A 65484-nucleotide genomic window follows, 5' to 3' on the forward strand; every position below is an offset into this window, starting at 1 on the left:
TATTATTTTTCTTTTTCCACCAATCTAAACAGACTTTTAAAAATAGAAAAAATAAAAATATGAACTTTGTTGCGCGTTTGGATGTGCAATTGAAATAGATCATGATAACGTGGTCCAACATTGAGATCAATGGTTTGAATCCCAGACCGGACCATTTTTGGAGCCAGTTAAGTCTAACCATCCAGCCATAACTGCTCTTGCCCATTTTGACTAGTTCATTGGAAATGGTAAGCTTGTGTTTGGAGAACATGAAAATTGCAATTTATCCAGTATTTTCCAAAATTGGTATTTTTTATAATTTCATTTTAAATTTAAGAGAGAGAGAGAGAGAGAGAGAGAGAGAGAGAGAGAGAGAGATAACAACTAATAATGACTGTTCAAATTTAAGTAGAATAATTGGATTTGAGTTTTGAGGAAAAAATTTACGCACCCAAGAGACTACATTGTGTAAATTCTGACTTGCTTATCTCATTGGCTTAATAAGAGCAAACAAAAGAAATTTGCATATCTTTCTTTCTTTTTTTAAAGGGAGGTGGTTATTTTTATTTTTACGAACAGACTTACAAGCTTTTGGGCCAGCCCTCACCTCAAAAAATGAAGGAAACCATAGTATACTCAATTACAAGCAATACCAACTCTACATAGTAAAACTTTGATGTGGAATAACCCAAGGATCTTTTGTGCCAACTCTACATAGTAAAACTTTGATGTGGAATAACCAAAGGATCTTTTGTGCATTGGACATAGATATCTAGAAATCTGAATACGCAGCGTACCTAATTGAAACGTCGTTACTGTAGATAGAATGCCGAAGTATTCCTCTCCTTACACCCTTAGAGAAGCTGTGACGAGGCTGAAACTTCTGTCGATGGTATTAGATTGGGGACCCAGCCCTGTTTTATAATGCGGATAGCAGATGAGTTTAAAACCCATCAAAACTCTTCTCCTTATGATAGGCTCCACACAAATTTGACAATCCCAGTTCATCAAAAATACTATGTGTGTATTACAGTTGTAGCACTCTATCCCTGACATGAATTTCTAAATGTATCACAACTTAGTGGGGCCCACTGGTATACCTGATTATATTCTCCAACCCTTGGCACAATCTAAACCGTTGATCAATAAAGCCCACCTTATAGAATTCTTACATGCATCTCAAGTTTCCCACACATAATCTGTCAAGGCGTAAATTTCCTCTAATGGCAAAAGGAAGCTCACTCGGTTGGTGAAATAAGCAGCTGTCCTTATATATTTCTCAACACAACTAAATATCCTAATATAGAAGATTACATAAATATTTTAATAGAAACTAACTTTTTATTTTTTATGATTTTTTATTGCTTTTGCTAAAAATAATTTATCATGTGAAGCACCCGGTTTGGCAGCTAAGATGGACCTCAAGCACTGATTTAGTACACAACCTTAAGGCGGGCACTATACCAAATGCCCATTTTAAAATGAGGATTTAAATTACAGTCCACCAGTTTTGGATGGTGGAAAATATTTGAACGGATATCCAATGCATGCTCCGTGCATGCAATCTTTCCCTGAAGTTTAACGACTAGATAGTCCGACTGAGGAATTTAATAAGGCATAAAAAATTTCTTTCCAAGAAACAAAATTCCATTAGTTTTTCTCACGTTGACTACTAAGAATGTAATTTTGTAAATCCAAGAACCATGTTTTGAAACCACAAATAAATAAATAAACCTAAGAGTTGTACTATGCATATCCACAAGAAATAGAATTTAAAATACAATCGTCCACATGAAATTTGTTTTTTTAATTTTTTATTATTATTATTATTTACCTCTGCCTCATCTCGAGGATTTTTTTTTTTTTAACACACACCTAGATTACATAGGCACTCGATCATGATCATGTTGAAATAGAGTCTGCATATATGAGCCATGGAGCCAGACCTCATTGGAAGGAATTTTGAAACATGTCTTTCCATGATAGTGGAATGAAACCCAATTCCAAGAATCTACATGTAATTATGGTTTTCATTTCCAGCTTATTTTCTAAACATCCAAACAAACTGTAATTTACTTTATTTCAATGTTTATCCATCGTTGGATTCTTACTCGATGTTTGTTTGAATACATCCAGTTGCATTAGTTGGATTTGGGGCGCGTTTGGTGATCCAAACCATTCACAAGACTTGCTTTACCATCCATGGAGGATACCTCTGATAGGAATTACTAATCATTTTTATTATTTGACTTTTTCCCATTGAATATGAACAGTTTGTTGGACTGTTGCTTTGTGGGCCATTGATTTGAAAGTCTAGAATTTTCCAATCTTAGAAGATTTTTGATACAGCTACATTTATCATTGTATTTCACCAGATCAACCGTTTGGATCACTGAACACGACCCTAGATCGAACGGATATTAGTCTTATGGTATAAGTAAGAGAGAGAATGTATTCGAAGAAGCCTCTTCTTCGCAAGTTAATAAAATAGAAAGAGAAAATGCATCATGCGCCGAAGAATCTCCATGAAAAGGGGAAGAATGTAATAATGAAAGAATGAAATAGGGAGCATGAAAACATATGTGCTCTCACGTTATTCACGTGATTGGATTATAGAAAGGGATCCAACATATGAACGTACCTCATTAATAACAGCTCTCTTCTTTTCCTAATTCAATAATATAAATTGGCACTACTTTATATTTTTTACACAAAATAATGAGTCTGGTTCCACCATTTGTATAAAGAACTTTTTTGTAGGGCCAATGCGGTTCGTATACGTATGCGGAATCCTACAGCCAAGACATCTCAAAAATAAGGCTAATCTAACCATCTCGTTAGCCACAATGTGAGAATTTAGTTCTTGAGGAGTTGTTTTTTGCTTTCTATGGTGTGGCCATTTAATGATTATATAAACTGATTAAAAAGTTTCTTAATGTATGGTTGGATGGCATATACATAACATGGTCGACCCCAAATAGCAGTTGAACAAAATTTACACAGGAGTGAATACGAGTTATAAAAAAAATAAACAAATAAATAAATTGGAACCAGCATGTTCTCGTAGCTTGGCTAGTGATGCTACCGCTGGCTAGGCGGCTAGTGACCAGTATCATGGCCCTGCCATGATGAATCTGTTTTATTCTTGCCGTCGATCCATTTTTCCAAGTCATTTTAGGGCTTGATCTCAAAATTGAGGTAGATCTAAATCTCCAATGGACCACACCACAGGAAAATAGTAGTGATTGAATGTCCATCAATAAAAACCTCTTAAGGCCCAGTGGAATGTTTATTTGCCATCCAACCTGTTGATAGAAGATCTAGCCTTGGAGGAAAAGCCAAAAAAAAAAAAAAAAAGACTTAGAAAATAAAGGAGGGCGTATTAGAGTGGGTGTAACTTCATTTTAAGACTGATATAGGAGTGGTGCCAAACATGAAATCTGAATGGCTGGTCTGTGGCTTTTCAGCCTCAAAAATAATATTTGGTAAACCCAAGTGATTCTTGCATAATGAACCCAAAGAAGTTGATGTAGAGCGGGTCGCGGACAGTTTCATAGCCAAGATGGATCAGAAAAGGCCCGGTCGACGACAGAAGTGATCCGGACCGTCGGACCTTAGATCGGGCGTATCTCGCAATCCGGAATGAGTTACCTAACGTAAAATATATAATTTTAGGGTAGAAGGAGCTACTTTAGCCAACCAACCCTGCTATGCTAGGTTGCGCAGCTCGGAATTGCAAAAAACTCCTGGATCGACGGTCGTTTCTCTGTTTTAATTTCGTTTTTACTATAAATAGTAAGTTTTAGTTTGATTATAACTCTTCATCCGTCGGGCTTTAAGAGTTGCGCCGAACGTGAAAAGAGCTTAGAATAATTAGGAGAACGGTTTGGTGAAGCCAAATAGGACACTTACTATTTTTGGCCGAAAACCTTGCACACTAGTAGACATCACGACCGTCTATAAATAGTAAGTTTACTATTTATAGTAAGTCGCGAATTCTGGGAGTTTTAGTTGTAGTTTGATTCTGATTTCTTTCCCATTGCTTGGTACCCCTATTTAAAAGGTTGTGAACTCGTTTTTATTCATTCATTAATCAAATTTGAATTTATTAAAATTTCTTTCTATTTCCTACTTTCTTTCCTCGTGGATTCGAGAAGTCTCTATAAGGGGTCCAAAGAAGTTCCGTGGATTCGGAATAGTTATCCTCTTAAGGAAGTAGGTGCTCGACCTCACGTCCTCCCCTGCGTCAGAAGTTTGAAGTCTAGTAGGTTGAAGAAGAGAGTCTGTGATGGACACCCCCAGATGTAACTTGAATCATGCGTTTGGGTTAGCTTTGGCCCGTTAGGCTGTGGCTAATCCACGTTAGTGGCCTGTAGATATATGGTCCTGATCATCTAAAGCAGCATGTGAACCCGCTAAGAACCATCTAGTTTTACTTAGACTATGGATAGCCCTCCATTTTTCCATCAAGCAAATGATCCAATTAACTTATGGGTCATTAGTAATGCAAACTGGCTATCCAAATTCCAAAGTGTAGTTCTATTCTCTTGCTGTTTTTAGCCCCTGTTTGTTAGGTAGATGGCTATTAAAGTCCCTTAATATATATATAATATATAGTAATACACCATTCTCTAACAGCCCAAGCTTATAGTGCAATTGGTTGTTTGACATGTTATCAGAGAGTAAAGTTATGAGTAGCAAATATGTTTTTGTTCTATATTCTTGAGGCCATAATTACATATTAGAAATCATATTTCTTTTTGGCGAGGATTAAAAATGGAGAGATGCTTCAACTCTTATGGTTGCATTAGTATATTTAGACCTTCCTCCACACTGATCTAGATTACTCATTAGGTTCCAACACACATTTCATGAGCTAGCATTAAAACATAAAATCGATCTGAAAAATATTAACCATTTGATCAATGACCTTTAATATGGATGGTCAAGATCATTTATATTGAATCAACAATTTGATCCATCTTTTTTCTTAGGACCCATCATGGATTGCTTATGATTCCAAAAGGTCACTTTTTGTAGGCAATTGTAACCATCACATTCATGGTTTGGGAAAAGGATGGTTGTAGAAAAATAAAGCCAAATCAAGGATGGTTAGATCATCGGATAATTTCAATAGTAGCCTATGATATGTGTTTTGGACTTAATGGACCGTTCAAATGAATCGATTGAACTGTCCAAGTGAATTGGTGTGCAACTAGGAGGACTAGAGCATTTCTCTTATAAAGATTATCTTGATAATCAACAATCATGATTTCTAATATACAATTATGATTAACTAAGATGAGATGGACCCCTTTTTCGGTGTCTGCCAAAGGGGCTCTCCATTCATGTCATTTACGATTAGAAGAGGATTTTGCTTAAGCCCATATGCATGTGTACCAAAATTAGAGCCCACACTGTTATTTTGTCTAGTTGTCTAACTCAAGAGATGATATTGCAGTGCCTGAAGAATTGCAATATGGTCTAGCCATCCCTCTATGGTATATGTGGCAGGGTGATGTGAAAATTCTATTCGCCTATACAGAGCCCAACTGGGATTATTTATATCTCAAAAATAACACCTATTCAACAAGCCTATCCATCTGATCCATGCACATTAAAGTAACGGTTGAAAACAAAAATAATTAATGGTCAAATATGCAATAGAATGCATTATAGGAAAGGTAACGGATAGGATTGTTTCATGGGTTTTGTTTTTGAAACCATCTGTCCTGGTGCCAATATATGGATGGATAGGATGATATATCACGTACCCTGTGCCACATGTTCATGGAGAGATGGCTCTACCACATACCATTTTTCCAGATCTACCATATCATCTCCCACATCGATTTTCCATTGCATAGAGGCTGTTTGGAGGGAAGCAAAGTTGAGCTCCAAACGTGTTGAGGTAAAAAGCTTATACATAGTATGTCAAATCCATTTTGTATGTAAAAATAATAAAAATAAAAAGGAAAGGACTCTATGTACTTCAAAGTAGACCGCCAATCTAATATATAATTGTTTAGTCCCAATCCTCTGCTTCTCACAAATAGAAATTTTTCATTTGTTAAAGTGTGATTGGGCCACATTATTATAAACTACATTTAATGCAGCAATATTGACCATATCATTACTAAGGTGGACCAATCATAATGCAGGAAAATAGAAAATCGGCAAGCAGAGGATTTGAATTCTTGTTAAAAAAGTAGGTAAAGCTTATTATACATGTGAATACAATGTTTTGTAAACATGCATCTCATGCGTCAAATGTGACATGTGCAACTTGCCATGTTCATATGCCCCAGCTGAATGGTAGACAGTGCATGCTTCAACATTTAGGTCTTCGGTTCAAACCCACCTTACCATTACTCCATTATATTGTGAAAATTGTATTAGGTTTATAGGAATATAGAGAAGAGGGGGGAAATTCGTAGGAGATCTTACAAAGATACTTGAATCCATCTATATAGATACCTGTAGTATGTACAGGATACCCCATATGCCAACACCTATTAAAAAACACTTTGCTCACATCCAAATGGCCATAAAGAATCATATGGCTTTTTTCTTTCTTTTCTTGTGTTTCTTATGCATACAAGAGAGAGAGAAGTGAGAGATCCTATTTGGAACATGGGATTAAATGGAATTGATTCTAGAGATACCATGGTATTTTTACAATTCAATCTTACATTTGGGGTCAAATTCTTCTTTTAAAAAAAACACTGTATTAAGTGAAACTAGTGTTTGGAGGACTATGAAGTTGTTATCAACAGATCAAATTTCACAACTAATATTGGTCACTTGTATACATATCCAACTCAATTGTCATGTGTAAAGGACACATACAGATGGATAGTATAGATAAAACAAATACATCAACATGGGGCCCACAGATTTAACGGATGTCAAAATATATTAGAAATCTTACTTTATCTCCTACTGGGACTACATGATATGTTACTTGCATTAATCCAATTCTTTCCATCTTTTCTAAACACGGAGTAGAATTTACATTAGATCAAATGCAATTCCACACTGCTTAATCATCTTTTCCAAACACAGAATAAAATTTACATTAGATCAAATACAATTCTATACCACCTAATTCGACGTCCCAAACAAGCCTTCAGTATCGTGGTCTCTTTCATATAGAACCCCGTGGCTCTCTTTTCGGGGAAAGAGAGAGGTTTTAATGTCAGGATCTCTTCTATATAGACCCCTTGGCTTTCTTTTCAAAGAGAAAGAGAGAGAAAGAGAGAGAGATCCCTTGGCTTTCTTTTACGAGAGAGAGAGAGAGAGAGAGAGAGAGAGAGAGAGAGAGAGAGATTTGTTTATTATCTCGGTCTGTTTTATATAGACCCCTTGGCTTTCTTTTGAGAGAGAGAGAGAGAGAGAGAGATTCTTTCACTGTTCCAGCGACTGTAGGAAGCATCCAAAGGGATCGCATTGATCCTCTTATCAGGGAGAAAGATGGAACTTGGATCATGCGATCCTTTTGGAAACCTCCTCCTGCCGCTTCTCTATCTTGCCAACAGGTGTACATGTTCTTATGGTGCGCACCACAAGTCGGATATATCAACATATCTGTATGTGTACTCACCCACAACTCAATAACCGGATGCATTTCATTCGTTGGGCCACTCGTATACAGGTATGCACTCGATAAGCCCATGCACCTCCAGCTCAAACTAGATTCTTCCCTCTATTAAAATTAAATATATCTTTTTCTTTCAGGAGCATTGGCTTCGCTACACTCCCGCAAGTACCAGGGTGATATGTGTCCGTTACATCTACGCCCTTCCAAAGGTGGGACCCATTTGGAATTTACCGGACCCCAGAATCAGGCCACTCATCCAGCGAGACTCCCATGTGAGTTTGAATAACGATCATTTCGTAGATTTTTTTCTGGCCATTCATTTTTAGCATAAACGTGCGGCCCACCTAATGAATGGACCGACCCGATTCCTGGCCCACAATACATAGGGGGGCCTACTGGATTAGTGAACTGATTATCGCCACCATATACAGGCGCGGGACAGCAGGATCAGACGGCGAATTGCGGCCATCACGTTTCTCTTACGAAGCAAGGGTTTCGCACGTGCGTTTGAGATGTGTGGAGCCCACTGCGATGTTGGTAGCATCTAACCTCTCCGTTAGATGTGTCTCCAAATGCTAGGCCTAAATCCCAAAATCTAACCTGATCTTAGTGTGCCCCACCAAAGGGAATAATGGGGAGGGGAACGCCCACCATTGAAACTTCCAGATAGAACGTGGGGTCCACCTTTAATCCGTTATTTAGGTGAACCTTATAATGATGAAGGGACATTGAAACTCAAGCCGTTTCAAAATTTAGGTGGGCCACAGCAAGTGAATACATAGGCGTGATTTTACATTCCTCCTTGTGATACGTCCCACCCCAGTTTTTTATACAAATGATTCTTGAGATTATGGCGCCACAAGATGCACGGTTTGGATACTGTAAGTGGGCCCCACTTAGATTGAATACATAATGATTGCCATATGTTTAAACCCATCTGATCATTTCTCAGTCATTAGGGAAAAGAAAATATGGAAGAAGAACCAAAATACTCAATTGGTGTGTAACAACCATCCGGTCATTTAACTCAGATATCTTTCAATCTTGAAGATTTGAGGGTGGATGGTCCAAAATTTCAAAAACTCAATTCGACCCGACAGGTGAGATGGCCTAGCTGGGTGAAATTGTCTCCGAGACTCTGATGAGCCTTTTTAGCAGGGTGAGACTGACCACACACCACATGGGTCCTTAGTCATGACTCGGCAGTAGATCTTATAAGTTTCAACACTAAGGTTAAGGGTTTAAGTACTCATGTGATGTTTACAAGTACAAGTGTATTCATAAACTCAATCCAGAACCTTTATGGTCTTTTTTTAATGGCGGGCATTCAATCACCACCATTTATGTGGTGTAGTTTATTTGAGATTTGGATCGGTCTCATGTTTTGTATTATATCATGAAATAAGTTGGCAAAATAGATGACAGCAGATAAAACACATCATGGTGGGCCCACAGAAGCTTTTGTGTCACAGACCAATACGGACGTGGTTACTGTGTGCTGCACTATGCATTCCAGTCCTCTAAAAATGCCAACCAAAGTAATCGGAAATTGTTCCCCTACAGATTTCTGTGAAGGTACGATCAACTTTCACTTGGAACGTCCCTAACAATCGTCAACCTTGGTTATTCACGTGCCGGCACACATGAAAATATGAAGCACGTGTGAGATCTGAGCTGTCCATGATGTTGGGAATAATGCTTATATTTTCTGCCTAAAAAAATTATGTCACTTTTTCAGTGGGCCATGTAATTTTATGGTGTTTTTTTTATATAGACATTACTCATAAGGGCTTGTTTGGGAGTGTGAATTTGAAACCCTCTGAATTTGAAATCCTCCTATTGTGTTTGGCTTGGTACCTTGGATAGGAAATCAACTTTAATCCAAAGGTAGCTGTGTATTCTATATTTAGAGGGGTTTAAATTTAATCACTAAATCAACTTTAATATTTCTAATTAGTGAACGTATGTAATGTTTGACACAATGGTTGTAATGAGCCCACTAAAATATATACTTTGCCCAAAAATGATGAAATTCCAAATCTCGGATGGGTCACAACAAGATCATGTCAACTAACCAACAATTTTTAACCATTGATTCACATAAAAAATGTTTGGACAGCACTAATCATCATATTAAAGTAATTATAGTGATGCAATTGATAATCTAATTGTTTTGGGACATCATTAGTGGGTCATGTGTCCAATAGAATAATAGTCTAGTGACATACATGTTACAAACATGCAACTCTTGAAAGGATTTTAGATGTAATCCAGGCTCTCACCGTGGATTTCAAACCCCTTGAGGTGATTTCAAACCTCTTACCTTACAGTACCAAGCAACTAAGAAATTTGAAATCCCCTCCAATCCTCCCAAATCCATGGTGCCAAACAACCCCTAAGATTATTTACTCGAGTTTTATTAATTTCATTGAGTGAGGATCTGAAAATTTGAAAAGTGCTTTGGGACAATATATCAAAATGAGGAAGTATCTTTCAAAATGATAAAAATTAAGTTCCTTTAATTATTTATTTTTTTATTTTATTTTATTTTATTATTACTTCTTGTTTTTGTAAATTCATCTTCAAATGGTGAACAGATGGTGATGGTAAAAAAATCATCCATTGGGCCTAAGTTTCTGATAGTGCCCGTTCATCGTAACGTCCATACATTAATGGTTCCGATTATTAGACCACTTATCATGTGGTCCCCAATGGGAGGCAACATATGCTGGATCTGAGTTGCAGCTGAGGCAAAACAAACTCTTTAAATAAATAGACAATCAAGAGAGAATAAAACCACAGTTCACATTCAATCAAAAGAAGGGTCAGAGTTTATAGGGCTAGGATTTCCCGATACAGCATCTTTTTCGGTTCACCAGCCATCAATGTCGTGTCCGATCGTATCAGTGGTTTAGATCATTAAACCATGGCCCCCACTTGTACAAACTAAAAACCTGAAGAGTAGAATTCCACAATTCATCTATGATAAAACGCAAAGTCTCTTTGATGAAATATATAGATACGTACATAGAAAATTTTAGCCATACAATATCTATAAGAGAAATGTTGCAAGTGAACTTTCACATACACCTCTAGCTTTCACGCCAACATGTCACCTTTATAGAAAATCTGAGCCGTTCAGAAGTTGGGCCACTCCATAAACATCACTTGGGTAAAAAAACAAGACTAACTCAGTTATCAGGTGGGCCACACTCGGAAACTCAGTCAGCCCACCAGCTATCAACTGATTTTGATAGTGTAGCCTGGTTTTTCACCCCAGGTGATCTTTATTGTGAGGCCCACCATTTGAACGGCCAGGATGTTCATGCTGGCGGCTGAGAGTGAACTATCCCTTAATCATTTTCATTAATTCAAAGAAGAATGGATCCATGAAGAACCCAATTCCATCAAGCAGAAGCTGGCGCAGCCGCGGCGTCCGTACTGGAGGAAGTAACTGACTCGGGTGCAGAAGCGAAGGAATTAGATGACTCGGCAGACTCGGGCGCAGCACCGAAGAAATTAGTTGACTCCGTCGACTCGGGTGCAGAAGCGAAGAAATTACTTGACTCAGTCGACTCGGGTGCAGCAGCGAAGAAACGAGATGAGTCGGCATCCTCAGGTGTAGAAGTGAAGTCAGGAGATGACTGGGCCGATTGGGGCCCTGGTGCAACATTAGATGCAGGCCCCGCTGCGATCCCCGAGCTCTGAAGCTCCGACATTGCGCGGTGTGGATTGTAACGCTGCAGTTGACATAGGTCAGGTAGAAAGACGCCTGCGTCCATGTTCAGCAACTGGTTAGTTACAATTTTCTTACTCATGGAAAATGCAGGCACCATCATGGTTAAAAGACTGACGGCGACTCAGACCAACTCGTCAGGTGCTGAGTCAAGCCAGAACTCGCCCGAGTCAGGGGTGAATCAGCTTGACTCGCCCAAGTCGGGAGTGAATTGTTCTGGCAACTTGCTGAACTCGACTGAGTTCAACCAACTCGACTTCAAACATGTCATAAATGAATTAGGATCCTCTGCTTGACACGAGCAGAAAAATACTACTTTCGGAGGTCATGATCAGTCCGCATCATCATCACTGAAGTTGTCAACACTGCTACATTTTATGCTGTGTATGACGATGTGGTCCAATTAGATTGCAACAAGCTGGATTGGGATTCCTCATAAATAGATATAAAGGTATGAATTTGTAGAACAAATCAAACTCTTAATATATTATACCATTAACATATCTATGCCACTTTGATGGATGGATGGGATATCACGCCCATGTAACATTTTTCCACATGTATGGTGCATACATGAGATGCCTTGTACTTGTAATCTACCTTGCCTTCCTCACCCTAATGACAATTTCAAAATACTAGCACCATGCATGCATACGTGAAAAATACCTACCTTGCATAGGTGTTAACCAACCTCATTAATATAAATTTAAAAGACTAATCAATCTACCTTCTGCTGAGGCAAGATTGAAGTAGAGATCGACGATGTTTGGACAATTCTGATAACATGTGGTCGAGCAGAGCTTCGCTGTGAACCGGGGCTCCATCAAGGCATCCGAGGAAATCCCAACCATATTCCGATCGACCCCGCAAGCCCGGACACACTGATCTGTCTCAATCCATTCCGCCATCTTCTCGACAATAACCTTTGATGTCGTGCATTGGAAGTCCTTGTTGCCGTCCGGTCGATTAGTGTACTCTATTGAGCAACGTCGGCCGGACGATGAGATCGAGAACGCGCACAGGCTTTTTGGCAAATCCTCGCAGATAATCTCACCTAATTACATGTAAATCATCATTATAAAGCACTAATCAATGGAATTAATGATATTACGTGGGTAAGGTAAATTACCTAAAGCACCATCAAAGGGGAGAGAGAATGCAATGAGAAAGGCCAAGAGCATGCTAGGAAAGGAAGAGAAAGTCATTGAATTTCTCATGATTCCTTTGGTTTTTGGGGAAATCTTGATCTGGGTTTTGTTGGGATTCGGGAAATAAATGGAGCTGGGTGGGACAATGGTAGATATGAAGGGTTTAAATAGTAGAGATTTGAGGGAACGGTCACAACGACCCTGGTGTTTTTTTTAGGCACCTTTGTGGGGACGGCCGCTTTTCTATGTTGTCTCTTGTATTTTTCTCCACTAATTTTAACGTGGCTCTAAATTCGGAGAACGGGTTTAACGGTCCACTTTGGTTTTCTCGGTTGTCATATATAGTCTAATAGAAAATATCACGATATTTTTGCAGAAAATTCATCAAATTACATAATTGTAATAATATCACGAGATTTTCAGAATGTAGGTAGTTTTTCAGGCCAATGTATCACATTTGTAGGATATTGTAGGATATCTGAACTGTAAAAAAGGCATATCTGGTGGGAAAGTCATTTTCCTTGACCCTTCCATTTAGACCACAGATTGTTGTGCGATACCATTTTTACCAAGCATGGCACATTTACATGAAATCCGTACCATGAAAACGGTAGGTCCCACCATGATGGTCATCCTTTTAAAAAAATCAGGCTGATCCACTCGTTAGGTGGGCCAAACATGTATGCTCAGACCATCTCGACACTCACCGTTGAAACCTTCTTAGGCCCCACCGTGACGTTTATTTGCCATCCAATTTGTTCCTAAGGTCACATAGACTTGAATAAAGTCAAAACACGAATATCAGCTTGATCCAAAACTTCTGCAGCTCTCAAAAAGTTTTTAATGGTGGGAATTTAATTTCCACTGGTCCAAATGAGCGTTGGATATGCCTCGTTTTAGGGCTTATATACTAAAATGAAATGGCAAAAAAATTCCACTAGCGTGAGTGTGTCGGGTGTGTGTGCATGTTAAAAATAATAATAATAATAATATCGGATTGCCTGCTGAGTTATTTGTAGTGAGTAAACTCAGTTGGCCCACACCGTCCATCCATTTTTTGTCATCTCCTTTTAATGGTTGAACCCAAAATTCAAGCATATATAAAGTTCAAGCATACTACACCACAGAAATAATAGGAAAAATGACTTTCACTGTTGAAACCTTTATAGGGCCCACGTTGATGTTTATTCATCATCCAACCGGTTTATGAGATCACACAGACATGGATGAAGGGAAAACACAAATAACAGCTTGATCCAAAGCTTCTGTTACCCCAAAGAATTTTTCACCGTAGAATTCCAATTCACACGATTTCCCGTGGTGAGTTCCATTTGAGCTTTGGATATACTTCATTTTTTTATATCAAGCCCTAAAATTATCTTTTAAAATGGATAGACTGAGTGGATAGAATACATAAATTACGGTGGACTCATAGATTTGAATGCATCTAGTCTGTTGAGGGAGTGGATTAGCTGTTGCCAGCTTACTGGTGTTAACCTTACTGTGTGAAGCCCATCTTGATGAATTTGAGTCATATCCATGCCGACCATCCATTTTTACAGGTCATTTAGTTAAGTATGTTATTCCAAAATTTAACCATATATAAATCTCTGGTGTATCACACCACTGGAAAAAGTGGTGAATGACCATTAAAAAAAATTTGTAGGCTATAAAAGTTTTGAATCAAGCTAACCTTTGTATTTTCCTTTCTTTCAGTTTTGTTTGACCCTATCAAGGGGTTAGATGGAAAATAAATATTATGTATCTACTTACATTGGGCATTGGGAATTTTTTAATGGTGAGCACTCAATCATCACTGTTTCTTATGGTGTGGTCCACCTGAGATTTGGATATGCTTAAATTTTGGGACCACAAATTAATATGAGCTGAAAAGGACAATGGACGGAGTGGATATACAACATATCATCAAGGTCGGCCCTACACTTAGGGTAACATGTACTAAGCTGTTACCCAGGTAACACCTATAGCTGGGCAAAATCCAACCTGATCCGGTGAATTCAACCCGATCTAGTGGATCCGACCCGATCTGAATCAAACCAAAGGCCTGGATTGGTGCGGATCGAGTAGGACCACTCAAATTCGATCATACATCAGATCATGGTCAATCCGGACCGATACAATCCGAAATCTGAACGAACCCTAACCCCTCTTTCTCTACTCGAAGGAGGTGCCTCACCCACTCATCTCTCCTCCTTTCTCTCCATCTCTCTCTCCCGTTTTCCCTCCTCTCCTTCCTTCTCTCCTCCTTTCTTTCCTTCTTTCTCTCCCGGTTTCCCACATCTCCTTCTTTCTCTCCTCCTTTCTCTCCCTCCCTCTCCCTAGACTCAACTTGATCTGACTTGATGCGGTTTCCCAGACCGAGTCGGACTCGATTGGGGTCAAGCTAGCAAGGATTCGGATCGAATCGAGTCAGCCCTGCTGGACTCAATCCCGGATCGAATTGAGTTCTGGTCAGGTTCTTAAAAAATCGAATCGAGTCGAATTGGACCCAATCCGGTCCAACTTGACTCGATGCCCACCTCTAGTAACACCTAATTCGTGCCTATCCGTCGAGCCTCTTCCTCTAACAGCGGCCAACCAAATCGGACACAGATTTCCCGCCTGAGATGCGGGTGGGGCCATGATGATGTTTCTGAAAAATCCACTCCAACCATCTGTTTTTTCAGATCATTTTAGGACATGAGACTAAAAATTAGATGGATCCAAAACTCAAGAAGGCTATACGAGAAGAAAAACTGGAGAAAGAGTTTTCTACCATTGAAACCTTTCTAGGCTCCACCTTGATGTTTATATGCCATCCAAACCGTTCATAAGGTAATTACCATTAGGATGAAGTGAAAAGTAAAAAACTTAGCACGATGTAAAACTTTTCTAGCCATACGAATGTTTAAACAATGATCACTAAATTTCCACTGTTTCCTCTTTTGGGACAGCTTGAGTTTTGGATCACCTAATTTTTAACTCATATCTCAAGACGACATAGAAAACGAATGTACTGTTGAATTTTTCAGAAACATCACGGTGGCCCCACCCGGCATCCAGCATGGAAACTCTCTGCCAAAGTAGGGCTGTCAATGGGCTGGGTTAGGGCTGAGTTCTGTCCAAGCCCAGCCTGTAATTCCAAACCTAAGTCTACATTTCATCTTGGGCTATGATGGGCTGAAATAGTCCAGCCCAAGACATTTACACAAAGCCCGATTCGAGTCCACCTGAGCCCAAGCCTTAAACATCTCTATGAATAGATGATATTTTGGTGTGCCTCAGAGAAAGGGGGAGAATGAAAGAAAAAGGAGAAAAGTAGGCTTATAAAAAACTTATCGGGCTGGGCTTGGTTTATGGGTTGAGTTCGGCCCGTTTACAATCAATCACCGGATTTAAGCCCGAGTCCAACCTTCGGGGCTGATCACGACCCCAAACCCGGCCCAATACGAGCCAAGTCCGAAAGCCCGTCCGGATTTCCCGGCCCATTGACAGCCGATGCCAAAGGCTTTCGCAGGAAATCCGCGTCCAAACAAATCCGCCGACGTTCCAACCCTACCGGACGCGGATTAGTTACTTACAGGTTGAGCAGCGAGGAGCAGCGAGACTCGCCACTGAAGTGACGTCACCAAGTTCTGTGGGCCCCACCATGATGTATATTTTGTATCCACACCGTTCATCCATTTGTATAGATCATATTAGGGCATGATCCAAAGAATGAGTCAGATCCAAAGCTCAAGTGGACCCCACCACAGAAAACAACTTGGAGAGTGACGCCCACCATTAAAAAGTTCTAAGGGCCACAAAAGTTTGTGTTTTCCCTTCTTTCACGTCTGCGTTAACATATGAACAGTTTGGATCTCAAATAAACATCATGGTGGACCTTTAGGAAGGTTTCAACGGTGGGCATCACTCTCCCCTCTGTTTTCTGTGGTGTGATCCACTCCAGCTTTGGATCTACCTCATTCTTTGGATCATGCCCTAATATGATCTCTACAAATGTATGGACAGTGTGGATACAACACATACATCATGGTGGGCCCCACATAACTTGGTGACGTCACTTCGGTAGCCGAGTCTTGCTACTCAACTTGTCAGTAGCTAATCAGCGTCCAACGCCACGCGGTGTCATTGTAACCACACAATCCAAGTCTACTGCAGGTGATGAGTTCTCATTTCGAGTGGTGTCGGTTGGTGGGTCGCTTGGATTCCTCCGACGTGGACTCCAACGATAGACACCGACGCGGATTAGCTACTGAACTCGACAGTAGGAGTGTCCCTACTCTAAGTATTCTCACCACGTTCTGTGGCCCCCACCATGATGTATGTGTTGTATCCACACCGTCCATTCATTTGGAAATATTATTTTAGAACATTAGGCAAAGAACAAGGCACATCCATTGCTCAAGTGACCCCACCACAAAAAACAGTGAGGACAATGAGACCTACCATTGAAACCTTCTTAGCCCCAGCATAATGTTTATCTGAGATCTAACTTATTTATAAGTTAACACAGACCATTAGAAAGGGAAAACAAAAATATCATCTTGATCCAAAACTTCTTTGAACCCAAGAAGTTTTTAATGGTAGGCATTCAATGAGCTCATTTGAGCTTTGGTTCGGTCTTATTCTCTGGCTCATGCCTACTTGAGCTTTGTATCTATCTCATTTTTTTTCTCATAGCTTAAAATAATCTCTCCAAAGGAATGGACGGTGTGGATACAATGTATACATCATGGTGGGGCCACAGAACCCGGTGACATCAGTTCAGTAGCAACTATCTACTGTCGGATTCAGTAGCTAATCCGCGTCCGGGCGTGCTACCCAAACAGCGGACACGGATTACCTACGACAGGTGAAGTACCGAGACTAAGTGACGTCATCAAGGTTCGTAGGCCCCACCATGATGTATGTTTTATATCCACACCTTCCATCCATTTGGAGAGATCATTTTAAGGCAATATTTAAATAATGAGTTAAATCCAAAGCTCCAGTGGACCCAGCACAGAAAACAGTGAGGACAGTAGCTTTCACCATTAAAAGCTTCTAAAGGTCACAAAAGTTTTAGATCAAGCCGATATTTGCGTTTACCCTTATTTCATGTCTTTTTTTAACTTTTGAACAGGTTAGATTTCAAATAAACATTATGGTAGTCCTTAGGATAGTTTTAACGGTAGGAATCACTCTCCCCACTGTTTTTTGTGGTGGGGTCCACTACAGCTTTTTATCTGCCTCATTATTTTCTCATGCCCTAAAATGATATCTCAAAATGGATGGACGGTGTGGATACAACACATACATTATAGTGGGACCCACTTGGTGACGTGCCTTCAGTAGCCGACTCACTGTTCAACCCGTCAGTATCTAATCCGCGTCCCTACGCAGCGCACTTTATCAAGAGGCCCTCTCTAATTTCCAGGTCTTAATGCACAAGAGTACCATATTACAAGTGGCACACATGTAGCTAAACCCAAACATACAACTAATGGGACCCATTTGGATGGGGGTATTGACCCAAAATTAGATTGATCGGTACTTTACTACTTTCCACTTTAGCCGTCTATCATGCATTTCACGCAGTCCTAGCATGACGACCATCTACACTCGTACCCCATGATTTGGATGGTTGAGATTGAGTCATACACGTATAACACATCCACAATGGCAGTATGCGTGTGTACAGATCACCACACCCCAGTAGAGGACCGATGATTTCGCAATTTCCGCACAGAACAACCAACCAACCTGGATCACGATTGACTGGAGGGATGAAGATAAGTGGGGCCCACTAAAAACGGAAAGCATTTGTTAGCCTTACAATCCCAACGCGCTACACAACGCAATCCGAATCCCCCCAGTGGCAATGCCAACGCAAAAATAATAGAAATAAATAAATAATATAATTTTTATTTTAAAAAAAAGTCAAGAGACTTTGAATTTTGATTTTACCGAATAATGACCGGACGAATGGAAAAAATCCGGGTTCTTTCAAAAGTAAACTATTACCAAGATGCCTTTGTCTGTGTTTCTTAAAGGAGGTAAAGCCAATAATGATGGCCCCGCATGGTAAGTCATCCAGTTCGTCCAAAATATCCTTTTTTGAAATTTTGGTTTTAAAAACAAAAAGTCAAATATTTTTGAAATTTTTTCATTTTCTTACTTTAAAAAAAAAATGATGTGAAATTTTCAAATGAAAAACTACAATTTCTTTAATTCCATATCAAAAAGTATGAAAAAAAAAAATTGTACTTTATAAGTGGACGTGTGTAGTTCTTTTACTTGGAGAATTGGAGGTTAAGATGCGAGCACTTAGGCTGCACGCAAGCTCGGGCTCAAGCGTGGTTGTAGTGGTGCATGTGCGCATCGTGTTACCGATTAGTTGCTATGTTGCGAAGCGATGCAATGGCATGAAAACAAATGAACCATTGATGACTACGTAGCAACGGTCCACTCCTCTATGAATTATGCTTTTTTATTTTACTTTTCATTGCCGGTAATACAATTACAAGCCCAACTATCTTTTCTTTTTTTTAAGGGACATTTGAATCATAAATTATTTAAAATAAGCTACTTATACCTTAAGTTGCTTATCTTGATTCCTACTTATTAAACTGAAGTGATTAAATAATTTTAAATAAAAAAAAGCTACTTATAATTTATCATAAACCAAATTTATTTGTTTACTATTGTTGTGAGTAGAAAAAGTAACTTATTCAAGAGAAGCTTGCTGGTAGTTTCCTCCATCTTCTCTCCGTCTTATGTTCATTTATAACAGTTACTTATAAATAACTCAACTTAAAATTTAAAGGCAATCAAATGACTCATAAAAGAATATATGTAACCTCAAAGCATCTAAATTTGCATATACCCTATTTGAATGATTTGATCGGCTAATATGTTGATTCATGTCTCCATCATTGTGATATTTGTTGATACTAAAATCCGATTCACCCTTTGTTGAGCTCCAAGCACTCAAATCGAGCCCTATAGCCTACACAAGAGAAAGACAAAGGAGGCTCTAGCTAGAGCAGAGGACCCTCCCAATGCCAAAGTCAAGCTAGGAATCCGAGTCTAAGTTATGTAGAGTAAGCTTAAGGTATGAGATGTTGCATATCTGTTCCTGTTGAAATGTTCTCTATTTATACCTTTTGATTGAAGTGAAAGTGTCCATAAATTTCAGCACGATCTCTGCCATTAAGCGAGAGCTACGCGTGCGCTGATGTCGGTCGTTACCCGGAGATCGTGCACCAAATGATGCTCTAGACATGCGTTATTGGAGTTAATCCCTTTGCATAATCTTCGACCATGTTCTCATCCAAGCCAACCCGTACTCACGACCATCTGAGCTCATGAGCGAGCTTATCCTGGTCGGAGTCAACGGGTCGAATGTATAATGGTTTTTTCCGGGTGTATAATAATTTCTTCTGAGTTTCAGGTCGGTGTCAAAGTTCTACAAAAGAACTTGAAATCAGGTCAGTTCAAATAAACTATTATCAGTCCACGGCTCTGCTCATCTACTTCTCCATGTCGACCTCTGTTGGGTTCGGTTTAAATTTTTCCATAACAATATTCATACTTGGGAGAGTTGGATGTCATGCAAATACCATGTGAGCCCTACAATTCTCTTTAATGAAAAATAAATAAAGACATTTTGGTAATTTCACCTCGCCAATATTTCACCCCTGGTAGCATTATTTTATAAAATCTTACGAAATTTGTACTAAAAATCCCGAAAACCAAAACACCAGAAAAAAAGAAAAAGAAAAACAGACAACACAAACACCTGCACGCACACCTTAGCTAGTAGTAGCTAACGGTGCCACAGCAATGGCCGCTACAATTTCCACGTCTTCTCATCTCCTCCTCTCCGGCAGCACCCGTTCCATCATCCGTCTATCACCGGCCCGCCTCGGTGGCATCTTAGACAACAAGTCTCTACCATGTCTCAGCAAGAAAAACATACACTGCAGCAGCAACGTGGCACAAATCCGATGCGCGGCTGTTGGGACCACATCAGAGTCGGAGACTAAGAAGAAAAGCGGGTACCAAATCCAAACGCTTACGAATTGGCTGTTGAAGCAAGAACAAAACGGGGACATTGATGCTGAGCTGACGATCGTCCTCTCTAGTATATCGACGGCGTGCAAGCAAATCGCATCGTTGGTCCAAAGGGCCGGCATCTCGAACTTGACTGGCGTGCAGGGCGCCGTGAATATTCAGGGAGAAGATCAAAAGAAGCTCGATGTCGTGTCCAATGAGGTCGGTATTACTGTTTTTCGCCTTAAAATCAGTTTCTAGATGGGCTATAGTGATCTTATCGTTAATCACATGTTCTAAGCCGTTGATTTTTGATGGTTTTGACGTTGGTCTCTAGTTCTGCATTCCATGATCATTTGTGTGAGTTTTTTTTTTTTGGTCATTCTTCTAAGTGCGCAGAGCACACCATGCGCAAGTTAGAAGGAACCTGGAGTTCCTTCCAAGGAGAAAAGCTTTGATACTCTGGCAGAGTGTGATGGTAATGAGCAGGCACTTGGAAATTATTCAGGAATTGGATACATGGGATACAAATATCTCTCTAAATTCAGGAATTGGGATCCACCGTGATGTGTTTATGACATCCACTCCGACCATCATGCATGTATTTCCTCACTTGCCAATGGGCCTAAGAAGCAATGCAATCAATGACTCAGGTGGGCCACACGAGTAGGAACAGATGGGAGGAGATGAACACCCTTGATTCTCGATGGGCCCCGCCCAAGTCTTTGAATGGCCTGATTTTTTGAGGTGTGCCATCATCTAGGGCAGATGTTTCATATCAATGAATTGGATGGCATATACATAACGTGGTTGGCCCTCTATGAGAATCAAGGGTTGGTGTTCAATTTCAACTTTTAATCCTGATGTGGCCCATCTAAGTCATAGATTGACATGATTTTTTTAGCATCTGATGATACGAGTGGATTTCATCAGCACCTGGCAGTGAGGCCCACAACAAACCGTTTCCACTGTGGTGAAAACATTTGCAAAATATAATTTCCCTACAAGGAATTCAAATTAAGCTGTCCAAATATGTGTCCCAATTAAGATGTGTCATGAATAAATAAAAAAATTTAAGCTTCTTTGATTATCTGAGTATCGGATTAATGGACATTTATTGGACGATTACATATGGAAAATATCCAATGCTCCTATTTCAAAAACTAAAGCGATCATGAATAAGATATTATGATTGTTGATGTTAAAATCCGACTCATCCTTTGCACTTAAACCAAGCCCGGTAACCTGCACAAGAGAAGGACAAAGGAGACCTTGGCTAAAGCAGGAGACCCTCCGATGCCGAAGATAAGTTAGGAATCTAGGTCTAAGTTATGTAGAGTAGGCTTAGGTGTAAGATGTTGCGTATCAGTTCCTTTCGATATGTTCCTTATTTACACCTTTTGATTGAACTAAATGTGCCTGTCAATCTCAGCACGATCTCTGCCATTAAGCAAGAGCTACGCGTGCGTGGATGTCAGCCGTTACCCAGAGATCGTGCACCGAATGATGCTCCAGACATGCATTACTGGAGTTAATCCCTTAGCGTAATCTTCGGCCATATTCTCATCCGAGCTAACCCTAAAATCTAAGCCTCAATCACGACCGTCCGAGCTCATGAGTGAGCTAATCCTGGTCGAAATCAATGAGTCAGATGTGTAATGGCTTCTTTCGAGTGTGTAATGACTTCTTCCGGGTTCCATGTCGATGTCAAAACTCTACAAAAGAATTTGGAATCAAGTCGGTTCAGATGAACTACTATCAGTCCAAGGCTCTGCTCGTCGACTTCTGTCGAGCTCGGCTCAGATTTTCCCATAATAACGATTATTCAACCAATCTGATTTTCGTGCCTGTTTGGTAGCGTAGATTCAAAATCCTTGGATTTAAAATCCTCTTATTGTGTTTGGCACAATGGAATGGAAATCAACTTTAATCCAAAAGTAGCTATGCATGGTATATATATAGGGTTTGAATTTAATTACTAAATCAATTTTAATATCTCTAATTAGTGAACGTATGTAATGTTTGATACAATGGTTGTAATAAGCCCACTGAAATATATGTTTTGCCTAAAAATGATGAAATTCCAAGTCTTGGATAAGCTACAAGCAAAAGATCATGTCCTAGTGAATAACCAACCATTTTTTAGCCATGACCGTGCCCATCATTATATTAAGGGCCTGTTTGGCTGGACTGATCCCATGGTATTAGGAGGGATGGGATCACGATATCCCGGGATATGCATGATGAGACAAACAGACCAAGTGAACTGGTCCTAGGATATAAGCAATCCCATGGATCTTAAAACAATCCACCGCCATCACCATCATTACCTTAAAATTGATCCCATCCCTTGGTTGGACGGATTGGAAGGTAAAATCCCGGGATATGCCAGGGCGTGCCAAACAGACCCAGTGAACGTGTCCCGGGATATAGCAATCCTATGGATCTTAAACCAATCCACAGACACCACCATCATTACCTTAAAATCCACCCCATCCCTCCTAATCCCATGGGATTCACCCCGCCAAACAGGCCCTAAAGTAATTATAGTGATGCAATTGACTATCTATTTGTTTTAGGATATCATTGGTGGGCCATGTGCCCAATAGTTTAATAATCTTCTGACACACATATTACACGTTCAATTCTTGAAAGTATTTTAAATGTAACGCAGGCTCTCACCCTGGATATGAAACCCCAGGGATTTCAAAACCCCCTGTTACTTTGTGGTGCCATACAAACAGGGGATTGAAGCCCCTTACCTTATGGTGCCAAACAACCACGGAATTTGAAACGAAAAAAAACCTTTTTATCTTGAGTTTATATACACCACTCGTACAATTTCTGATTGCCTGCATATCAAGTGTCTTCTGCTGCCAGAGTATCGAACAACCCCCCTTCTTCGAGCCCAAAGGTACCGACCGTTGGATTTATGGGCACAGATGGGTTAATGGAAACTTTTTCCCCAAAGCGCCAGCCGACCCAAAAACCCCCCGCTCTGATCTTCCTTTAAAAGCAGTCTGATCGCATTCATCAGAAGTGTGCACCCAGAGGGTCCCACCCCTGGGCCATCTTCCAAGTTTTTCAGTATATGCTGATAGTCTGTCAGAAATCATTTGACAGTGACTAGATGATGGTGGTGGGCCCCACTAGTTGATCCCACGTTATCCACCATGTCATACTGTGATGATTGTGTATGTTATACATTGGTTTGTACTTGTTCCTCTCCACCGTCCATTCGACAGGCCCACTCGATGAAGTGCAAGCTCCATACAATGGATCATTGCCTAAATAGGAAGATTAGTAATAATTGGAATGATAATACATGCAGGTGTTCTCTAATTGCCTGCGATCGAGTGGACGGACAGGGATCATTGCATCTGAAGAAGAGGACGTACCCGTCGCCGTGGAAGAGAGCTACTCAGGCAACTACATTGTGGTGTTCGACCCGCTAGACGGGTCTTCCAACATCGATGCGGCCGTGTCGACCGGGTCGATCTTCGGAATATATAGCCCCAACGACGAGTGCCTTGCAGACATCGGCGACGATGATACGGTAACTAAAATTCGCATTTGCAGATTCTAACCATCTTAACTATATCTTGAAATCTTGAAAAAAAAAAAAAAAAAAGGCTCATTGGATTTCATCAAGACCCGAAAAGACATGATCTGATCATGACTCGGTCAAGACTAGTTCAAGACTCGGTCCGACTGGGTCGACTCAACTCAGCAAAACTTGAGTTTGATGAACTTGACAAAATACAATTTTTGCAATTGCGAGTCAACTCAGTCGAGTTCGATCGGTTTGGCACACAAGTCAGCATTGAAGATGTGCATGACTCAGTGGGTCTGAGTCGCTGAGTCTAGAATCCCTGGTTTTTGGGGCTGGTTGATGACTCAGTTCCTTGATCATGTGATATGGCAACAAAACAGCTCGATCAAATAGAGCAGAGGTGTGTCGTCAACGTCTGCCAGCCTGGCGACAATCTACTGGCGGCGGGCTACTGCATGTACTCCAGCTCAGTGATCTTCGTCCTCACGATCGGCAAAGGCGTCTTCGCCTTCACACTCGATCCGATGTATGGTGAATTTGTGCTAACTCAGGAGAACATCCAGATACCAAAGTCTGGTAAGATCTACTCCTTCAACGAAGGCAACTACCAGCTGTGGGATGAGAATCTGAGGAAGTACATGGATAGTCTCAAGGACCCAGGCCCCACCGGCAAGCCTTACTCGTCCCGCTACATCGGCAGCTTGGTGGGCGATTTCCATCGTACATTGCTCTATGGCGGCATCTACGGGTACCCAAGAGATAAGAAGAGCAAGAATGGGAAGCTGAGACTCTTGTATGAGTGCGCGCCGATGAGCTTCATTGTAGAGCAAGCTGGTGGGAAAGGTTCTGATGGGCACCAGAGAGTACTCGATATCCATCCTGAGGAGGTAGAGGTTTTCATACTCTTTTACATTCATTTGGATGGGCTATTGGATTGAATTGCAAGAACTAGTTCAATGAAGAGGAAATATCCAAATTGCTGGTAATTTATTTACAGTGTGTTTGGATGCATGATTAAACTGAATTGCAATAAAATGGGAATAACTTTCATTAGTTTTCGTTTTGGCGGGCAGGGGTCCAGATTGCAATTGGGTTGCCTTTAAGTAGGACTTGAAAGAAATGAAACTGTAATTCGAGGGCTACTTCCACCTTATGAATCTGGGAAGCGTCATTAGCTCTTCGCCTTGGTTAAACTGAAAGTTTGCAGTTCAATCTGCTTGAGCATCCAAACAGAGGTTTTAGTTTGCATAACAAGGAAGTGGCTCTCAAATTTCAGTTGCAATCCTTCCATGTCCAATTTGAAAGCAATCTGATTATAATTTGGAGCCGAATTCCTCAATGTGGAAGATAAATTGCATTTTGATCATTTCCAATTTTTTGAACATATTATTGCAATTCAATTGAACAGTGCATCCAAACACAGCCTTAGTATTCTATCTTAGCTGTTTCAACGAAAACTACGGGATACATGTTTGCCTATGCACACACAAGTTTGAAAAAAAGAAAAAATATATATACCATTGTATAATTGTTTCAACCTTTAAAACTCCTTAAATGCAATTTTTCCCAAAAAAAAAAAAAAAAAATTTGAGGTGATTAAAAAAAAAAGTATTTGATGGTCACTAACATTGATAAAATTGAGTTGAAGGAGAAAAGTTTTAGGTAGAAAGAGATTGATTTATGTAGGGATTACTTGAGAAGGTGTTGAGAGAGAAGGAGAGAGAGATGATATTAACCCAATATTCGATTACTTATACACATTATTTCACATGCTTATAGAATATCTAATCATTTTATATGAAGTTTTAGGGCATGTTTGGTAGACCCCTAAAAACGAGCTCATCTCATTTTCAGGGTCGTTTGGATGCCTGTAAATGGGCTAAGTTGTAAATGATTTACATCATTTACACTTTGCATTTGGATGGCCTTTTTTACCTGTATATCATTTACAGGTTGTAAATGATTTATAGCATTTACCCCCATCTGATTTACAGGCAAAAAGTTTGTATTTCATTTAGAGGCGCTCAGCTATAAATAGAAAGATTGGCTCTCCATTTACAGGACTCGAACAATTTACAGGCAATCCAAATATATACAATCATTTACAGCTTAAAGCCAAACAAGACAGGCTGTAAATCATTTACAGTTTAAACCATTTACGGGCATCCAAATGACCCCTTAGTTAAAAGTAATTATGGATTAGATATCTTGATCTTTTAGACACAAGCAATCAATATCTCTGATATATAAGTAATGTTAACCAAAATGAGATGAACTCATTTTTGGGCATCAACCAAACAGGGCCTTATTTTAATCTTATTTATATATTATACACGTGCAAACATATGGCTGTTTTTCTACACAATTTTTACTAAAAATTGTATTATACCCGAACTTTTCACTCCAAAATATTTGGCGTTTCCATTTCTCTGCCTGAAATTTTCACCATCCTTCGATGATTAAACATGAACGTTTTTCATATCATTTACTTGCCATATGGAATTTTGCTCATCTGACTTAAAGAACAAAGCAAATTCCTTAAATAAAATGAGAATGATGCCCCCAGTGTTTTTTGAATTTTGAACTACCTGATCTGTTTAATGATGCCGACTGTCCTTTTTCAAGAAAAAAAAAAAATTTGGCACTCACCCAACTGTCCCTTTTCAAGAAAAATGGTCTAGTCATCTAATCATCATCTTGAAACGTCTATTCAATAGGCCTGAACATGGATTGCTTATGATTCCATAAATGCACTTTGGTTAGATAATTCCAAGTATCTGATCTATTGCTCATGAGAAACGAACAGTTATAACAAAATCACCAACATTCAAAACGTTATGAATTATGATCTGCTCTTGCATAAAACTCGATTCTTCTTGTTTCTTTGGCAGATACATCAACGTGTTCCTCTTTTCATTGGAAGTGTGGAGGAGGTGGAGAAAGTTGAGAAGTATTTGGCATGATATTCCAAACCCAAAAATGTAATTCAGTTTATTAAGTTGTTGTACTACAATTCCTTTGAAAATGTACTTGAAATTCGTTTTCATACAGAAAGATAAGGAGCCAATGTTCAGTCTATTAAGGTAGGTGTTTGGTTCAAAGTTTTGTTGAAGGACTGATTAATCATGAATTTTCATGATATTTGGTGCAACCAAACGCACCCTTAGCATTTTTCATAATGTTGGATGTTTACAGATGATGTGTATGTTCTCTACCTAGTCAAATGTAAAGACTTGAAGGAGAGGTAGGCAATTTAAAATGCATAAAATGGCATCTTTAGAGAAAGTATTCAAATCAACAGCTTCTAATATAGCAGAAAGTATTCAAATCAAATCGACAGCTTTTCTTGTAGCACAGATCTCCAAACATGTTGATCAAAATTCATAAGATGGACTTCTAAGGGAAAACAGTTTCAGTTACTGTTTCGAAAACCAGACCGTACCCGTACATCGAAATGGGTGATGTCACTAAAAACCTATGGTGGCCGCACATTGTTGAAATGGGAACCAACAGCCACAGAGACCAAGAAGATTGTGCAAGCACACCTATTTTGAGGGGGTCCCAAATCCCTGCTTTTGAGACTTGTGGATTCTAGGTGGACTTACCAATCCCAAAATAGGCCCTTATGAGTTTTGGAAACCAGACCAGACTTGCATATCAGAAAAGGTCACTAAAACCCATCTTGGAAAAGGTATTTCAAATCATCTGGGTCAATGGATTAGATCTTTAATTCATTCATATCATTCATGGAAGGGACTCTATTTACAGTTCCTCGCCATTTCAAAGTGGTGGTTAGTGATGCCCATGCCATCCAAATTATGGGGCACATTGCAGATGGAACATGGCTCGAAAATCACACTGATCAAGCAATCCTAAATTCCTAAACATCCAATGTGTGGCCATCAAATGGATGATCATAAGTAGAATAGCAATTTTCCAAATCCAACGGGAAAAATCAAATGGTTACTATATCTGCTTAGTGTGATTTTTGGGTTTCACTCTCTACCCACAACTGGGTCCGCAATTTTAACTATTTGGACTGCCTTACAACTATGCATTTGTAAGGTGGATGAGTCATCTCTATTTACGAAATGGTGGTGAAAACCACCAAAGAAGATGGTAAGTGTACAATCCAGGTTTTAAAACACCGGTTTTAGTGAACCTTACATGGCCTTGGCATAACTACTCATCTTTTTTCTATCCTTAAATGTCAAAAGCCCGCATTTGTTGGGAGGAGAGGAACCAAAGCACAACTCCCATCTACTGGATTTTATATTGTACTTTAGAAAATTATAAGCTGATTTTGGATGCACAACTAAATTGAAATCAAATATTCAGTTGAATGACTGTAATTACATGGCCAATTATCCATGATTGGTAGACTCAAATCGCAATCAAATTCCTTTCTTGTCCAACTTGAAAGCAGTTCAATCTCAATTAGGATATAGCTGGCCCAATATGATTATTAAATTCAAGAGCTTTTGACATATAACACCCTCTCTTTTGGCCCAAAGACAAATAACACCCTCCCTTATGCATTTTCTCAAATAACACCTTCTGTTTTCCGAATAAGATATAAGACCACCCTACCATTAATTCTTGGATGAAAACCTAACCATGGTTAGTTTAGCAAAATCTTTTCAGAAAATGGAAATATTAGCCCTCTTTCAATCCTCAACACCCCAACTCTAATCTCTCTCCTCCCTCTTCCCCCAACCCTAAGCCTAACCCTATGAGGGGTAAAAAGGTCTTTCTTCCATGGTCAACAGTCAACTATAACAGTAATAACATGGTTCCATCACTTTCTACCACCGAATGTTCACCACATGATGGTTTTTGACCCACTCTATTTATCAAAAGGAAATACACATAAGGGACTATAATATATCAACACAGTTATGTTGGGAATAGAAGGTGTTATTTATCTTTGGGCCAAAAAGAATGGTGCAATAAATCGAAACCCCTTGAGTTAATTACAATTTGGTCATTCCCATTTTATTGTATTGATCATTTCAGTTCAATCCAATGGTGCATCCAAACGCTGCTTTAGTCCATGGTCAACAGTCAACTATAACAGTAATAACATGGTTCCATCACTTTCTACCACCGAATGTTCACCACATGATGGTTTTTGACCCACTTTATTTATCAAAAGGAAATACACGTAAGGGACTATAATATATCAACACAGTTATGTTGGGAATACAAGGTGTTATTTATCTTTGGGCCAAAAAGAATGGTGCAATAAATCGAAACCCCTTGAGTTAATTACAATTTGGTCATTCCCATTTTATTGTATTGATCATTTCAGTTCAATCCAATGGTGCATCCAAACGCTGCTTTATTGAAGGATGCAGTTTTCATTTGAGCCAAGGAGGGAAGAACATGAAGAAGAAAGGCTGTATGCACCATATATTATGTATCATAAAATTAGGACTGAAATTCCGAACAGAAAAATGCGACCACGGTAAAGCAATTCAGTAGATGATACCCCCTTAGGGCTTTAGGGCCATGAAGTAAAAATGAATTAATCGCTTCTAGTCGATTCTCTTTTCTGACTCCTTTGGTTTTTAGATGCCATTCCGTTGAAACAAGAAACCTATTTCAGTATTTGTAGAACATAAATAGATAGGAAAGAAGGAGGTTAAGGGGAACATTTTTTTCTGCATTTTTGTTAAAGGTTTCACTGATATAAGAGAATCCAAGAGCCTTGTTATGGACAATTGAACAGAAAAAAAATATGTAAGTACATAGCACATGCACCAGTTATCAATGGGGAAAAAATACTATAGTGATTAGTGAAAGAGATGATTTTATCGCTTCTTCATTTTGGAAAGATATGTGAGCTCCAATGAAGATTGGTCTCTAAAACTTGTGTGATCACTTTCTCCAATGAAGATTGGTATCTAAAACTTGTGTTCGTAGGATGATCCTAACCACTCAGCTAAAATGTAAGGTGTCATTTGGCACCATGTAAGCTGATGATGCCCTCGAAACCAATCCAATATTATCTGCTGGCATATCACTAAGGGTTCGTCTGGATGCCTGTAATTGGAATCCAATCACATGGGTAACTGGAATTGATGCAAATTGGAATCCTAGTTGTTTTTTGGATGCATGTAATTGGGGATTCCAATATCACATGGGTAACTGGAATTTATGCAAATTGGAATCCTAGTTGTTTTTTAGATGCATGTAATTGGGGATTCCAATTCTCATCGATTCCATGGGAATTGTGAGAATTCCAATTCATTCCAAATACACCCAAACCCATTCAGAGCTGCATAAAGGGCTCATCTGGATGCCTGTAATAGACTGGAATCCAATCATATGGGGGGAAAATGATGCAAATTGGAATCCTTGTGTTGTTTTTTTTTTTTTTAAATGCAAATTGGATATCACCAGCTGAAGATTGTCTAAATGGGTTTTTATCACCTTCTTCATTTGATATGTGAGTTCCAATGAAGATTGTCTAAAACTGTGTGTCATGATCCTTCAGCTGAAAGCAATATGGACCAACTAGTCTGTGACCATCTGTCATGATTGGGCTCACCAAATTTCCCTTGTGATTCAATGCAAATGAGAGGGCCATGATTCAATGATCCAACCTGTTTGGGCATGATGGGGTCCTCTCCTAGTGAATGCCCCACGAGTGTAGTTTATCTGGGGAGATTTTGGCATCCGTGGGCCACCCCAGTATTTGGCAACAATCCAGATTCCATTTTCCATGCATTCAAAAACATTCTCATCAACCAAAAGAACAATTTAGCAAGAGATAAAAAAACGAATTAAAATTCAGCCATCTGATATATTAAGAAACGAATCCTAAAAATGAAGAAAACAACAACATTGAAATTCTGTGTTCTCCATTGAAACTACCAACGAAACAATGGCAACTGGAAGTTGCAGCGTTTTAACAGCAGTGGCCATCATTTCTCACATCTCCTGAAGCTCCTCCTCTTCCTCCTCATAATCTTCCTCCTCGTCCGCCGTCGCATCTTGGTATTGCTGATACTCAGAAACCAGATCATTCATGTTACTCTCTGCCTCCGTAAACTCCATCTCATCCATCCCCTCGCCTGTGTACCAATGCAAGAAGGCCTTCCTCCTGAACATGGCTGTGAACTGCTCACTCACCCGCCGGAACATCTCCTGGATCGAAGTGGAGTTCCCAATGAATGTCGACGCCATCTTGAGGCCCGTTGGCGGGATGTCGCAGACAGTCGATTTCACATTATTGGGTATCCACTCAACAAAGTAGGATGAGTTCTTGTTCTGCACATTGATCATTTGCTCATCCACTTCCTTTGTGCTCATCTTGCCGCGGAACATGGCGGATGCGGTCAGGTACCGGCCGTGGCGTGGATCTGCAGCACACATCATGTTCTTGGCATCCCACATCTGTTGAGTGAGCTCAGGGACAGTCAGGGCCCGGTATTGCTGGGACCCTCGGGACGTGAGGGGGGCAAAGCCCACCATGAAGAAATGCAGGCGAGGGAAGGGGATGAGATTGACGGCGAGCTTTCGGAGGTCAGAATTCAGCTGACCAGGGAATCTAAGACAGCAGGTTACACCGGACATCGTCGCAGAAATCAGATGGTTCAAATCTCCAACTGTATTGGGAATCAACAGATAAAACATCAGTAAACTTAATTAGGAGATGCACAATTAAAATGTTACATCAGGTATTTGACAAGTGGGCCCTCAGATTGTTACTGTTGACCATTTTCACAGGGTAGCTTAGATGATCTGATTGGGGATACATTGATAGGCTATCAAAAAGTGGGCCCCACTGCAATAGGATCATCTGATTGGTGAGACATTGATAGGCCATCAAATGATGTGGCCCACCTTTACCACTTTCTATCGTACTTCCCAAATAGCAGGTGAAATTCAGTGACAGCAATGCAGGTGGTTTTGAGAGAGCTTACAGCTGGGGGTAGTGAGCTTGAGAGTTCTGAAGCAGATGTCGTAGAGAGCTTCGTTGTCGAGGACCATGCATTCATCTGCATTCTCGACCAGCTGATGGACGGACAAGGTCGCATTGTAAGGCTCCACAACGGTATCAGACACCTTAGGAGATGGGAAAACCGAGAAGGTGAGCATCATCCTATCAGGGTATTCTTCCCTGATCTTTGATATCAGCAGTGTCCCCATACCGGAGCCCGTTCCTCCTCCTAACGAATGGCAGACCTGGAAGCCTAGAGAGAATCGAAAAAGAAACATGGTAGTAGGCAAAGACCCATTTCAGAAATGACACTGAAGGCGTGTTTGGATGTACTAAAAAACAAGGAGCATCAGCTGAAAGATTTTGGGAATCAATCCACTGCTGGAAATGTGCGGAAAATGGCATCGCTGACTAAAGGCGGTTTCAAATTTCCATACCTCCCAAACCATTGACTCCATTCTCTATGAGCTCGTTTGGAAGTCCACCCAAATCATGACTCATCCCATTTTTTCCACTGAACTAATCTGCCTTATTTTGGGATGGAGTACGAGTGGAATTGCAATTGGGTGCAAAAAGCGGTGAAATTGCAATTCCACCACTTTTTGGGGAACATCCAAACACACCCAAATACAATAAATTTGAAAGGATCCTAGAACATACCCTGCAAGCAATCGCAGTTCTCTGCTTCTTTCCGAACGACATCAAGCACCGAATCGATCAGCTCAGCTCCTTCTGTGTAGTGCCCCTTCGCCCAATTATTCCCAGCCCCAGACTGGCCGAAAACAAAGTTATCGGGGCGGAAGATCTGTCCATACGGCCCAGATCTAACACTGTCCATGGTCCCTGGCTCGAGATCCATAAGGACGGCCCTAGGAACAAATCTCCCACAACTAGCTTCGTTGTAGTAGACATTCACCCTTTCTAGTTGAAGCTCAGAGTCTCCGTGGTATCTTCCGGTCGTGTCGATGCCGTGCTCGGCACACACAACTTCCCAGAACTTAGCTCCGATCTGGTTGCCGCATTGGCCTCCTTGGATGTGAAGAATCTCACGCATTTTCGCTTGTAGAGAGAGAGAGAGAGAGAGTAAATGGGGGAAATGAGGAACGTTTGAGGGATGGAGGGAAGTCTTTATAGAAAGGTATTTCTAACGGCTACTTTTTTGGGGATGGGGATGGGGGAGCGGGAATCGTCTGTTTGAATTGAGTGATTAAGGACGGCTAGGATGAGCTGCGGTTTCAAACGGGCAAGAAAGAAACGGTCGGATTGAGCCGGAGCCTTTGAATTTCAAATTTTCATACACAGCTGGAATCCAACTTGGCAATTTTTAAACGAGGAGAAAGCTCAAACGGTCGGTCAAGAGAACACTTTTTGGTGAAATGACCAAAATAGCCCTGAGGGTTCCAAAACAAGCTGTAACTGAAAAACTAATTAAAAACAATTTATAGTAATAGAGATATGATCCAACAACGGTACATCCAATAAAATTGGAACGTTCACACAAAGGCTTGTGTAGCATGTAGCACATCCTTTCCATGGAATTTGTGTGGGACCCACCACAAGGGTCTGTTTGGATTGAAAGTAAACCACCCAAAAACATGAAAGATCATCAGACCAAGTAAGAGAAATCCTCTTCACTTATTTATTTTGTTTTTTTTTTTTCAGAGTCATTTTCCTTTACATTTGTAACTGTTTGAATTATAATCCCATGCTAGTAATTAGGCTTTTAACGAGCTTGTACTAGAGGTAGATTCGTCTCAGATTTTGAAATATTTGGGCTGGGCCTAATGGGCTGGGCTAATTTGAACCGTTGATTTTGATAGGCCTGGGCCCAGACATTTTTATTTCAAAATTGTCATTTAAAATGTTACTTTAAATGTATATTTTTTGTCTAATTTAAATTTTTAAAAGAAAATGTTGGATTGTCATATTATGGAAAGGAAAGCACATGCAAACACCTCATGCAACGCACAAAAGTCTCATTGGCCAACTCATTAGATGGTTCATGCTTGTATGTTGAGTAAGGCCATAAGTTGTCCCTTGATTCCAATGGTGGGGTCCATATAATGAGCTGATCAGACTCTATTTTGTGTGGGGTGATTTTCATGATGGACCTTCTGATTGCATGTCATGCATGGCCTACACAAGTGCCAAGATGGCAAGAAAGATGGTGGGTGAGCCTAAGGGTGTAGATGGAATCGAACCGGGTCGAGTTGGCTTTAGCTCGACTCGGCTCGGATTGGTCCTTGAGCCTGACTGGCCAGCTCAGGTTGGTTTAGTCAGTAGCTTGTGCCAGCTCGGGTCGAGTTCAAGTCAAGATTGAGCGGAGTTTGTCATTGAAGTCACAAACACCTAGACTGCACTTTCAAAATCTCTCTAACAAAAGCAATGGTTTTATAGATATTTTATCAAACATCTTTTAAACAACATAAAAACTAAGAAAAACCAAGAAAAAAAATGGTATTTATTTCATGTACATACCTTCCTTGCCACTAGCCACACTTCATTGAGTCATTTTATCAAACACTTGGTGAGCAACATCAATGGTGAAGTAATCGAGTCACCAAATTGGTTCAATCCGAGTTCTTTTTGAGCTGGATTCGATCCAACTTGAGTTGAGCTTGGGCTTACTCGAACTTGGCTCAAAATCAGCTTCCAACATAGTTGAATTGAGCTTTTTCAAGTCGAGTCGAGCGAGCTAACCGAGCTAGCTCAGTTCACCTACACCCCTAGGTGAGCCCCCTAAATGTGGGGCCCACCTTGATGTATGTGTTGTATATCAACATCGTTTGTCCATTTTTCCAGCGCATTTTAGAGTATGAGCCTAAAAATGAAGCAGACTTAAGTCTAAAGTGGACAACAAGTTATAAAATTGCATTTTGAGCCCAACGTTCAATATCAGTTGGGAATGATCACATAAATCCAAATATGTGTAATTGCCTTATGTTGGAGCCGCGTGGGGCCCACCATTATCTGCGGGCACCATTCACTCTATGCCCCCAGGATAGGCCTAGATCCAAAAATTCGGCTTGGGTGATCGCACAAGAAGGATGAGACGCACCAAAATTCAGGTGGGCCATGCCACCTAAATAAATCAGTTTTAGGCGCGATTGTGCAGGAAGTGGATTGGTACTGAGTACACTATGACTTACTAAGTACACTCTGTGGAGCCCTCTGTGATGTATATGTCTTATCCACACCGATCATCCATTTTACCAGATAATTTTAGGCATAATCCCAAATTTGAAGCATATCCAAAGCTCAAGTGGACTACACCACAGGAAACAGTGTGAATCGATCACCTACTATTGAAAATTTCTCGGGGGCCACAGAAATTCTGAATTAAGCTTATATTTGTGTTTTTCCTTCATCCATGTCTGTGTGACATTACGAAGAGGTTGGATGACAAATAAACATCACTGTGGCCCTAGGAAGGTTTCAACTGTGGATAGGAAGGTTTCAACTGTGGATGTCATGATCCCCACTGTTTCCTGTACTGTGGTCCACTTGAACTTTGGATATGCTACCATTTTGGCCTCATGCCCTAAAATGATCTGCAAAACAGATGGCCAGCATGGATAAGACAAATACATCCATGGTGGGGCCCACAGAGTTTATATACTCCGATTGTACATTGCTCCCCATGGTGTGTCCCACGTGAATCTTGAATCATGGTGATTCTTGGTATGTAAGGTGAACATGAGAAGGTGCACCATATTCAGAGTTTTAGATTGCACGAATACATCATGGGTGGACCTCAAACAGCGATCAAACGCAGGGCAATTACCATACCTCCCAACGTACGTTATCATGCCCGGTCGTTGCTGGCCTTTCATCATTCCACCTTATCAACTGTGTTAAACCCATGGTAAAAGGTTTATAGACTAAATAGGCAGGCTCCCAGTTTTTCAATATTATAGAGTTCAAGATCATCCATTCTCATGTTTATTGTTACTAATGCAGCATAAATGCCTACTTTTCATGTGTGTCTATGGTATTCAACCCGTCCAATAAGTTGGGCCCACGGCAAATGTAGAACTCAGATTGGTCCACTCAACAAGTGGTCCAGATGTGTACTTTGGACTAGATTGATGGTTTTCCATTGTGTTTCTTTAGCATGGCCCACATGATGAGTGGACCAGCCTCATATTTGTATTAGTTGTTCTTCATGGTGACATTATCATCCAGCTAGTAACATGTTGGAATATTTTTTTTCCAAGATTTTTATAACACAGGTTTTTAACTAAATTTAGTTTTTTTTTTTTTCTGTTTTTAATTTCTATAAATTTAATTTATCTATAGATTGATAGCATCCAAAAACCAATCGAAGAAAAGAAAACATTTTCCTAAGAGGAGATGTTTCCTGCCAATTGCATCAAAATGCATGTTCCAAAGATGGGACGTTTCTTGCCGATTGCATCAAAATAGTAACTTATGGAAAATAATTTTCCTGTCATTTTCTTCAAATAGTATAGTTTCTCTTTCAATAAGCTTAATAATTCTATTTTCATGTTTTCTAAGAGAGAGCGTTCACTTTTTAACCATTGATGTTTTCACTTTTTATAAAATTTATATTTGCCAAACAAATAGTTTTTTTAAGAATAAATTATTTTATCTACAATTTTCTTTAGATCTGAAGTTTTCCTATAAGGGCCTTAATACAAGTTCCTTCCATCTCTCTTTTTTTTTTCATCTTTTTTTTTTTTTTTTTTTTTCATTCAATGAAATAGTTTGAATGTTAGGATCATGTTCTTAAAGTATGGGTTTTTGGGTTCCAATTTCCTAATTTTAATTCTCGCTCGAATCAAACGAGGAGAATGGGAATATTTTGAGTATAAACTATGAAAATGTATTAACTACTACAAGTTGCTTGATAAAATATGTAAGATTGAATGGAATATTTTCCAACTGGCTGGAGATTGGGCAGTGAGAGGGAAGTGGGGAATACTGATGTAATATGGACATGGAAATGACAAGCCCCACATGGTGAAATAGTATTTATTCACCATCAAAGGGGAGAATAAGAATATATTATATGAACACGAGATTGCCTACAACCCAACTGCAAGTTCCTCCCATCAAGGCTAAACAGGGCCCATTGTGATATTTGTGAGAAATCCATTTCATCTATCCACATTAGGGCATGAGCCAAAAAATGGGACAGATCCAAAATTGAAGTGGGGCACACAACAAGAAAAGGTGGGGATGCAAATGCCTACTGTTCAAACCTTACAGGGGTAGAGCCACCGTGATATTTACATGCCGTCAAAACCATTAGAAGGTCAGTCCCACCTGGATAAACTGAAAACATGAAAATATTAGTATGATTCAAAACTTCCACGGCCCCATCAATGTTTCAATATTGGGAATTCAATCTCCACTATTCCCAATCATGTGGCCCACTCTTGTTTTTGGATCTACTTCATGAAGGTTCATTTCCTAACATGAGCGGACAAAATGGATTTCTCACAAACATCACGATGGGTCCCATGTAGGTTACTGCAGTCAGTTACTGCAGTCAGCAGCGAGCTATCTGCACCCAAATCTTACCATATCTGCATGGACTCTATGGAATCATAAGAATGAGAAATAGATACACTATTTAAGGACCATTTGTTTAGCAAATTACCATTATAAATAGGTAATGATTAAAAATTATATTATCTGTCGCTGTTAGTGTAGGTGAGACAGTACACCTACTAATTTGAAAATTTGCCTAAAATCTCCTCACGCAAAGGTGTTAGCTAGGCCAAACCGTGCATCTGTGCAAACTGACGGAAACATCACATCAGAGAGGAACACAACCACTCCAAATGGCCATGTTTGATTCTTGTTTACAGACATGAAATGGGTCCAATCTACATCTAGCGTTTGCAAGCAAGAGTACTGAAACATGCTTCATGTTCGATACAAAGGGTGTATCCAACTGGATAGGTGTAGTTTTGGCGATAAGATGTAGTTTTGCCATTGCATTGATGTGAGAGGGAGGCAAGGAGCATCCAAATAGAGAGGTATAGTGACACAAGGAAGGACGTGAGGTCGAGCACTGTCTTACTCAAGAGGATAACTATTCCAAATCCACGGAACTTCTCTGGACTCCTCACAGAGACTATTCGAATCCATGAGGAAAGAAAGCAAGAAAATAGTGTGGCCCACTCTTGTTTTTGGATCAACTTCAGGAAGGTTCATGTCCTAACATGAGCGGACAAAATGAATTTCTCATGAACATTACTATGGGTCCCATGTAGGTTACTTACTGCATTCGGGCCGCGAGCTATCTGCACCCAAATCTTACCATGTCTACATGGACTCCATGGAATCATAAGAATGAGAAACCGTTTATATATACACTATTTAAGGACTATTTGTTTAGCAAATTACCATAAATAAATAGGTAATGATGAAAAATTATATTATATGTCGCTGTTAGTGTAGGTAAGCCACACCTACTATGACACAGGGATGAACGTGATGAGGTCGATCACCGTCTTCCTCAAGGATAAATACTTCGAATCAATGAAGCTTCTTTAGACTCCTAGACTTCTCGAATCCATGAGAAAAAATAAAAACTAGAAATAATTCTAGAAAGTCAAAATAAATTTGTTAGATATTGATATCTGAAATAAATAAGTCTACAACCCTTTAAATAGGGATACCAAGACTTGGAATAAGTTTAGAAATTAAATTATAACTAAAACTCCCTAAAATTCGTAATTTACTATAAATAGTAAGTTTTCTATTTATAGTAAGTGTCTTATATGGCTTAACTATGTTATTTTTCTAATTTTTCTAAACACTTTTCACACGCAACTCCTAAAAGAGTTATAATCAAACTAAAACTTACTTTTTATAGTAAAAACGGAATTAAACATGGAATTCGACCGTCAGTATGATGGAATCTCGCAAATTCGGCATGGGCAACCTGGCATAGCCGGGTTGGTTGGCTAAAGTAGCTCGTCCTACCCCAAAATCATATAGGGTACATGGAGTAACTTATTCCGGTTTGCGAGATATGTCTGTTTTAAGGTTCTGACAGTCTTGATAACTTCTGCCTCCGATCGGGCCTTCTCTGATCCATCTTGGACATGAAAGTCTCCACGACCCACTCTACATCATACTAATTTGAAAAATTGCCTAAAATCTCCTCACGCAAAGGTGCTAGGCCAAACCGTGCATCTGTGTGGACTGATGGAAGCATCCCATCGAAGAGGAAAAAAAGGTTATGGTGCTCTCACACCATGCACAACCACCACAAATGGCCATGTTTGATTAGGGACATGAAATTGGTCCAATCTACATCTAGCGTTTGTTCTGATCGTCGCAAGCAATACTGCTCAAACATGCTTCATGTTCGATACAAAGGGTGTATCCAACTAGATAGGTGTAGTTTTGGCTATAAGATGTAGTTTTGCCATTACATTGCTGTGAGAGGGAGGCAAGGAGCATCCAAATAGAGAGCTGTAGATATCAAATGCCATTTACGAAGGGGAGGTTTGCTAAGGTGGGGCCTTAGTTTATCTATCAGCTGGGTTCCATCATGTAGGTCTCAATCTTGAAAGTTCAAGCTACTTGCCACAATTTAGAAATTTGGGGTCATCTTAGAACCTTTTTTATCACCTATTGAGCTGACCAACCTAATGGATGGCTTGGATCTCATGCCCTGATGCACATATGTCATGTGTGCTTACTCATCGTCTTTTCTGAACACTCTCAAACTTTACTTTTTACAACTAAACCATTTTGTACGGACACACTATTTGTGTAGACAAAAATACCCTTGCATTTATTCATGGTGCCACCGTGGAACTCTGTCTTGTCTATGGTGGCACTGTCCAGTACCAAAAAAGGGTTAAAGTCCGTAGCTAGAGACTTATAGCTATGAATTATAACCGTAGCTATTTGTTCCGTAGCCATAGTCCCATTAGATTCGTAGCCATAGCTCTATGGCTACGGATCTAATCCGTAGCTATTAGTTCTAAATTAATATGTACATACAACTACGGATAATTGGGCAAGCCTAACGTGAAATTGAACGAGCTTAACATGAAATTCAATGAGCCTCAAATGAAATTAAGCGAGGCTAACATGAAATTCAATGAGCCGTAAGAGAAATTGAGCGAGGCAAACATGAAATTCAACGAGCCTCAAAAGAAATTGAGTAAGGCTAACATGAAATTGAGCGAGGCTAACATGATGACATTGAACAAGCCTATAATGAAATCAAGTGGGGCTAACTTGAAATTGAGTGAGGTAAACATGAAATTGAGTGAGCTTCAAAGGAAATTGAACGAGCCTAACGTGAAATTGAATAAGCCTAACTTAAAATTGAACAAGCCTAACATGAAATTGAACGAGCTTCAAAGGAAATTGAGCAAGTGATGTTTTATTTAAACCAACCTGATTTAAATGATTTTAAACTCGCAAGTATACGAATCAGATGTAGATATGGTACGTATTACGAGATCCTTCCCACGAGGACTGGTTGTCACAATTTAAAATTAAAGATTCTTAACTAATCCAACAAATATTTGAGCTAGTAATTGAGTAAACTAAATAAAAATCAATGAAAAAATAACCGAGAGCAATAAGGAAAATCCAATCAAGGAGAAAACTAGGACTTTCGAATCCACCCCTAATTATCATAAACCTTGTTCTACCTGTTGATTCACCCTAATTCAGATTGATATCAAAATAAATAAAGCGCACTCTATGTCCTTGGTCGGGCACACAGAATGTATAATTCCTTAAAGCATATGAATCACATCTTTTCATCCATGGTCAGGCATGGAGAGATGTAGATTCCTGTTTCTTCCTCTATAGGAACCTGTTCATGGTCAGACACAAGCACCTAGAATTATATTCCAAACAACATCCATAACTAGACTTTAGTTGAGCTCATAGAATGGAGAAGTACAGAGATTTCAGTTAAGCCCACTAGAGAAAGAAACAACCCAATCAAATTCAGGTAAAATCAACACATACAAGAGTTATTCAAATTAGGGGCTTCATCTCAGCCCTAGCTAAAAGATTAGCAACTCATGGAATCAATTAGGAAGACGAAAAAATAAGATTTATAAAAGAAAAACTTCATTCCTTCCCTTTTTTCTTCTCTTTTTCTAAGCTCTCCTCCAAGCTCTCCCTGGATCTCTGCTCTTGAATTCCCTCCTTTCTCTCTGTTCTCAGCTCCACGTCCAGCCACAAATTCCCATCTTCTCTCTTGCTTTCTTCTCTCCCCAAAAACGAGCCTTCTTTTTTTTTTCTCCAAAACGAGCCTTCCTTTCCTTTATAGCTCTTAGGTGCGGTGGAGAGCTGTGCATGAAAATAGCAACCGGTGGAGGACAGGACAGCTATTTACGCAGCAACAGCGGAAGATCTTCCGCAACAGCGTGCATAAGGTTTTTCGCAGCCAAGTTCAGATGCAAAACCGTCCTTCTTTCCTCGCTCAGTTTCTAAATAAATACCATCCCTTAGGACGTTTTCGAGTTCTCTACATGATGGACAGATCAGATCTTCCATCTGATCAAATATGGTGGGCCACAACCGCTGCAAAAGTCGGACAGCGTCCGGGCGTCTTCTTTCGCACTGACCGCGCTGTGACGTTGGTGGGGCCCACTTCGTTGCTATATTGATAAATCCAAGTCGTCCATTGGATGCAAGACGAAATTTCGGTCGAGCATGGACGGTTTTCACTGTCTGTTGATGCGGCCCACGTGATTTCGCTTCTTGCCATCCATTCTGCTTTTGAACGGTTGAAAACCGATCTCTGCTGTCATCTGAAATACCGCCACCTAGGCGATGGTAATATGGGCCATTATGGTCTAATAAACGGTCTAGATTGGACCTACGAATCGTGATGGTGGCCCACAACAGGGGACCGCAAGTCCCTGTTTCCCGTTTTTGCGAAGCCGGAAACAGAAGTTTTCCTTTTTTTTTATATTTTGTCGGTCAGCGCCTGCTGACCGACCTTGAGTGCATGGGTGCACGGCTAGTGTGCGTCCGCACTGTGTGCATGGGTGCACGGCTAGTGTGCGTCCGCACTGTGTGCATGCAGTGCACATGTGAGGTCCATCATGATGTATGTACAAAATCTCCTCCATCCATATGGTTCTCCATATAATTTAAAGTGTTGATACCAAAGATGAGGCATATCCAGCTTGCAGGTGGACCCCAAACTGGAAATTAATGGGCTGATCTGGTCGTTGGGCCACTTATCGAGATATGAAATGGTTGAAATTTTATGTGTATGGTTTATTTATGCCCCCCATCCCATGTATGAAGTTTCGAGTCAATCGGATGACGGAAACCATGTGATCTTACATTCTGGACCATTTTCGGGCCTTTTTAACGTGAACGACTTGATTTCCTCGGATCCCTAGCATGTAAATTCTTCAGTCTTAGTCTCTGGAGTGCGTCCCTTGCTCCGGTGACTTCGGAGTGTCAAATCCATGCTTGTAGTACTCTTTTTCCATCAATGCTCCTGATTTCATCCTGCAACAAAAATATAATTAAAATATTCCATTAAGCATTATCATGTACGTAAAATCATGCAATAATTAGGGTCTGATATGTAATATTCGACCCTCATCACAACCCCCAACCAGCATTTTGCTAGTCCCGAGCAAAACATGCGAAAAATAATTTTAGAAATAAAAGACAATTCCTGTGAACCCGAGTGACTTGCGAACCAATAATTGAGATGCGAAAATTCTAGGATTCATGAATGGTGAGCAGTATTTTTTTTTTCTGGATTCCAGCTCGTGGTAAACTTCATAATCAAGTTCAAAATGTTAATCCACTAATTAGAACAATTCTAAACATCGAGTTCCATGAGTGTATAATGTAATCTCGACTTACAATTATTAAGAGATCCAATTGTCAATTTCATGATATCATTGGTAATTAGCAATGAAATTCATGACAACCAAAACTGAAACCAACACTTGCCTTACAGATTAACTTTTCATTCTATCAGCCTTTGATTTTTTTCATGAACAGTAACGCCAAGGAAGGGAATCAAATCCTCACCTATAGGGAGCAAACCTATGGTAAAGATTGTACACCTAACCCTTTTCTCATGTCTTCCATGGGGAATCGAATCTTCATCTATAGGGAGCAAACCTATGATGACAATTATTCGACTCACCCTTTCTTTCAATTCTTATTTATAGACCGAAGCTAAAAATATTCAGGCTGGTTCCTTTCATGCTTAGTGATTACCAAGTTAATCATTCAATGTTGAAACGGAACCTTAATGTGCAATCGAGATGTGATATGTGAGATCATAACTCAATCAATGTTTAAAAGTTCTAATCATAGGTTAACAATTCAAACTTAACTGTGAAATCTAACAGATGGCTGAATCCAAGAGATATAAATTACCAACATTCTGTACCTTGCAATGTTAAAATCACACTTATCCTTCAAAATCACTTCAAATGCACAAGAAATTCCAGAAAAATTTAAAAAATTTCACAATTTATGCTCAAGACCAAGAAATTACTGATGAGGTAACCTAATCGCCCACCCCCAACCTAAAATATACATTGTCCTCAATGTAAAAGAAATAAACATGCAATGCTCATGAGACAACAAAAGTAAAAGAGGAGTAATGGACAAATAGTACCTGTATGAAAGAATCTAGAGGCTTTCCAAAAAAAATATCCATGTAAGAGCGAGTCAGCATAAGAGAGAAATCAACAAAAGCAAAATGATAAAAATGCAAAAAGAAAATCCTACCTATACCACTTTCGCAGGTGCTCTCGATTGCATTTAGCGTATGCAACAAGCCTTTAAACCCCTAGGTTACCCCTAGTGGATGAGTTGTAGTCTCGTGAGGGTTTGCAGTAATGCTACCTACAAACATTGAACTCATGAATGAGAAAAGTGAAATGGAATGAAAAACTAGGTTGCCTTCCAGGAGCGCTAAGTTTAACGTCTTCAGCCAGACAAGAATAGACCATGAATTAATCAATCTTGATAACCTGGGTCCGCCAAATAAATTTCATCAACATCTTTGTTCACCAAATCATCTAAATATGGTTTCAGTCGTTAACCATTTACTTTGAAGATATTCCCGTCTGTTAGATTTTGAATCTCAACTGCTCCATGAGGAAATACTTTTACTACTCGATAAGGACCATACCATCGCGAACGTAGTTTTTCAGGAAAGAGGCGTAGCCTGGAATTGTACAATAATACTTTCTGGTTTGGTTCAAATGTCTTGCGAAAAATTAATTTGTCATGGAAGATTTTTGTCTGCTCTTTATAAATTTTTACATTCTCATATGCCTCATTTCGAATTTCCTCTAACTCATTGAGTTGAAGTTTATGGTGTGATCCAGCCTTATTCAAATCAAAATTAAAAGTTTTGATGGCCCAATAAGCATGATGTTCTAATTCCACAGGTAAGTGACAGGCTTTTCCAAAGACAAGTGTAATACCCAGTCCATTTCGTACCAGTTTCTATGCATATATATACATGATAATCTACGCCCTTAGCTAGACCTAGATTAACCGTTCATAGTACACACCCAACTGACCGGACATTCAAGACCTTGAAACCTATCTCATATCGACTGCCCCATCGCCCCGATCGTAGAGGTACCACCCGTTCGTCGGTATGATAATCTGTTAGTGAGATACGCCGTGAAGAATAATAAGTGTATCATGTGCGCATGACACCATGTATTTCATTCCACACATGTGCACAACACATGTCATGCACACATGTACATGCCACACATGGGTGAGAGAATCTCTACCCATGTGTGTGATGTCACATACCCATACCTCTTCTCTCTCATGTGCATGAAAAGTCAACCTTTCTCCATGCCATACACTATACATGACATCACCACACCATGCCATCCCATGCTCCTTTAATCCACCATTAATTACAAAGCATGAATTAAGTACCATAATCCTAGCCTAAGCTAATATTAATCACATTAGCTTAACTTAACCAAAATTTTATCTATTTCTTTATAAATACCCCTCCATCCCTTAGCATTTCACTATTTTTCCATAAAAAGAGAGAGAGAGAGAGAGAGAGAGAGAGGAGTGATCTTGGTGGGCCATCAACTCCATCAATCCCATACCTTTCATCCATCTCAACCATCAATTCCATCCCTTCCATACATCTCAACCATCCATCTAATTCATCAAGGTGAGTACACCCACCCTACTCATTCTTATTTTATTTTTGTTGTGTTTATGTATGGTAGAGATGATGTTGATGATGATGTGATTAATGGTGTGGATGATGAAGATAGTATGATTGATGGTGAAGATAATTGCAATAATGATGATGATGCTATTAATGGTGGGGATGCATAGGAGAAAACATATAAAATTAATTTATTATAGAGTTCATGTGGGACCCATTGATAGTGGGCCCCACCAAAATGTTTGTATGGCATCCAAATCATCCATCCATTGGCCCATTGGGCTGGCCAAACTCACACACACCTACACGTATAAAAAAAGAAGAAGAGAGAGACGTTGCCAGCAATTTGATTTAAAGGGGCAGGGGTTGTGGGTCCCCAACGGGCCCCACACGTGATGTATGTATTTAATCCACGTTGTCCATTTAATTTCTCAGCTCATTTTATCCATGGAGCTGAAAAATGAAGACAATCCAAATCTTAGGTGGCCCACACCATCTAAACTAATGTGCAGACATGACTAAAGCATATAAAAGCACTTGCTGGGCCCCACCTGAAATTTGGATGCATCTGAAACTTGGATTGAACGCTCCACCACGTGGGACACACACAACATATGGACTGGATCGTCCTGTTGTGGGCCCCATATATGAGAAACAAAAAAAAAAACAAACAAAAAAAAAAACACTCTGACGCTGCTGCTGCAGCGTCTCTGTTTACGCTGGAAGAAAATGGGCCCCACCACAGGCCCTACCTTGATGTATGTCCAACATCAGTACCGTGCATTTGATGGGTCCCCTTTAAAAATGGGTCACCCTCAAAATTCAGCCGTACACGGAACTAATGTGGCCCACACCATCAAAAAATGAAAATAAAAATAAATTCATGAAGCTGAATAAATCAGCAATTTTCATGGGTCTGATCATGTGGTATATGTTATATCTAAACCATTCATCCATTTGGTGAGCTTGTCTTAAGGTTTGAGAAGAAAAATAAGATAGATCTAACTATCAAGTGGGCCACACTACAAAAGCAACAAGGATTAAATATCTACCAATGGAACCCTTTTGGGTAAGAAGTTTTGGACCAATATGAAATTTGTATTTCCCCTTAATTCAGGTCTTGGTGACCTTATGAATATATCGAAGGTCTTGGTGACCTTATGAATATATCGAATGGAAAATAAACATTATGGAGGGCCCTATGAATGATTTAACGGTGAAATCATTATCCTCACTGCTAATTGAGGTGAGGTCCAGATAATCTTTGGTTATGATTCATTTTTAGATAATTTTCTAAAATGATCTCTAAAAGTAAATGAAAGGTGTAGGTATAATAAATACATCACTTTAAGACCCATATAACTTTGATCTCCTTGAACCATTCATACAATTCGAAGCTCGAGCATGTAAAATCACTTGTTAGGTCCACTTGAAATATGGATGTATCTAAAACTTGGTCTGACCCCTCAACCAAGTGGGACACACATAATGGATGGGCTGGAATTATGAACCACATCTCTGTAGACCCGATTATGAATATTTAGTGGAGGGTAAACCTCTCAACTTGTGTGTGGTATGGCCCACTTTGATGCAGGTGTTATGCCACTTAATCTACCATGGTTATGACATGATATATATTTAAGATCCTCATCGTTTATCTATTTTATTAACCCTTTTGACGGTATGTTACCATGAAGCAGGCTCATCCAATGATTAGACAGTCGGACATTATGAAATAATATAAATTGAACTCTCATCACTAAAAAAATTTATTATGGGTCATCCTGATGATGTATTACATATTCAACCCATCTAGCCCATGTACCGGGTCCCCTTTAGAGCATTGTCCCAAAGATCAGTCAATCCAACCTGAATTGGACCATATAATACAAGGTTGCGAGAATAAGGACCTAACTATTGAATCCAACCTAAGGCCACCATGGGGTATCTATTTAATCCATGCGGACCATCCACTTCCTCATATCATTTTAGAATTTGTGCTAAAATCAAAGTAGACCTAAGTCTTAAGTGAGTCACATACGACTTAACCTCATGGGAAAGCCCCATGAGCTCCACCATATAGAACTCATTGTAAATTCTATTTATTTGTGGGTCCAAGAATGTTAAGGCCCATTTTAAGTGAATGCTATATGGGCCCATCAGTGGTAGCCTTGTTTGGGTCAACCATTGGGCCTCTTCGACAAGAGTTGGTAATCTCCATGTGTTGAACATATGACGAACTAGTATTATAATTTTTAAAGTAATGATGAATGATCCCTTTAATGGGCTGGTTGTGGACAGCCCTTGATCACTTGGCACTTTGGTTAGAGTATGGTCCTAAGTAATAGGATCATGTGACTTGTGTCTAAACCCTTAAACATGTTTAATTATAATAAATATGTAGACTCTAGTGGTGTGAGGGTGTGATATACCTGTTTGGTCCATTAATCATGTAGGTATTTGATGTATATATAACCGCCTAATCATAGGCAATAGTGGAGTATATGTAGTATACGTAGTCATGTAATTGTATGAATGTGAAATACGTACAAGGCCACCTAACCGTATGAAATCAAGTGGCATTGATGGTCATTCAATGACGTAAGTTTGTGCTTATCGATATAGATACCGCCACTTGAATTACATATAACTAAGTTGTACACTAACTGAATGTGATGTAGAGTTATATTACCCAAGCTAATGTTATTAAAGTCCTGGATTCTATACGCTGTGATCGCTAAACCGTAAATGGTACGATGAAACGTGGCTCTTGGCCCTTAACTATGCAGCACCAAATATGAGCCATTAACTATGTAACGTGTGAAGTAGTTGTAGTATAAGACTTATCATAATTGGTGTAGCCATGTATTCATGGCCTACGAGCAAGGCCCATTGAGATATATTTTTGGCCCATATGATGAGGCTCATTGTGATGTATTTGAGGCCCATGTGTAGGGCCCACCTATTGTGTATTTGAAGCCCATGGGTTGTGAAGCATGATGTGGTGTATTCTTGGCCCATGTGTCGAAGCCCATAGCGATGTGTAAGGCCCATATGATACGGTTTAATGTGATGTATATGCGGCCCACGAGTGAGGCCCAATGCGATGAATGTGCGGCCCTTGCGAGAGACCCAAAGCGATGTATATGAGGACCAATGTGATGTGTGATTTCGTCATGATGTATGTATTGATGTTTATGTGGGTCACTCCTTGGGAGTAATGTTGGTTAAATGTCCACATTGACGGGCAATGATGGTTGAATGTCCATATTGTGACCTTCCTTTAGGTCTTGTTAGGCCCATTCTCACCGATTCCAATTGACGATGCCGATTACGAGTACATGATAGCATAACATCATGATACATGCCCATACGCATCATCTGCATGTTCGTTATGAGATGTGGTTGATCATTGCATATGTCATTGAGCATGTTACTATGAGACTCCCTGATAGGCGGAGGTTATCTCACATGAGTGCACGGTATGCGCAGGATTGATGCATGACTGGATTGTATGACTCATGCATCTTGCATTGTGTGCCCTAGCGACATCAGGGCTGTAGCCTCCACAGGCATATCGTGGATGGCCAGATGGGACACCGAAAATTTGTTCTAGCATCGGGCTGCCATAGATGGCCCTGAGTGAAAATTCCTAAACCCTCTTGGTACCAGAGGACGCCCCAACGTCGAGACCGAGTGGATACATGAGCGCCCGAGTGCCGAATACCAGGAGGTCGCGTCTCCCACTGTGTCGTGGTCGGTTGGGAGGGGGTGTAGCCTTACCCGCCCGAGGGTAGGGGGCATTACTAGGCTGAGTTTGACCAGCTCATAAATGTGTCCGCTATCGACGTGCCGGATAGATATTGGCAGACTATTGGTCAGGCGGATAGTGAGGTTTCTTACGCTCACTTGGACTGTGCTGCTGGGAGAGAGACAGTGCCATTTGAAGTGTACTAAACCCCGGTGATGATCCCAGAGATGAACTGTACTGATATGTGGACTTATTGAGCAGGAGTTGCATACTCATTCATTCATTCATTCACTATTCACTCGGGCTGGTGGTGCGCAGCTATTTGTTGTGTGTACCTTCGCAATGGCTAGGATTTCGGTTGGGGCGCGCGACTAACCTGAGATCAGGAGTTTACCACACTGAGTCTGACTATCTAAATTAGGTATGGGACTATTTTGGATAGAAGTCCCTTGTGATAGACCCCATAGTCCGCGATACTACGTACTACCATCCCGACTTCACTCCAGCATAGTCATTTCATTCGCACCACATATTGCATTGCATCCTCGACATCTGATATTTGGCTCTTTATAACTCCTCATTTACATGCTGATTTATATTGCGTACTCTGATATTGTATGACTCATGGACTTGTCAGTATTTCCGATATTGTATAATTATGGCATGACAATATGATGATGATGACGTGATTACGGATGCATGTAATATGGTTATGGCTATGGTATGATTTCCTTGTAGTACATTTATCTTGCCTACTTGTAGGACACACTGCACACACGTGTGTACTCACTAGGCTTTTTGCCTAAGCCTCCTATTTTCCATTTTTTTCAGGGTTGGAGTAGCTTAGAAGACTTAGATTTCTCTATACATTGCATCTATTCTTCGATTTGGTAATGTTGACGTTACGTATCTTTTGTAAAGCATTATACTTATAACCATCGGGACTTATGATGGAGAGTGTTGCTTGGTAGTTTGATCATGGATCTTCATGCTCAGGTATTACTATGTATATATTTAAAAAAAAATTCAGTCAAAAATCTTCCTTGTGGTACGCTGAACTCGGGACTTGGTGTATGGAAGTCGAGTGCCGAATTCGGGGCATTACGGAAGCTGTCCGTCCCCGGGTTTGGGGCGTGACAACAAGCCTGTACGGAGACCTTCCAATCGGGGTTTTGAAAGCCGTACGATATTCCCAAAGAGCATCATTCAAACGTTGCGACCAATCCTTACGATCGAGGCGAACCGTTTTCTCTAAAATTTGTTTAATCTCCCGATTTGACACCTCAACTTGACCACTTGTTTGTGGATGATATGGCGTTGCAACTTTATGAATGATGGAATATTTTTTCATTAAAGATTCAAACGGTTTATTGCAAAAATGAGTACCCCCATCACTTATAATTGCTCGAGGAGTGCCAAAACGAGAAAAGATATTCTCTTTTAAGAAACGGACAACAACTTTGTGATCATTCGTTTTACATGGCACTGCTTCAATCCACTTAGAGACATAGTCGACGGCCACAAGGATATACACATAACCGAATGACGGGGGAAATGGGCCCATGAAGTCAATACCCCAAACATCAAATATTTCAACAATAAGAATATTGGAAAGTGGCATCATGTTCCTGTGGGAAATATTACCCGTACGATGGCATCTATCACATGTTGAGCAAAAGACATGGGTGTCTCGAAATAGTGTAGGCCAATAAAATCCACTTTGTAAGACTTTCGCAGCTGTTTTCTTTGAACCAAAATGACCACCACATGCATGGTCATGACAAAAGGAGATTATACTATGAAACTCATTCTCAGGCATACATCTCCTAATAATCTGATCAGGACAAATTTTGAATAAGTATGGGTCGTCCTAAAAGAAATGTTTAACCTCGGCAAGAAATTTGGATTTATCTTGTTTAGTCCAATGAGAAGGAAGTTGACCTGTAACAAGATAGTTTACAATGTCCGCATACCAAGGTAATTGAGAAATAGTTAGAAGTTGTTCATCAGGGAAAGACTCGTTCATTGGCAAAGGATCCACTGTGGACTCTAAGACAAGTCTAGACAAATGGTCGGCTACCACATTTTCAGAACCCTTTTTATCCCGAATTTCAATATCGAATTCTTGTAGCAAGAGAATCCACCGAATCAATCGAGGTTTAGCGTCTTTTTTAGAAATAAGATATTTCAATGCTGCATGATCTGAGAACACTATAACCTTTGATCCTATGAGATACGACCTGAATTTCTCTAGAGCAAATACCACTGCCAACAATTCTTTTTCAGTGGTAGAGTAGTTGAGTTGTACATCATTTAGAGTCCTACTAGCATAATAAATGACATGAGGCATTTTGTTCAATCTTTGTCCTAGGACGGCTCCAACAGCATAATCCGAAGCATCACACATAAGCTTAAAAGGTAAACTCCAATCAGGTGGTTGGATGATTGGAGCAGAAGTCAGTAAATGCTTCAACTTATCAAAAGCTTGCCGACACTCATCATTAAGGACAAAAGCAACATCTTTAGCTAGTAAATTGCATAAGGGTCGAGAAATTTTGCTAAAATCCTTAATGAATCTCCTGTAGAATCCCGCATGCCCTAAGAATGATCTAATCTCCTTAACCGTTCTGGGTGGAGGAAGACTAGAAATTAAATCAATCTTGGCTTTATCAACTTCAATGCCTTTACTTGAAATAACATGCCCGAGTACAATCCCTTTTTGAACCATAAAATGACACTTTTCCCAATTCAATACTAGGTTCGTTTTTTCACATCTTTCCAAGACAAGAGATAGATGGTATAAACATTCATCAAATGAAGAGCCAAAAATTGAAAAATCATCCATGAAAATCTCAAGAAAACGCTCAACCATGTCTGAAAAAATACTCATCATGCATCGTTGGAAGGTCGCAGGCGCATTACACAACCCAAATGGCATACGCCGATAGGCATATGTGCCAAAAGGACATGTAAATGTGGTTTTCTCTTGATCCTCGGGACAATGGGAATCTGATTATACCCGGAATAACCATCCAGGAAACAATAATAGCTATGCCCTGCCAATCTCTCAAGCATCTGATCTATGAAAGGAAGAGGAAAGTGATCCTTCCTTGTGACCAGGTTCAGTTTACGGTAATCAATACAAACTCGCCAACCTGTAGTCATGCGCGTTGGTACTAACTCATTATCCTCATTCTTTTTCACCGTAATCCCAGACTTTTTAGGAACAACTTGAACTGGACTGACCCATGTGCTATCCAAAATGGGGTAAATGATACCAACATGTAACAATTTTAGCACCTCAGCTCGAACGACCTCTTTCATGTTAGGGTTAAGCCTCCTTTGCATTTCTCGCGATGTTTTTGCATTTTCTTCAAGATGAATACGATGCATACACAACGTGGGGCTTATTCCCTTTATGTCCGCTATTGTCCACCCAATAACTGCCTTATGTTCTCTAAGAACATTAAGCAACTTACCCTCCTGTTCTTTATCAAGGTTAGCAGCTATGATGACAGGCAGGGTTTCAGAAGGTCCTAAAAATGCATACTTGAGAGTTTCAGGTAATTGTTTAAGGTCGACTTTGGGTGGTTTCTCAATAGACGGGATCAGTTTAGACTCAGAAGGTGGAAGAGGTTCCACTCTAGCTTTCCATTTTGTTGTATCCATTTCCAGATTAGAGTCAAGCAATGCATTAACTTCTTGGATGGAACTTTCTATGTCAAAATCTCTGCCAAAATGTGCTACACAAGTCTCAAGAGCGTTTTCGGAAGATTCAAGGAAAGAGTCATGCACTAGACTCTCAATCATGTTCACTTCAAATATATCATCCGAGTCTGACATTTGTTGTCCAGCATTAAAAACATTGAGTTTTATCTTCATGTTACCAAAGGATAGCTTCATAACTCCGTTCCTGCAATTTATGATTGCATTGGATGTGGCCAAGAATGGACGTCCTAAGATAACCGGGATATGACTTGTAGGATTCTGGACAGGCTGAGTATCTAGAACAATGAAATCCACTGGAAAAAAAAAACTTATCAACCTGGATTAGCACATCTTCCATAATACCACGGGGCACCTTGATAGATCTATCAGCTAGTTGTAATGTTATTTTAGTTGGTTTCAGCTCACCAAGTCCTAGCTGCTCATAGACCGAATATGGTAACAAATTAACACTGGCCCCTAAATCAAGCAACGCTTTCTGAACCTTATGTTCTCCTATGACACAAGAAATGGTAGGAGCTACTGGATCCCTAAATTTAGGAGGGGTGTTGTGTTGAATCATGGAGCTGAGTTGCTCCGCAAGGAAGACCTTCTTATGAACATTCATCTTACGCTTTTGAGTGCATAAATCTTTAAGAAACTTAGCGTAAGCAGGAACTTGCTTGATAGCATCAAGCAACGGAATGTTGATTTGCACTTGCTTAAACATGTCCAATATCTCATTAAAGTGTTTCCTTTCTTAACCGGTACCAGACGTTGAGGAAAAGGTGCTTTAGGCACATAAGATAGCACATGAGTGGTTCCTGGAGAGTCAGAGTGTTGTTGGACTTTGGATGCACTAGTATGTCTCCTCATTTCATTTTGATCTTTCGCATTGGACTTTAATTCTTCCCTAGGCATCTCTACTTTGTTCTCGATCTGTTTACCGGACCTAAGAGTAATGATTGATTTGGCTTGCTCATGATATTGTTCTTGGTTTGAATTAGAGCCAATCTCATACTGTCCTTTTGGATTTACCACAGGTTAACTAGGGAACTTACCCTTCTCTCTCTCACTCAATGTGGCAGCAAGTTGACCCAACTGTACTTCCAGCTTAGCAATGGATTGCGCATTTGCATGTAAACTCTGCTGGTTAGCTAGTAAAGTATGTTGGGTGTCTTTTTGAAATTGAAGTGAACTCTGCATAAAAAGATTGAGTGTATCATCAAGAGATGGTTTCCTAGATTGTGGAGGTACTTGTTGATACTATGGGAATGCTGAGGTTGTTGACTGCCAACTTGGGAGTAAGGTTGCATAGGAGGATTTCCAGATGGTCCTCCTTGTTGTGGTCCTTTTGCCCAAGAGAAATTTGGATGTCTAGCCCACCCTGGGTTGTAGGTGTTTGAGTAAGGATCATTCTCAGTTCTCATTAAGGTGTTCATAGCGTTCACTTGTTCAGAGAGAAATTCTGAAAATGCTGAACTAGATGGACAAGACTGCGTAGGATGGGCGAGACTAGAACATATGGCACATGACTCGACTTGAGTTGTTTGTGGAGGTCCATTGTTTAACATTAAAGCATCCACTTTCTTTGTCAGGCTATCGATTTTGGCATAAAGATCTGGCGTGACTCCTACCTTATATATACCCCCTTTCTACAGTGGTTGAGGACTTCTTTCACCTCTATTTGAATAGTCTCATTGCTGAGAGTTTTCACAGAAGGTTTCAAAGAAATTCCAAGCTTCGACATCACTTTTGGTCATGAATGACCCTCCACTGGTGGTGTCAACCATGCGACGGTTTTGGGGTGTCAGACCGTCATAGAAGTATTGAACCTGTTGCCACTTTTCAAAACCATGGTGTGGACATTTAAGAAGTAAATCCTTCCATCTTTCCCAACATTCATGAAAGTGCTCACCCTCTTTTTGTGTGAAATTCGTAATTTCTCTACGGAGAGCATTAGTTTTGTGAACCGGGAAGAACTTGTTTAAGAACTTCTTAAACAGTTGGTCTCATGTAGTGATAGACCCAACTCCTAGAGAATTCAACCATGCTTTCGCCTTATCCTTCAAAGAAAAAGGAAAAAGGCGCAAACGGATCGAATCGTCTGAAAAGTTTTGAAACTTAAAGGTGGAGCAAATGTCTAAGAATTCTTTCACCTGATGATATGGATCCTCCTTATCTGAACCATAAAAGGAGGGCAACAATTGTATGACCCCAGGTTTAAGTTCAAAGTGTGCTGCTGTGGTGGTGGGCAACATTATACATGAAGGCGCATTGAATTGAACAAGAGCTGAATAATCTCTAAGAGCTTTAGTTCCATTCTCTTCTGCCATTTCAAATAGGATGTTTCTAAATCTTCTATGAAAGGTTCTTTCTATTTCAGGATCGAAAGGTGCTAGGTCTATGTTCAAAGATCTACGTCCTAGCATAAACTATGTTATTGCAATGTAAGAAAGAAAACTTAACTAAGATGCAACCTTAGAGAAATAAAAATAAAAATTATGAATTCCTAAAAACAAGAGAAAGCTATGTAAACGAGATTTGGAAGGAAGAACCCGGAAAAAGAGATGATGGATGTCTGAAGATTTGGGAGCTCCTCCTTTTGAAGACAATCTTATTTAGCAGCTTCCTTCCTCAATTCCTGTAGACATAACAAAAATAAATTGAATTTCCTAAAATAATGCTAGAAAAATCCTAAGCAACGGTTAATTTCTAAAAAAAGAAAAAGTTTCTAATCTTAAAAATAAAAAGCTAAGTTAGTTTCTAAAAAAGGGAAAAATTTCTAAAACTAGAAAACAGAAAGTTACTTGAAAGAAGAATCTAAATTTCTAAAATTAGAAAATAGAAAATTTCTATAAAAAAAAGCCTAAAATTAGAAAATTTCTAAAAAATAAAACCCTAATTCTAAAAATAGAAATTAGAAAAAATAGAGAATTTAGAAAGAAATTACCAAATTAGAAGTTTATGTCAGGACCCTACAAAACAGGAAATAGGTTAGTTTCTAAAAAAATAAATAAATAAAATTTTAACCTAAAATTAATAAAAACCTAAGACTATGAATTATGATAAGAGAGAATCCTAAATCTAATTGGACCGAAACAGTCCCCGGCAACGGCGCCAAAAACTTGATGTTTTATTTAAACCAACCTGATTTAAATGATTTTAAACTCGCAAATATACGAATCAGATGTAGATATGGTACGTATTACGAGATCCTTCCCACGATGACTGGTTGTCACAATTCAAAATTAAAGACTCTTCTTAACTAATCCAACAAATATTTAAGCTAGTAATTGAGTAAACTAAATAAAAATCAATGGAAAAATAACCGAGAGCAATAAGGAAAATCCAATCAAGGAGAAGACTAGGACTTTCGAATCCACCCCTAATTATCATAAACCTTGTTCTACCTGTTGATTCACCCTAATTCAGATTGATATCAAAATAAATAAAGCGCACTCTATGTCCTTGGTCGGGCACACAGAATGTATAATTCCTTAAAGCATATGAATCACATCTTTTCATCCATGGTCAGGCATGGAGAGATGTAGATTCCTGTTTCTTCCTCTATAGGAACCTGTTCATGGTCAGACACAAAGCACCTAGAATTATATTCCAAACAACATCCATAACTAGACTTTGGTTGAGCCATAGAATGGAGAAGTACAGAGATTTCGGTTAAGCCCACTAGAGAAAGAAACAACCCAATCAAATTCAAATAAAATCAACACATACAAAAGTTATTCAAATTAGGGGCTTCATCTCAGCCCTAGCTAAAAGATTAGCAACTCATGGAATCAATTAGGAAGACGAAAAAATAAGATTTATAAAAGAAAAACTTCACTCCCTCCCTTCTTTCTTTTCTTTTTCCAAGCTCTCCTCCAAGCTCTCCCTGGATCTCCGCTCTTGAATTCCCTCCTCTCTCTCTGTTCTCAGCTCCATGTCTAGCCACAAATTCCCGTCTTCTCTCTTGCTTTCTTCTCTCCCCAAAAACGAGCCTTCTTTTTTTTTTTCTCCAAAACGAGCCTTCCTTTCCTTTATAGCTCTTAGGTGCGGTGGAGAGCTGTGCATGAAATAGCAACCGGTGGAGGACAGGACAGCTATTTACGCAGCAATAACGGAAGATCTTCCGCAACAGCGTGCGTAAGGTTTTTCGCAGCCAAGTTCAGATGCAAAACCGCCCTTCTTTCCTCGCTCAGTTTCTAAATAAATACCGTCCCTTAGGACGTTTTCGAGTTCTCTACATGATGGACGGATCAGATCTTCCATCTGATCAAATATGGTGGGCCACAACTGCTGCAAAAGTCGGACAGCGTCCGGGCGTCTTCTTTCGCACTGACCGCGTTGTGACGTTGGTGGGGCCCACTTCGTTGCTATATTGATAAATCCAAGCCGTCCATTGGATGCATGACGAAATTTCGGTCGAGCATGGACGGTTTTCACCGTCTGTTGATGTGGCCCACGGAGTTTTAAATCTACAGTCCATTCTGCTTTTGAACGGTTGAAAACCTATCTCTACTGCCATCTGAAATACCGCCACCTAGGCGATGGTAATATGGGCCATTATGGTCTAATAAACGGTCCAGATTGGACCTACGAATCGTGATGGTGGCCCACAACAGGGGACTGCAAGTCCCTGTTTCCCGTTTTTGCGAAGCCGAAAACAGAAGTTTCCCTTTTTTTATATATTTTGTCGGTCAGCCGCCTGCTGACCGACCTTGAGTGCATGGGTGCATGGCTGGTGTGCGTCCGCACTGTGTGCATGCAGTGCACATGTGAGGTCCATTATAATGTATGTACAAAATCTCCTCCATCCATATGGTTCTCCATATAATTTAAAGTGTTGATACCAAAGATGAGGCATATCGAGCTTGCAGGTGGACCCCAAACTGGAAATTAATGGGCTGATCTGGCCGTTGGGCCACTTATCGAGATATGAAATGGTTGAAATTTTATGTGTACGGTTTATTTATGCCCCCCATCCCATGTATGAAGTTTCGAGTCAATCGGATGGCGGAAACCATGTGATCTTGCATTCTGGACCATTTTCGGGCCTTTCTAACGTGGACGGCTTGATTTCCTCGGATCCCTAGCATGTAAATTCTTCTGTCTTAGTTCTCTGGAGTGTGTCCCTTGCTCCGGTGACTTCGGAGTGTCAAATCCATGCATGTAGTACTCTTTTTCCATCAACGCTCCTGATTTGATCCTGCAACAAAAATATAATTAAAATATTCCATTAAGCATTATCATGTACGTAAAATCATACAATAATTAGGGTTTGATATGCAATATTCGACCCTCATCAGCAAGCCTAACATGAAATTGAATGAGCCTAACAATTTCATGTTAGGCTCAATCAATTTCATGTTAGGCTTGCTCAATTTTAAGTTAGCCTCGCCTAATTTAATGTTAGGCTCGTTCAATTTCATTTGAAGCTCGCTCAATTTCATGTTTGCTTCACTTAATTTCAAGTTAGTCTCACTCAATTTCATTCTAAGCTTGTTCAATGTCAATTGAAGCTCGCTCAATTTCATGTTAGCCTCACTCAATTTTCTTTGAGGCTTGTTGAATTTTATGTTTGCCTCACTCAATTTCCTTTGAGGCTCTTTGAATTTTATGTTTGTTTCGCTCAATTTCCCTTGAGGCTTGTTGAATTTCATGGTAGCCTCGCTCAATTTCCTTCGAGTCTCGTTGAATTTCATGTTAGGCTCACTTAATTTCATGTTAGGCTCATTCAATTTAATGTTTGGTTTGCTTGATTATAAGTAGTTGTATGTACCTTTTGCTATAGAATAAATGGCTACGAATTAAATCCGTAGCTTGATTCGTAGCTATAGGTATAAAGACTACGAATCAAATTAAGAAATAGCTACGATTATAATCCGTAGCCATAGGCCTTAGCTATGTCCTTTGGCCCTTGGCCCTTGAATGGTGCCACCATGGACAAGACATAATTCCACAGTGGCACCATGGATATCACAGTGCCATCGTGAATGCAAGGGTATTTTTGTCTACAAATAGTGCATTTATATAGAATGGTTTAGTTTTAAAAAGTAAAGTTTGAGAGCGTTCAGAAAAGACGGTGGGTAAAAGGTGGGATTTACAATTGAAAAAAACTCAATACCAAAGTCATAAGCTAATACCAAGAATGAAAAATAACCAAGGGAATTGGCATGTGCAATGCACATGGGGAGAGAGATGGAGGGTGAGATACCTCTGGATGGGAGAGGAAAAAAAAAAAGGGAGATGTGCTGCTACATGCACAAAGACAAAGTCACCAATTGGTTTAAAACCGTTCCTAAAATTCCGTCTTTGAAATTGGAAACGGTACCCAAAATGGTTCTGAACTGTTCCTGTTTTTCTGCGACGCCTCATTTAGGAATGGTTTTAAATTGTTTCTGAAGCATTTAGGAACGGTTAAAAACCGTTCCTGAATGCCAATTTTGGTGTAATGCAATGATGGGTGACTCATCCTTACTTTTTCTTATTTTGTAGCCTACTTGAATTTTAGATATGCCTCTTATTTGGATCATAAATTGAACATGGGGGAAAGAGAGGTGAGAGCAAGCCTCATGTAGCCTATTGTGTAATAGATGAAAAGAGAGGTGAGAGCGGGCCTCATGTAGCCTTTTGTGTAATAGATGGAAATAAAGGTGAGAGTAGGCCTCATGTAGCCTATTGTGAAGTAGATAAATGTTACACAATCATCACATTGGTCCCCGTAGCCTTTGTTGGATGAGCTTGTCTTAAAAGTTATATGTGAACAAAAAACAAGGTGGGAACAGCCTACTCGTGCATGAAAGGAAAAAAATCAAAGCCGGCCGATTATAATTAAGCAAGCAGATTTTCAAATTTTCAAAAATAATATTTATTTATATTAAAAGTCCCATTTAATATCATGTAGAACTTCAAAGGCCATGACTCTGTTAAAACTAATTGCATAAGCAAAAGTGTCATTGGTATAAAAAAAAAAAAAATTAACTTTAAAAATCTTTAAAATTTTAGATTTTAGCAAATAAAGCCTCTAACAACAGTCATTTGCAAAATGCCAACGTTTATTTTTCTTTTTCTTTTTCTTTTAAAAGCAATACAACTGAGAATTGTGGGGCTCATATATGTGTATGGCATCCAACCCATCCAAAATATGCACCTTAGAACAAAAAATCTAACCGACCATATCATCATATGGGCTACATGTGAATTTGAATGTTTTTGGGTGGTGAAATATTGTATTGTATGGTGGGCCCACCTTATGATTAGATCCGTATTTTTTGTCCATTTTATTATCACGGAGGTGTAGATGTCATACACAAACCACGCGGCCCCACATTTCTTGATTACACCATAAATTAGGTCAATTTCATAATCAGGCCCTCCCAGAGGCATCTCTCAGGAATTCAGATTTACGAAACTTTCCAAGTTTCTGAGGAATTCTGCACTAAAAATTGCATACTTAAAGGCCAACACAATCACTTTCCGGAATGAAGAGCACATGCTAAGGAATCCGCTTTCTCTATCCAGTGTTTGGTTCCCAGTTAGGGAAAAAAGAAAGAGGTTTGTTAATTTCACACGCGCCTAGGAGCCCTCATCCACACTTGCCACAAGATGGACAATGTGTACTTGAACATATCTTCCTGTTGGGCTACACTGTTTAGATCTTCTGGCCTAAAACTAGCTAAGCCATTCTACACGAGTGGGCCTCAACATACAAAGAAACGCATTTAGCTGTAGTTTACACAAGCATTGTGACCCACCTGAGTGAAATGACCTAGTTGTTGAAGCAGAAGATCTGAACATTGTTTCCAACGGAGAAAGATAGGCTATTGCACAAGCATTCTATATTAGCATGTGTGTATGCTTGTGCGTGGTTCATGGCTCCACATGCATGAGGAATCAACAAACCTCGAAAAGTACATGTCATTGAGAACATATTCCAGCTCCACTGTTATACTGGTGAGTGGCCAAAAAGCTGCTCAGAAATGGAGAGTTATTTCATGCTCTGGCTGCGCAGGTACTTAGAATTGGTAAATTCATTAACCCAGATTAAACTGACTAAATTGGTCAATTAACTTACCCCAAGTTACATTCTAAAAATCAGATTTGTCGAATGATCCTAACCCCTGATTCATGGATATACTTGTTTTTGGAAACAAGGCCATTGGATATTTTCGATTTTAACCGTCCAATACATCCACCCATTGGACAGTTTATTTTAAATTAATTTTAAGCCACTTACGAATTTTCTCAAAATTTTATAATTGCCTATCGCATTATCCATCACTGCTAGAGCATCAAAGTATTAACATAAAATTCAACGAGCATCAAATGAAATTGAGCGAGACTAACATGAAATTCTTTAAAATTTTAGATTTTAGCAAATAAAGCCTCTAACAACAGTCATTTGCAAAGTACCAACGTTTATTTTTATTTTTATTTTTCTTTTAAAAGCAATACAACTGAGAATTGTGGGGCTCATATATGTGTATGGCATCCAACCCATCCAAAATATGCACCTTAGGATGATGATCATCCGAACAAAGAATCTAACCGACCATATCATCATATGGGCTACATGTGAATTTGAATGTTTTTGGGTGGGGAAATATTGTATTGTATGGTGGGCCCACCTTATGATTAGATCCGTATTTTTGGTCCATTTGGTGTGGATGTCATACACCTACGACGCAGCCCCATTTCTTGATTACACCATAAATTAGATCAATTTCATAATTAGGCCCTCCCAGAGGCATCTCTCAGGAATTCAGATTTACGAAACTTTCCAAGTTTCTGAGGAATTCTGCACTAAAAATTGCATACTTAAAGGCCAACACAATCACTTTCCGGAAGGAAGAGCACATGCTAAGGAATCCGCTTTCTCTATCCAGTGTTTGGTTCCCAGTTAGGGAAAAAAGAAAGAGGTTTGCTAATTTCACACGCGCCTAGGAGCCCTCATCCACACTTGCCACAACGTGGACCATGTGTACTTGATCATATCTTCCTGTTGGGCTACACTGTTTAGATCTTCTGGCCTAAAACTAGCTAAGCCATTCTACACGAGTGGGCCTCAACATACAAAGAAACGCATTTAGCTGTAGTTTACACAAGCATTGTGACCCACCTGAGTGAAATGACCTAGATGTTGAAGCAGAAGTGCTGAACATTGTTTCCAACAGAGAAAGATAGGCTATTGCACAAGCATTCTATATTAGCATGTGTGTATGCTTGTGCATGGTTCATGGCTCCACATGCATGAGGAATCAACAAACCTCGAAAAGTACATGTCATTGAGAACATATTCCAGCTCCACTGACTGGTGAGTGGCCAAAAAGCTGCTCAGAAATGGAGAGTTATTTCATGCTCTGGTTGCGCAGTTACTTAGAATTGTTAAATTCATTAACTCAGATTAAACTGACTAAATTGTTCAATTAACTTACCCCAAGTTACATTCTAAAAATCAGATTCGTCGAATGATCCCAACCCCTGATTCATAGATATACTCGTTTTCTGAAACAAGGCCATTGGATATTTTCGATTTTAACCGTCCAATACATTCACCCATTGGATGGTTTATTTTAAATTAATTTTAAGCCACTTGTGAATTTTTCTCAAAATTTTATAATTGCCTATCGCATTATCCATCACTGCTAGAGCATCGAAGTATTAATTTTTACTCAGGAATACCTGGGAGTTATTTGATACTCCCACCGTCTATGACACTCGATACGCTGGCACTTCAAAATGGTACAGGTCCATGCATTAAGTCATATCAGCCCAGGCTAAACTGTGGAACTCACCATCACCTATTCAAAAATTAGATTGGTTGCTAAAAATGAGGCAGATCAAAGCTTAACTGGACTGTGTAGATTTATTGCCTATCATTGAAAACTGACTGGCGGCCACAGAATTTTTGGATTAAGATGATATTTGTGTTTTCGCTTCATCGATAATGCGCCCTAAAATGTGCTGGTAAAACGGATGGACGGCCTGGATAAAACACATACGTCAAGTCGGCTACCCATGCAAACCGCATTCCCGAGGTTGTCGCTTGATATATAGAGCTGTATCTTACGGTGGTACCAACCAGATGTGGAGGCCATGATGCGTAAAAATAAAAATAAAAAAAATAATCAACGTGTCCATCATATATGTCACCGGATGTTACCCTCAAGGCCCTGAAATCAGTCTGCTACGTGAATCCAGTGGGCCACACCACACGGAATAAGTTGCGAGGGAACATCCACTCTTGATGTTAGTGGAGGTGTTACTATATTGTGGGTATGAAATCTAGGCCATTCAGACAGTGCATCCAGTCTGTATGAAGGTCGAGCAGAAAATCAGGCTGTTTTAAAATTCAAGTAGGCCTATGTTTCAATTAGGCTGCTTCATGGCAACGGGTTAATACGAGGTGACGGGTTGGATAGACCTTATGTCACGTATGGGCCCATATCTGCCCGGCACTGCTATAGGATTAGGCGGCGCGGACGCGGATTGCGTCCTACCCCCGCCTGTCTCTAGCCACGAACGGGCAGTCCCGTGGGTGAGCCTACCGTGATGCACCAGTTTATCTACCGCGTTCATCCCTTTTGTCATATCATTTTAAGATAATGTAAAAAAATGAGGCAGATCCAACGCTCAAAAGGACCACACCAAATATGACTGTTGCATATTAATGTGACCACGCTTATTATTTTGTGTGGTCCAACTGAGCATTGGATATAGCTTATTTTTTCGCACATACCTTAAAATGATGTGAGAAAATGGATAGACAGTGTGGATGTAAGGACACATCACTGTAGGCTAACTCACAGAACTGTCCGTTCGTGGCTAGAGACTAGCATGGGTAGGACGGAAACGCAATCCGCATCCGGGTGGCACCGGTGGGTTTGCAGCTGTAGATGTACTATAAAAATCACGTTCCCGTCTCTAGCTGAGAATGGGAGTAGCTTTGAGTGGCCACCGTGATCTATGGGTATTATCCACACCGTCCCTCTATTTTTTTCTATCATTTTAGGATATAAAGTCAAAATTGAGGCAAATCCAAGGCTCAACTGGATTACAAAATGGAGATTAAACTCTTACCAATGAAAATTTCTCGGGGGCAATAGAAGTTTTGGAAGGAGCTGATATTTGTGTTTTCTCTTCATCAAGATCCAAGTAACTTTATAAGTATGTTGAAATAAACATTACGATGAGTGTAGAAAGGTTTAAAGGAGAGACTCATTAACATTCACGCTCCCGCGTGTTCTCGGTTGTAGATGTGCTGGTAGGGGGCGATCCGCGTCCTTGCCGAACACCGTGAAAAGCGAGGATTTCCTGCTGATTTTGGACGCATTGCGTCCAATCCCGTCCGTAGAACGGGCAGGAGTTTTGAGTGGTCACCGTGATGTATTGGTCTTATCCATACCGTCCATCCATTTTTTGGTATCATTCTAAGGTATAAGTTAAAAAGTGAGTTAGATTCAAAGCTTAGGTGGGCCATACCATAAGAAGTAGCGGTGATAATGATTATTATTGAAACTTTTCTAAATACTACCGTAATTCATAGAGCGTACGAAGAGAAAACACGAATATCAGCTCCATCCAAAACTTCCGTATCCCCCAAAAAGTTTTTAACAATGAGAGTTTAATCCACCTGCGGATCTGCCTCATTTTTTTATTTATACCTTGAAATGACATGAAAAAAAAATAGATGGGCAGTTTGATGAGACCCAAACATCACAGTGGCCGCTCAAAGTTGCTGCCTATTATTAGTTGGAGAAGGATGGGAAGGTAGGCGGCCGTCCCTAGCTTCGAATGGGTAGTTTTGTGGGCAGGCTCGCTGTGATGTATCTGTACCTCCAATCCGTCTATCTCTGTTGTCAAGCATGAACACAAAAATGAGGTAGATCCAACAATCATCTGAACCACATCAGAGATAACTCTTGCATTTAATGTTGTAAGCATTTTAATGCAACTAAGCTTATTATTTGATGTGGTCCAATTGATCATTGGATCTGTCTCCTTTTTGTGTTCATTCCTTAAAACAATCTGAGAAAAGATATTGACAGCTTGGATGTAAAAATATATCACGACGAGCCCACCCACAGAACTGCCTGCTGGGAGCTAGGGACGGGCGGGGTAGTACACAACCCGCGTCCTGATTTTGCCTTTTTACTATGTCACACGTGCACGTGGCCGACTTTTTATCGGCGGTCGTGGACAGGTGCGTCCAGCGACCCGCGGGACGTCAGACGAGGCTAATGCGGTTGGACGCTGATTGTGTACTACCCTGCCCGTCCCTAGCTCTGAACAGACAGATCTACCATGATGTATTTGTACATTCAAACCATCTATTCCTTTTATCATATTATTTTAATACATCAGACAAAAATAGGTAAATCCAGCTATTAAGTGGACGACACCAAATAATAAGCTTGGTTGAATTAAAATGCACGGAGCATTAAATATCAGTTGCATTAAATGCAAGAGTCATATGTGGTGTAGTCCATTTGGTAGTTGGATTTACCTCATTTTTATTTTAATGCCTTAAAATAATCTAGAAAAAGGATAGTTAGTTTGGATATATGCGAAAGGATCGCCTACTCCCCCTGACACCAGCCCTGTGGTTGGTGCTCTGTGGGCCCCACCATGATGTACGTGTTTCATCTATTCCGTTCATCAATTTTTACAAATAATTTTATGGCTTGATACAAAAAATTATAGGAATATAAATCTTAGGTGAGCCACACTACAGGACAAAAATAATGAATGAATATTCACAATTAAAATCCTCCTAAGGCCCACTGTAATGTTTATTTGACATCCAATCTGTTGATTTGGTCATAAAAACCCAGATGAAGGGAAAAAATAAATGTCAGCTTGA

General features: G+C 39.8%; 3 protein-coding genes, 1 long non-coding RNA gene and 1 other non-coding gene across 6 annotated transcripts; 3 read left to right on the top strand and 2 right to left on the bottom strand.

Moving 5' to 3' along the window:
- The first annotated feature begins 7288 nt into the window (after positions 1–7288).
- LOC131243911 (uncharacterized) lies at positions 7289–11095 on the top strand. 2 transcript variants are annotated; one of them, XR_009170218.1, is made up of 3 exons: positions 7289–7633; positions 7717–7851; positions 10975–11095. It is a non-coding gene; the product is annotated as an uncharacterized LOC131243911 (long non-coding RNA). The 2 variants fall into 2 exon arrangements; XR_009170217.1 differs by having other exon boundaries at positions 10960–11085.
- On the bottom strand, positions 10987–12579 carry LOC131243910 (uncharacterized). The gene is made up of 3 exons (XM_058243525.1): positions 12445–12579; positions 12043–12369; positions 10987–11351 (listed from the first exon to the last, which is right to left on the bottom strand). The coding sequence occupies exons 1-3, from the start codon at positions 12530–12532 to the stop codon at positions 10987–10989; spliced, it is 780 nt and encodes a 259-aa protein (XP_058099508.1). The 5' UTR covers positions 12533–12579.
- A 7607-nt stretch (positions 12580–20186) lies between these two features.
- LOC131243912 (fructose-1,6-bisphosphatase, chloroplastic) lies at positions 20187–27131 on the top strand. Its single transcript, XM_058243527.1, has 4 exons — positions 20187–20722; positions 23832–24056; positions 24434–24940; positions 26945–27131. Exons 1-4 carry the CDS (start codon positions 20291–20293, stop codon positions 27014–27016), a joined length of 1236 nt encoding a protein of 411 aa, XP_058099510.1. The 5' UTR covers positions 20187–20290; the 3' UTR covers positions 27017–27131.
- A 3698-nt stretch (positions 27132–30829) lies between these two features.
- LOC131243913 (tubulin beta-8 chain) lies at positions 30830–33093 on the bottom strand. Its single transcript, XM_058243528.1, has 3 exons — positions 32662–33093; positions 31985–32254; positions 30830–31666 (listed from the first exon to the last, which is right to left on the bottom strand). The coding sequence occupies exons 1-3, from the start codon at positions 33053–33055 to the stop codon at positions 30990–30992; spliced, it is 1341 nt and encodes a 446-aa protein (XP_058099511.1). The 5' UTR covers positions 33056–33093; the 3' UTR covers positions 30830–30989.
- A 21377-nt stretch (positions 33094–54470) lies between these two features.
- LOC131244984 (small nucleolar RNA R71) lies at positions 54471–54577 on the top strand. The gene has a single exon (XR_009170748.1). It is a non-coding gene; the product is annotated as a small nucleolar RNA R71 (small nucleolar RNA).
- The last annotated feature ends 10907 nt before the right edge of the window (positions 54578–65484 follow it).

The sequence above is a fragment of the Magnolia sinica genome, chromosome 4 (genome assembly GCF_029962835.1).
Source record: "Magnolia sinica isolate HGM2019 chromosome 4, MsV1, whole genome shotgun sequence".
Classification (NCBI taxonomy): Eukaryota; Viridiplantae; Streptophyta; class Magnoliopsida; order Magnoliales; family Magnoliaceae; genus Magnolia; species Magnolia sinica.

Excerpts from the sequence above, each read along its gene's own strand:
- LOC131243910 (XM_058243525.1), bottom strand. The coding sequence starts at position 12,532 with ATGAGAAATTCAATGACTTTCTCTTCCTTTCCTAGCATGCTCTTGGCC. Across the intron at positions 12,370-12,444 it reads CCCCTTTGATGGTGCTTTAG|GTGAGATTATCTGCGAGGAT; the intron begins GTAATTTACCTT and ends ACATGTAATTAG. Across the intron at positions 11,352-12,042 it reads CAATCTTGCCTCAGCAGAAG|GCGTCTTTCTACCTGACCTA; the intron begins GTAGATTGATTA and ends ACATGGACGCAG.
- LOC131243912 (XM_058243527.1), top strand. The coding sequence starts at position 20,291 with ATGGCCGCTACAATTTCCACGTCTTCTCATCTCCTCCTCTCCGGCAGC. Across the intron at positions 20,723-23,831 it reads TCGATGTCGTGTCCAATGAG|GTGTTCTCTAATTGCCTGCG; the intron begins GTCGGTATTACT and ends TAATACATGCAG. Across the intron at positions 24,941-26,944 it reads TCGATATCCATCCTGAGGAG|ATACATCAACGTGTTCCTCT; the intron begins GTAGAGGTTTTC and ends TTTCTTTGGCAG.
- LOC131243913 (XM_058243528.1), bottom strand. The coding sequence starts at position 33,055 with ATGCGTGAGATTCTTCACATCCAAGGAGGCCAATGCGGCAACCAGATC. Across the intron at positions 32,255-32,661 it reads GAACTGCGATTGCTTGCAGG|GCTTCCAGGTCTGCCATTCG; the intron begins GTATGTTCTAGG and ends GATTCTCTCTAG. Across the intron at positions 31,667-31,984 it reads CAAGCTCACTACCCCCAGCT|TTGGAGATTTGAACCATCTG; the intron begins GTAAGCTCTCTC and ends TTCCCAATACAG.